The sequence below is a fragment of the Phoenix dactylifera genome, chromosome 1 (assembly GCF_009389715.1).
Source record: "Phoenix dactylifera cultivar Barhee BC4 chromosome 1, palm_55x_up_171113_PBpolish2nd_filt_p, whole genome shotgun sequence".
In the NCBI taxonomy this organism is placed as follows: Eukaryota; Viridiplantae; Streptophyta; class Magnoliopsida; order Arecales; family Arecaceae; genus Phoenix; species Phoenix dactylifera.
The window spans coordinates 14,447,435-14,505,492 of NC_052392.1; the positions used below are offsets into that span (position 1 = coordinate 14,447,435).

The following is a 58,058-nucleotide window of genomic DNA, read 5'->3' on the forward strand; positions in this document are numbered from 1 at the left end:
TGAGTAAAAGCTCTGCATCAGATTCCGTGGTGTCTCGTTGAATCAAACTATGCTAAAATTCTGGTGTAATATAATATTAATTAAATATAAATCTACGTTATCCAACAAAACTAGCAAACTCGACGACCGAAAACCACTTAATGGTCTTTTTCATTGAATCTCTTTTGTAAGAAAATATAGTTTCTTGCCGTATAGCACTCGCAACAAACCTTGAATGTCAGTGAAAGAAATCGAAAAGACTATGCAAATTGTAGAACAGTGCCAGACTTACTAAATGATGCAAGCAGGTGAATTAGAACAGAGAGAGAGAGAGAGACAAATTGATCAATGTATTGCTCAAATTACAGAATATGAAATAGTAGCTCCAAAAGGAAAGGCCCCACAGCGCAAGGCAGCTAGTGGGAACTGGTGGTGGCGGTGGTTGTGGATCATATATCCACAAAAACAAGCCTTGCCATAGAAATCGAAAAAAAAGAAGCATATCGAAGAGGTTCTGCACGGAAAGAGGATAAAAACTTTTTCCAGCTTTTCTCAGGTGGCAATGCCTGCCCTGGTAAAGGTTAATGTGGGTGGACCTTGTCTACCCAGTTCCAGACGGCATCCAGCATAATTAACGCCATCGCTTTTATTCAAAAGACTATGTCTGACTGTCTCTCGAACGTCGAAAGAAATTCAAAGCTCTATTCCAAGTTTCTTTGTGACGACCCGTGCTTTTGGTGCAGAGCTTAAATCAAAAAGTATGTGAAGATCCGTACGGATGTGTGTTTAGTCCCACATCAATTATTCGTTAGATAAATTTTGGATACTTATACAGGATCAAGAAACCTAACTAATACTAGCATGATTAGATTTATATGAATTTGAATCTTTAGCCTGAATTACAGAGGTTGGGTTTGGCTGTCACTTTGCCATGTAACAAATTCTATGCGGCTTACGCTCCATTATTGGTTTGAATCCTTAAATCATACTTTATTTGCTCATTTGCTTCAAAAAATTTTTGGATGATATAGGAGGCAAGGTGCCACCCAACAAATGCCACCAAATGACAAACCTCTTCTTCCTTCAGCAGCAAATATGGTTTAAACTGCCAAATTAGGATGCATCCATCCATAAATGTAGACTTATGATTGTTATCAACCATGTGCTCTTCGATGCATGATTCACTTAGAACAATTAATGCTGCTCAAGTCACCAGTTGTAGGTGAGCATCCATAGAACTGACACCATATGATAGTCAGATAGGTTGATTGATGCTTGTGATCGCTCTCATATTGTTTTCGAAGTTCTCCAGCGGAAAGAGAAATCAATGAAGACAAACACAACCAAGAGGAAGCACACAATGAGCATGTCCCCTAGGAGAGCTTGAAAGTTGTTCATACTTTGATGTAGCATTATTGATAAATAACAAAACCTCCACTGGAATGGGTCCTAAAGGTTGAGGTCTCTGATAGACACTTTATATCATTCGCTTCTCCAAGAATTTCTAATTTGACCTGCTAAAGATCATCATGGTCCTTCTCTTCCTTCTGCAGCCAATGTATCTGAGCAAAGAAAGGGGTGTGCCACGAAACTTAAAAGGTTACTTAGATTAATCTAATCTGTATCTTCTTAGCCCTGATTTATAAAAAAAAGGACAAAATCAAACAACTTTGGGATGCAATGAGAAGAGGAAAGCCCACCAACCTACTCCAAGTCGCATGTAGAATATTTTTAAGAGCCTTTTGCATGAGTTTTGCCTTTGTTGCATTTTTTAAATAGAAAAAATTCCCGATATTAATTCTTTTCTGCATTTTCAATAACTTGGGTGGTCTTTTAGCCTCCCTTAACATCAATAGAAAGAGGAGATATTCTCAATATTAGATCTTAGCTCTTAAATTATGAAGGGCATTATGATGTTAGAAATGTTTATTGGTTAAGGGCTTATTTGGAACGAAGAGGATGCACCATTAAGCTGCTGTTAAAAGATACAGTTCTCGAGAGTGAGAAACACTGGTTCTAGAGAGAGAAGCCAACGGCTACTTTCTCTGGCTGATCCGTAGCCCAACGGCTAGTTTCCGGCGGCCGCGCAGGAGCTCAACGGCTGCCGTGGTGGTGACAAGGGCGCCGGGCTGTTCCCGCACGATCGCCTCTGCATCGGGTGTGCTTCTGTTTGTCTTCCTTGCAGGTGGATTCCATGGAGCGGCAGGGGAAGCAGCCAGCGGAGGAGCGGAAGGGGAAGCAGCCTGCGGAGGGACCGGCGAGAGGGAAAGGGGCCCAGCCAGCGGCGGGACCGGCGAAAGGCAAAGGTACGTACTCCGGTGCCTGGTCTAAGCCGGGGCCGTGGGTGACTCAGTGGCCCACGGCTGCCGAGGTGGAGCGGCTGAGCCGCCGCTTCCCGGAGGTCCTGGTACTTCCGGAGGAACCGATCGCGGCGGCTCGGCTCGCTTGGGAGGGGCGGGCGGCGGTGGCACGCACCTTCGGCCGCCGCGTCCCGGCGGAATGGGTGGCCAAGGACGTGGCCGCCCGAGCGAAGCTTCAGGAGGTGGTGGCCGTCCCACTCGCGGACGACTACCTTGCCTTGAAGTTCCGGTCGACGGAGGACCGGGATCGGGCCCTCGGTAAGGGTCCGTGGGTGGTGGCGGGGCAGCTCCTCGCCATGTCCCCCTGGGTACCGGACTTCGAGCCCGAGGAAGACGCCGTGAAAACGGCTCTGATCTGGCTCCGCCTCCCCCGTCTTCCGCCGGAGTACTGGTCGACATCGACCATTCTCCACATCGCCGCTCGGGCGGGCCGGCCGATCGCGGTGGATGAGGTTACCGAGCAGCAGGCGGCGATGGGCTTTGCCCGCGTGAAGGTGGTGGTCGACACTTCCAAACCCCTGTTACCGGGGGTTTTGATCCAAGGGAAGACGAAGGTGCGATGGCAGCCCTTCGTCTTCGAAAACGCTCCGGCGATCTGCCCCCGGTGTGGTCGTATGGGACATGGGGTGGCGGCTTGCCGCCTCCCGGCGACAGACCATGAAAAGGGGGGGTCGAACTCGGGAGTGGCGGACCCGGGTGGTGGCTCGGATCAGCCGCCTTCCGCTGTTGGGGACGAGAACCAAGGGCCGGTCTACGGCCCTTGGATGGTGGCGACGCGGCGGAGACTCCAGCGGGAGAACCGCCCGCCGCAGTCGGGAGAGACGAGCGCGCCCGACCCTGGTTCGGGGCAGGCGCTGGCCCGCCAGCCGCCTCAATCGCCCAACCCGAACTCGCCGGCGGACACCGACGGCTGGCAAAAGCCAACGAAGGTGGCGCGCCGGCGGTCGCCGCTGGCCGGAGGGGGTGACGGGCCATGCCCGGTTCCTTCCTTCGAGCCCCTTCGCGTAGACCTGGCCTGTGAGCCAGGAGTCGACCTGGTCGGTGAGCCGGGAGTCGACCCGGCCGGGTTGGGGAACTCGGGGCCAGCCAAGCGGGTCGACCCAGTCATTCGACGGGCCGATCCGGGGCCCAGTGGGTCGACGGCGGCCCGGGTCCACAATCAGAAGAGGCCCCGGCCACAAGCGGGCCAGGGCCCGCTCGGGGGCCTTGGGCCGGCGGCCCAGCAGGCGGCGAGGCCTGCCCGGGTGCCGGCCCAGCGCGCCCGGGCCCAGCGAGCCGGGCGCCGGGCTCGTGGGCCGGCTACAGTGGACCAGGGCGTGCCCCGCACCGGGGGCGCGCCCCACGCCGAGGGAGAGTCCCGCGCAGGCGCGCGTCCGCATGGGGAGCAGTGGGCTGCCCCAGCCACTGACGCGCGGTCCGTGGACGGGACGACCCAGGCCGAGCTTGGGTCTGGCACGCGGGCAGTTACGGGCCCACAGGCCCTGGTTCTGGGGGGCACACAGTCACAGGGTGTGGGGGGCCCACTGCCTCAGCTAGCCTTGGGACAGGGGGCTCTGACGGAGCCGGGCCTCCTGGCCCAGGAAGAACAGACCCTGGCCGGACCCCATGGGGCACCTGCAGGGCCTTTCCAGTACTGCCCACCCCGCCTAGTGCCGAAGTCTGGGCCGGGGACCTCTATGGTTACTGGCCAGGCTAGGCCCTGGGGCGGGCCGAGCGAGCCGGGGTTATGGGATATTCCTGAGGGCCTTGGGAGTAGCCCAGATGGGGTCTTTCAGTTCGGCCCTCCACCACCGATCTTAGATATGCCGGGGACGACTGCCCCAGGAGGGTGCGAGGACGGGGATCACCCTGTCTCGCACCTGGTGAGGAGCACAGCCGAGCTTGGCTCTCGGCCTCCGGCTGGGGATGAGCTGGGGGTGGCGGCGCCTAGCGGGAGTGGGGCCGGGGACCACCCCGTGCCGCTTCCGGGGGGGCCTCAGGCGGTATCGCTGATGACAGGTGGGGGTACGGATCACTCGACTGCTGTGCAGCGCATCAGGGCAGCAGTCATGCAGGCCGTATCTACCGAGCAGCGGGAGGGCCCAGGTAGCGCGTTTGAAGTTGATTCCGTGCTCCAGGGTGAAGATGGGTCGGAGGCCGATTACGTGGACTGTGATCCATGAGGGTCCTAGCCTGGAATTGTAGGGGGGCGGCTAAGCCGTCCTTCATGTCTTCTTTCAAACGGTTAGTGCAAGTCCATGATCCGGAGATCTGCTTCATTAGTGAGACCCGGCTATCTGGCGAGGGGCTTGTACGTTTGAGACGGCGCTTGGGGAGGGACTGGGAGTCATACGCAGTCGATTCTCGGGGCTGTCGGGAGGCGAGGGGTGGCGACCTTTGATGTCTTCCACAACTGCCCCCAGCAGGTAGTTATGGTTGTCTCGGCACCGCATGTTGCTCCATGGGTTCTGTGTGGGGTGTATGCGAGCACGGACTATAGGACCAGGAGAGTCCTCTGGCAGGAGATTACCAGCCTTACCGCCCAGGATCTCCCGACTATTGTTGTTGGTGACTTTAACTGCATATTGAGTTCGGGTGACAAGAGGGGTGGGGCAGCCTTTATGGACAGAGCGGATAGGAGGGAGTTTCGCGACTTTGTGTCGCGCACTGGCCTGGTGGACTTAGGGTTCTCTGGACCGAAGTTTACTTGGTGCAATAATCAGCTCGGCAGTGCTAGGGTGTGGGAGCGTCTAGATAGGGCATTTGCGTCCCCGGACTGGATCCTCCGTTTTCCTACATGTAGAGTTAGTCACTTACCTCGGATCGCTTCAGACCACTGCCCCCTGTTGGTCTCCACATCCTCGGGACCTAGTCACCATAGCCCCTTCCGCTTTGAGAAGGTTTGGCTATCGTACCCACAGTCCTGGGACATTGTTCGTGAGGCATGGTGCATCCCGGTGCGTGGAGATGCAATGCACCGGGTGTCGCGCAAACTAGAATTGGCCAAGAGGCGTCTTCGGCGGTGGAACCGTGAGGTTGTGGGCGATATCTTCCGGAGAGTAGAGGGGGTAGAGTCTGCGATCTCTGAGTTGCAGCGGAAAGAAGACCTAGAAGGTGCGCTCTCGGCGGATGACATGGGCGACCTTCGGGGGCTCCTAGCGACCCATCACTCACTACTACGGCAGCACGAGATCTTCTGGCGACAGAAATCTCGAGTTCAGTGGGTATGTGAGGGGGACCGCAATACTAGTTTCTTCCACCGGACCACGATCATCCGGAGACAGCGGAGCACGATACACTCGCTACGCGATGGGTCTGGATTTCGGGTGGAAGGGGAGCCTGCCATTAGTCAGGCCCTGTTGGACTTTTTTCGTGACAGATGGACGGAGGATGAGGTCTCCGGCGACCGAGACCATCCCATGCGGATGGACGCGAGAGTCGAGGAGTCGGAGAATGCAGCCCTGGTCCGACCAGTGTCGGCACAGGAGGTTCAGGAGGCAGTCTGGGCTTTGGTTCCAGACAAGGCCCCGGGACCGGATGGATTCCCTCCGTTCTTCTTCCGACAGTACTGGGGTATCATTCGGGTTGCAGTGATAGAGGCTATTCAGTGCTTTTTCTCTCAGGCGCGGATGCCTGAAGATTGGAAAGCCACCTTTATCACGCTCATTCCGAAGCGTCAGGAGGCGGTGGAGCCAGGCCATTTCAGACCCATTAGTCTGTGCACTACCTTGTATAAGGTTGTGGCCAGAATAATGGTCCGAAGGATGAAGCCCCTATTGCCTGGCATCATCAGTCAGGAACAGGGGGCGTTTATAGCTGGCAGAAATATCTCCCATAATGTTTTGCTGGCTCAGGAGATGATGTGGGATCTGCAGCGAGCATCGAAGCGACGTTGCTTGATGGCTATCAAGCTGGATATGGAGAGAGCTTATGACAGGATCAGATGGAGTTTTCTTCAGCAGGCACTCGAGGCGTACGGTTTCCACAGGCAGTGGGTTGGCTGGGTCATGGGGTGTGTCAGGGGGCCAAAGTTCTCTATCTTGGTCAACGGCACACCTTCACCTTTCTTTGAGTCCACCATGGGGCTGCGCCAGGGATGTCCTCTTTCTCCTTATTTGTTTATCCTGTGTGCTGATATTTTGTCTCGTGATTTGCAGAGGGTGTGTGCCCGCGGGGAGTTGGAGGCCTACGTCCCTGCCCCAGGGGCTAGTCCTCTGTCCCACTTACTGTTTGCTGACGATTGTCTTCTTTTGGCCAGGGCGCGGGTTTCTGATGCGCGAGTCCTCCGGCGGGTGGTGGCGGACTACTGCATGGCGTCGGGTCAGAGAGTTAACTTCCAGAAGTCAGCGGTCCACTTCAGCCCGAGCATGGAGAGCAGGGTCAGACAGGAGATCAGAGGGATTCTGCAGATACCGGAGCAGGAGGAGCCACTGACCTACCTGGGTGTTCCGATTACAGGCCGCAGACTACGAGTAGCAGAGTGCTCCCACCTGGTGCAGCGGGTGGAGAGCAGGTTGGAGGGGTGGAGAGCGGCTTCCCTGTCCATGATGGGGAGACTGACCTTGATCAGATCGGTGTTGGGGTCCATGCCAGTATACCTCATGGCCAACACCGTGGTTCCGAAGACGACTCTGCTAAGGGTCGAGCGACTGCTGCGATGTTTCCTGTGGGGGTCTTACGGCGGAGGTCGCGGAGTGCACTTGGTGGCTTGGGAGCATGTCTGCCGGCCCACTAGCATGGGCGGCCTCGGAGTGCAGTCCCTACTGGAGCGGCGCGAGGTTCTCATTGCTCGGCATGCAGCTCGCTTCCTGCTAGAGCCACACGGGCTGTGGAGTCAGGTGATGGCGGCCAGATATGGCCGTGAGGTCTCAGAGGCGGCATGGAGAGGGCGGCGAGTCTCCTTCATGTGGCGTGAGATTGGGAGGTACTTGCCCTTGGTGTCGGCGAACACCAGATGGCTGATTGGTGATGGGCGGAGCATTGATGTGACTGCGGACCCATGGGTGGACACCGTCCCACTGAGGTGTTGGCCGACTATGATCGATGTTGAGGCAGTGGAGGGATTGCGGGTCTCCGATCTTCTTGCCCCAGGAGACTCAGCATGGGATGATGATAGGCTGCGACAGTTGTTCGGAGGACACCTAGCTGAGAGGATCCGGTCCCTTCCAGTGCCAGGTTGTGGGGGGGCTGATGTCAGGGTTTGGGGCACCTCTTGCCGGTCCAGTGTCAGACTGGGAGACCTTGCCAGAGTTATCCAGCAGGAGCATGAGTCGGGCCAGGATTACACTTGGATCTGGAGGTCCGGACTTCACCCGAGGGCGGCACTCTTCCTTTAGAAGGTGGCATGGGATCGCCTTCCGACGGGGGCAGTGCTGAGTAGGCGCGGTTGGGGGATCCCTGCGGAGTGCGGGACATGCAGTGTAGAGGAGTCGGTCGACCACGTGCTCTTTCAGTGTTCGTGGGCGAGGTCGGCATGGTTGTGGGCTGGGTTCCCGCAGGGGGTTTGGCGTGGGAGGCCTCAGTTTTTACGGATGATGCAGCAGTGGCTGGCCCGGCCGCAGATATGTCAGGAGGCTATTCGAGCGACCTGCACAGCACATCAGATCTGGCTGGCGAGGAACGCCCGCACCCTTGGTGAGCGCAGGGTGTCACCGAGGTTCGTTGCAGAGCTCGCGCGAGTACAGGCATTGGAGTTCAGGGCCTCTTCAGATAGACCTCTGACAGCTCGGGACACCTGGGGTTCCTTCTCTGCTTCGGCAGCTCCTCAGCTGGTGCTCTTCACCTGGGAGCCCCCACCCCCGAGTTTCCTCAAGGTCAACTTTGACGGATCGGTCCTGGATGGAGGTTCGCGTGGCGGTGCGGGTTTTGTGATACGGGACCCGCACTCCAGAGTGGTGGCAGCAGGTGGCTGTCAGTTGTTCGGCACATCAGTTCCCGGGGCAGAGCTACGAGCTGCTTGGGCAGGTATTCGATGTGCGAGGCAGGTACTGCAGGCTGGATCGATTGTACTGGAGGGCGACTCGGCTACAGTCATCAGCTGGATCCGGGAGGGGCTGAGGGGTGAGGGCTTAGACCACCCCTTGGTTCGGGATATTGGGATGATGTGTGGGGTTGGGGTGGCCATCCAGGCCAAGCATGTATTCAGAGAAGCCAATGGGGCAGCCGACTGGGTGGCTGCCTTCGCGGCTCATCATTCAGGGTACACCTTTTGGCTGGGGGAGAGAGACTTGCCACTGGCTCTCCGTGAGCTAGTGTTTTTTGATTTTATTGGGTGTATTCGTACACGTACTGTATGAGAACCCGTTTTCAGCAAAAAAAAAAAGGGCTTATTTGGATATTCATACAAGATTGGGTTGAAAATTCTATAAGAATTAGGCTTTTTGACCCACCTAGCTTGCATTTTCTAAAAATGTGTTTAAGTCCAACCTAGATCTTAGCTTTTGGGCTGCAGAAAACAAAAAAAGACCTATGGGATCTATTTTTCTTCCCATAGAATTTGGGTTGAGTAGAGTTTAGTTAATATAGGGCTATGCTTAAATGGATGATTCAATCTATAATTTTATAAGATTTTCAGCCCAATCTTCTAAGAATAGCCAAATAGGCTATGAGAATTTAGAAAGAGAAAAAAGATCCTTCTTATTCTCCTTCAAACGCATAAAATCTCTCTCTGTCAACCACACGTGGGAGAGAAAATAACAGATAAGAGAGAGGGGGAGACATGATTGGGGGAAAGCATGAGATCTAAAGATAAAAGTGTGAGGATCCATGCGGGGGTGTGTTTAGTCCCACATCGGTTATTTGCTGGGTAGATGTTTAGTACTTATATAGGATCAAGGAACCCAAATAATACCTTACAGGTAGTCATTTTGGATGAGATCCTGTATTGTTACAAATGGTATCAGAGCAGACTCGGCTTATAACCTATGTGGACTAGGAGACACTGCAGCACAAATCAATTGGGGCTGATGACGGGCCAATCTTGGTGTTTGTGAATAGATTTGAATGGAATTGATCCCTTAACTTGACGAGGACGTCAGGGCTTGAACGGGGGGAGTATGTAAGGACCCGTACGGGTATGTGTTTAGTTCCACATCGGTTATTCGCTTGGTAGATCTTAGGTACTTATACAGAATCAAGAAACCTAAATAATATCTTCCGGCTAACCATTTTGGGTGAGGTCTTAGGTTGTTACAAATGGTTTCAGAGCGGACTTGGCCCTTAACCTATGTGGATTAGGGGACACTGTAGCATGGATTTATTAGGGCTGACCACGGGCCGATCGTGGTGTTTGTGATTAAATTTGAATAGATTTGAACCCTTAGTCTGACGAGGACGTTAGGGCTTGAACAGGAGGAGTATGTGAGAATCCGTGCGGGCGTGTGTTTAGTCTCACATCGGTTATTTGCTAGGTAGACTTTGAATACTTATACAAGATCAAAGAACCCAAATAATATCTTTTGGCTAGTCATTTTGGGTGAGGTCCTAGATTGTTACAAAAAGAGAAAGAGAAAGGAGGACACGCATGAGAGAGGAGGACACACATGTATCCTTGTTTCTTTTCTTCGATAATTTAAGTTTACAATGCGGTCTTATTTCTTTTCTTCTGTAACTTAAACTTCCCAACTCCTGTCTACTTTGCTTGTAGGAATTAGCATATATTGGGCAAAATAACCACGGTACTGCAGATAATTATAGATATCTTGCCTGAGTGAACCAAATGGGGAGGTGTGTCCACCTAAAACCGGTTGGAAATGAAGATCCAAGCCGTATGTTTGAAAAAATGGATGGTTATGAGAAAAAAATGAAGAGAATATATTTTCTGCATATATATTTTGCAACAATTTATTACACATTTACCCTTTTAAAATCATGATATGCATATATATATATCAAAGAATTGTCATGTTTTTTCATGGATATATTTATTCTATTAGATTTTTATTACAATATTTATAAATAATATTTTAAGTATAAAATAAATTTATAACATTTTTTGTATTAATATCATGAAAAAATTGCATAAAAATTTATGAGAGGATCCATTCACTTTGCAAAAGAAGAATTTTCATATATGTATAAATATTTTGCAGCTATAGGTGAGTGTATGAGACCTTTTCTCTTGCCATCTTACTATTAAGACCATAGCAACATAAATTCTAATTCTGCTCTACAAAAAACTCTTCTTACTAGATTAAGATGGGTGTGATATTTGAATCTTTCTGTTGATAATGATGGAGTTGCAGTGCCGGCCCGAGCGTTAGGCGACCGAGGCGGTCGCCTAAGGCCTCAGGCCAATGGAGGGCCTCCGGGAGGCGTGACCAAAAGGAAGCAAAGGCCCCATGTGAAAACAGGAACAGGAGCTTCCCCCTTGATGGAAGGCTACGAGTCTTCCCCCTTGATGGAAGGGAGGTGGAGAGTTTCCTGACCTGCAGAGAGGCAATTTGGGAAGTTGGGGACAGTAGTTTTGTTTTGGGTGGAGAGAGAGAGAGGAGGAGGAGGGATTTGGTTGGCTTGATACACGCCTGAAGCCACTCTTATCTTTCATCCCTTCTCTTTTTTGGTTTTAGTCTTGGTTTTCCTTCCCTCACATTACTCCTGATCCAGCTGGGCCATCGGGAAGAAAGATAGAGGGATTGGAGATGGACTTCTTGAGTTCTTGGAGGGTGGAGATTCTTTTAATTTTCTCCTCTGGGTTTCTTCTCCCCTCTTGGGTGGTAGAGAGAGAAAAGGAGGGAGGGGGTTGAATGGCTGCTGTGCTCTGATGTTGCAGTTGCTGCTTGGGTACTCACTTGAAGGGGAGATGGTGGGACGGGACTTTTATTAATTAGATGGAGTGAATTTCCCATAATGCCCCTACTTTCTCTTATAGAGAGGCTTCTTTCTGGACAAATTCTTTTTTTTACCTTGACCATGAAGTGCCACGGGATGACCTTTTCTTATCCTGCTTTTGCTTGACATGGTAAACAGTATTGCCCAGCATTATCTCAATTATTTAATCAGTTTTATGGCCCGGCAATTATATTTCTGTGTTTTCATTCAAAAATTATATTAAACTGAAAAAACTTTTTGTCTACTTTTGTTAGATTCATGTATCTTTGTTGAAATAGTGTACTTGATAGCTATCTATTTTCATATTATTTTTTAAATATTTTATATTTATTAAAAAATTTATTATTAAAAAAAAAGGCCTCATTCATTGGATTCGCCTTAGGCCCCCAAATGTATCGGGCCGCCCCTGTGGAGTTGGTAGATAGAGTTTTCATGGCTGCCAAGAGGACGATCAAAGTGGAGGGTAGAGGAGAAGGAATATGTTTGAGCTTTCTTTGAAATCCAAAATATTGTTAGGATCGATATAAGCAATTTTAAGTTGCAAATTTATTGCATATTTTACTTGTCGCATTTATAAGATTTACAAATACTCGCAATATTACTTTGAAAACTTCCTAAAAAGATTACAGTTGGTGTTTGCATATAAAAGTTGTATAAAGACTGCCGATAGATTTTTAGGTTATCAGCAGAATTAGAATGAGAGCTGAAATTTAATTAATTAATTTGGAGTATTATATTTTTTTTGTCCGAATGAAAATTGATGAAAGATGGAACTCATACCAGGTTATTTCACGTAAAAACCCTATAATTTTTCTAATTACACAACTAGCATTAGAAATTTTACCATACTTATTTTACGTAAAAAACCTGAACCATTTTCAAGCTTTATAGTTATAACGTTGTTACAGTTTTTTTTTTAACAAATTACACTACATTATGACAGTTTAATAACGGCTGTTGCAACGTTGAAATAGCCGCTATTGTGATCCTTGAACCAACCGCCACAACTGCAACCCTAAATGCGGTCGGCTCCACTTGTTAGCTTGCCTGATCCCGTCATTTTCAAACCCCCACCAAATCGTGGCAGGGGGCAATGGAGCGGTATTCACCCGCTTCGGATATGACCTGCCAGCCGACCAGCAGTGATGGTTTAGAACTTTACTCCTTAATCGATGAGAGATTCTTGTGACCAGACTGGCGGTTAGCTTTCTTCTGAAGCCAAAAAGCCTTGAGGATTCTTTGATGAGGACCAAATACGAAAATTTGATCGACCTGATAATCTTTTGCACAGGCCGACACAACTCAGTCATTTGGAGAGAGATTTGCATCTGTGCCTCGTCGATTCTTCCAATAATCAAATTGGGAATGGACGGCCTATCGACATCTTGGAGGACAGATGGTTGTCTGAGGTGCCGCTATGTGGGTGGCCCACCTTGATCGAGGAGGTGGTCTTTGACCGAGAATTTCCTTGGCTTCCTTATGAAGGCTCGGCCTTGCGGAGTAAGAGATCAGCATTGCCTATCTGGCCTACCATAGTTAGCTAGATAGGAATGTCCGGATTTTCGAAAACAGCAGGGTACATCCAGGACTGGTGGCGGATAGAGCTCTACTTCATATAACGGAGATTATAGGTACTACTACGACAACTTTCTTTGAGACGGCTAGGACATTTGGGACTCTCATTCTGCTCCTGCAACGATCAGGACCGTTTTTTTGTTTCTTGAGAGCCTCCACCTCCTAGCTTTCTCAAAGTAAACTTTGACAGAAGGGTCGGTGAGGGAGAGGCAGTGGAGGCGTGAGATTTATTATTAGAAACCACAATGCTGGACTGGTGGTGGGCGGGGGCCAGCGGATCTTCGATACTTCTGTCATCAGTGTCAAGCTTAGAGCCGCATAAAAGGGTACCACTTATGTGAGGCTTGTTTTGGATGCATACCGCATCCTTTTCGAGGGGAACTGATGGAGGGCGGCTTTCGGTCCCAAGTCGCCACACCAAGCCTTGCACCTTTGCTCCCTGCGGATGCCTTAGAATTGTAGGAAGATGGACCGAGCAGGTAATGCCGTGGTAGATCGAGCTTGAGTCGCAGTGTGCTAAGCTCTTAAGTGACCGTGGGAACCAAGGCAAGGGGAAGGCCTACTAGCTGCAGCTTGACCCGACCCTTGACTTGAGAAGAAAACAATCACTCATAACAAGATATGTAGAGGAAAGCTTAAAGCATTGATTCTATTTCCCAAATGAAGCTACGAGCATAAATCTAGAGGAAACTAGGATTGGTCTCCCCTAGCCCAAATCCAAGAGCAAGCTCAAGGATCGAATATAATAGGGCAAAGCCCTCCCAAGCCTAAGGCCGAAAAACAAGAAACTACAATGTTCAAAGATCTAAGATGTCCAAATGGTGCCTCTCTAAGGCTTATTTATAGGCTTCTAAGTCCCCATGTGGCTGCCCAAAGAAGAGGCTAAGGCATGGCTTCCTAATGCCTAGGCATGGCCAAGGCTTAGGTGATATGTGGCACAAGGCTGCAACCTTGGTATGGTGGTTGCAGCCCTTTGACATGGCTGATGGCATGGCTGCAGCATGGCTGGGCTGTGGCTGATGTTCTGCAGTGGCTGGCAGGGTGTGGCATGGCTTGGCATGGTGGCTGGCTGTGGCAGGGTCATGGCAGGCTGCAGGACATGGGCTAAGGCACTGCTGGCAGCAGGCATGGCGATGGCAGGCCAATGGCAGGTGGTTGGCAGGGCATGGGCGTGGCTGCAGGGCCATGGACATGGTTGACATGCGGGGCAGCATGGCCGACAGGGCTGACATGGCCTGGCCTTGGCAGGGTTGGCAGGGGCTAGCTGACCATTGCCTGGCGCTGGGTAGGCCAGGGCATGGCCTTGGCAGACCTCTGCAGGCGTCCAGCATGGGCGTGACAGGGCTGGCCTGGCGCTGGGCGCGCACAGGCCATCCTGCCGCGCGACATGGGCATGCGGTACGGCGGCCACGTGCGCAGGCGGGCGGGCGCCGCCTCGGCTTGGGCGCGGCTTGGGCCGCACATAGGTGCGCCGTGCCTTGGCCGAGCCTTGAGGGTCTTGGCTTGGCCAAGGCTTGGCCAAGTGTGAAGGGGGTTGGACAAGGCTTGGCGAAGTATGAAGAGGCTTGGCCAAGGAAGAACGGGCTTCAGCCAATGCTCTCCAAACAAAATAGTTGATCCGTACCTTATTCTTGATCTTAGCATGACCTTCCATTATCCTCCTCTGGGCCGGAATTCTCCATTGGTTGAGGAATTCGGCGGTGCGGCGGGCTTGGATCCTCAATAGGGACTCTGCTACGATAATTAAGTAGATTCGGAGTGGGCATAGTGCTGCTGCCGGGATGATGCTGTTTTACGATATATATATAGATTTTTTTTGAGAGTATGACTCCATTCAAATCATTGTTGCTGACTAAATTACCTTCTATGAGGTTTATTACGTCGGAGGTTTCCTCCGAAAGAACTACGTGTCTGCACTCTCCTTTTTCGCCAACTATTTTTTTTTAAATTTTATCCGCTGCAGGTGCCGTTGTACAAAATTAAAAAATAAAAAAAAAACCGCCGAATCCCGCTCTCCTCCTCTCCGCCGGAAAACCCTCTGGGCTCGTTTGGTTCGCGGGAAGCATTTTCCTTCCTAGGAATATGATTCCTGGGAAACAAATTCCTAGGAAGAGGATGCCTAGGAAAGTAATTTTGGCATGTTTGGTTGACCATGGGAAAGTGACAAATTTCCAAGGTACTTATGTTTGGTTGGCCATCCACTTTTCTAGGAAAGTTATATATAATTCCTATTATGCCCTTAATAAAAATTAGGTTTTTAATGCCTCTTTAATGCTTCTTTAATGCTGAAAGGACTTTTTGGGAAAAAGTAAAAATGGAGTGATTCCCACCTCATGGGAAAGTAACTTTCCCATGTTTCTCATGGGAAAGACTTTCCCATGAAATGTGGGAATCACATTCCCATGGGAATATAACTTTTCCTTCTCTCTCCTTTGAAAACTCCAACCAAACAAGAGGCATCTCATTACTTTCCCGTTGACCACACTTTCCCCCCTTCTTTTCCCGCGAACCAAACGAGCCCTCTATTCCTCCCACCTCCTCGTCCTCAATGGTATCAAAGAAGCTTTCCCGTCGTCATCTCGTCGAAGGTCGAGACACGGGCGAACAATTCAAGAACGTCGTCAAGAAAGAAGGCTCAATCTGTTAATAGCGCATTTCCTCCTGTTCTCTTTCACTTTTCTTGATTTCTTTTTGGATTGATCCAGGATTCTTGTGGACTATTTAGATTAAACCCTAGCAATCCATTTTGATATAGCATTAATTTTCCGGCGGATCCTGATGTTGGTATGATAAATCTGTCTTTCTTGATAGTTATTGTGTATCTTTCTTCCTTGTTTGTAGTTTTATATTTTCTGACTAATTCTGAGATCTGCTCTGGTTCAACCCTAGAAAACCAATTTATTTCTTATCTTTTTGCCATGGTTTCAGATTTCTGAGATTTTGTTGGCTTTAACCCGAGAAAATCAAATTTATGTCTTTCTTTTGTGCTAAGAGGTATGCGACATCTGTACTGGGTCTAACATTGCGGGTTTCTCCTTCTTTTTCCTCCGGGATTGATCTGATATTGTTGCAAACTCTTTTAGGTCAAATTCTAGAAACCTATTTTGATAGTGGCATCAGTTTCCTGGATTATGGTATGTATGCGTTTGTCGCATTTATTCAATCAGATAACTTTTTGCAAGTGTTTGTTCCTTTCTGTCAAGGTCTGAAGTGTTTGAGATCCGTCCCAAATCAAACCTAGAAGGCTCAAGCCACATTATCCAGGTGAGAAGTGCCAATTTTGATTTTCTGTAATTCCCAGTCCAATTTTGTTATTTTTCAATTCAGCATTCTGTTTTCTTTTTTTCCTCTATCATCAGATTTTCCTCTCCATGCTGGAAAATTATTGAGTTCTTGGTTGTTCTTGGAACTAATTTTTAATGCCCTAGTAAGGTTACAAGTTCCTTGTGGGTCATTTTTATGAGTCATTCAGAGATTTTTAGATAAAGCAAAGGATTCATTTTATATTCTTAAAATATGGGTTAGCTTTTTTTTTAAACTCATGTCAGATCTCTGTTCCACTGTAGAATTAAGGTTATTATAGCCCTTTTTTCTTGAATTTTAATCAAATAATGTTTTGTTCTTGTTTGATAGCATGTGATTTGAGATGTTTAGTTATACAAACATGATTGAGGATGTGTTCATAACTTTCCCAGTGAGCTCTCATTCTACTTTACCTTTTTTTTCGCTATTTTCTGACAAAAACCCTTTCTTTTCTATAGTGAATGTAGCTTTTGCATGGGTACATCAAGGACACACTTGGCCAGGAAATGTCTCACTGCTGATTTTGATGTGTATTGTTCTATGATGGCAACATTCTCTAGGCATTTTGACATTCTTGAAACCTGGCTTCAGAGTCTTAAACTAAGCAGTCGGTGCCCTGCTTCAGTAGATCCCTTTGGTTTTCCCATTAGGCCCACCACTTGGCCCTCCACAATTTGTGGTTTATCTCCATGTGCCTCGCTCAATCTCCAAATCTCTTTAGCTACCATACATGGCTGTCCTGTGACATCCTTAACAAGTTTGACTTGCTTTGAACACTCGCTCTTGCTTTCTCTTGTGTTGTAAAAAAAAGAAAAGGAGTCTCACCTCTCCGTAACTTCCCAGTGGCGCATAAATCTGGAGCAGGATTAGAATGTATCTCCAATCTAATTTCAAAAATCAAGCTACTAACTAATGCTTAAGGCCCTAACTTCAGGCCTTTAAAATATCAAATATTAAATGACAAACTTTTCTACATATAAAAAAAAATTAAAAGAAAGAATGTGACTAAACTGCGCTGAGTATATGCCCGAAATACTTCCTCTCCCAAACTCTAAACTGACAATCAAATTTTGTTACACTTCCTCCTTCTCAAATTTCTTTATTTTCTACCCAATTTCTCCTAGCTTCCTTGGCTAATGCCAGATGGCTAAAGAATATCCGGAGCCTTAAATAGAGTCTGTTATTGCTGAAGTTTCCTTTTCAAATGGCATTTTGGTGAAGCCAACACGAATCACTATGAGTTTGTTCATGGTTACATATTTTTCTTTCTTTTTCTATTTTTATTTTATGTATTTTTAATATGTAAATTTGGGTATCTTTGGATATTGATATTAGTGCTCTCATATTATCATGCATGTATTGGCGAATGGTGAATAAGGCTTCATATGTTTATACTATCTATTGATTGAAAATTCATGTTCTTTTATGATAATGTCAATCAATATCTTAATTCATACTTTAGAATTTAGATTTTTTTTTTTCAAACTGCAGTGTTGTATCAATAATTACAATTTTACGCTTCCTTTCTATATGGTTGATTATATATTGAATGATTTGAATTTAGTGAGATGATTCAGCTTGATCTAATTACAATTTTTAATTCTCAAAAAAATGATGTTAATTATTATTTTTTTGTCCATGTTAACAGGTTCAATAATTTCAAAATGACAAAATAGAACAAAAAGCTAGGACCTTGGTGGAGAATACAATAATTAAAAGATACAAGCACTACATATATGTATTGAGAATGTTTCTAATCTTGAAATTCATGTTAAGTAATATTTTAAAAAATATTTTTGTTAATTTTGTTCATTTAATAGGAGATGAATGTGATATTAGTCATAACACTTTGCCCCCCTCCCCCTCCATACAAATTCTAGCTTGGTCTCTGAAACTAAGTTTCAAATAATCAGTTTTCTTTTATATATTTTTGTGTAAAGATAAAAAAATTATGCTTCTGCCTTTTACTTCTTAATGTTTCATGACTGGTGAAAAGCTGAAGCATCCCTTGACTTCTTTTTGTAAAAGGCTTCAGCATATCATTCTGCATTCTAAGGATTCTTTTGTCATATCTTACAAGTTAGATGTCTTCGGAAAAGGTTGAAGAATTGGTTGATATGCCGTATTGCAATTTTGAGAATATGTCCAATGACATGCTAAAGCATCTCAAATTTATGAAAATCCTTTGTGGTGGCCAGTGAATTAGTGATTCAAAAGTTTTATATGTTTTTATTAATTAATCGATAATCAAAACTTGCAATATCTTGGAAACAAGCACAAGGGCCAAAAATAGTAATACGAGACTCCTGAGGTAATACAAGATGATAGTAGTAGATAGCTTTCCTTGTTGTAGGAGTGCAGTTTCAGCAATTCTCATTTTGGTTGCTAAATCATTTTTCATTTTCTCGCATACTTAGGTTTAGTGAATGGCATTTACTGTATATTTCACATTTTATTTTGCCATTATCTTCAAAATTTAATTTTTCTCGATTTATGTTTCTAATTACTTTCAGTTGTTTCAATTCTTTGATTAGTTTAACTTTATTCAAGGGCATATCTCATATAACCATAATAGTCGGCATAACTTAAGACTTTTATCTGGCAACACAAAAAATATAAGATCCCAAGCAAAATTATTAAAACAAAATGATGGTTCCCAAACTATATTCGAGTAATGTCAATGTTTCGTCCTCTAGTTTATCTGGCAAAAGCCCTCCACCGCATGTAAAGGTTACAATCTCACTCAGGCGAACATCACACAAATAACTTTTCATGCAGTGTCTAGTTCAAGGAAAATGGTGATTATGAAAACTTGATAGTCACCATTCAAATTCACTATTTGAATGTTTGTGTTTCCATGTTTATGGGCTTATCATCTCAAGCCATATTAAATATGTTCAAGAGTTTCATTATAGGTGTTTTCTTATGTTTTATGTTATAGTCAAAATCCTTCTAGTTTGCTACTGAAAGAATTTAACACTATTTTGTCCCTTAACTACTTGGTCGCCTTGCATAGTAAATTCTTTTGCTCATTCAACCTACTCAAGACGTAAAAATGCCAAGCACTTATCTTTTTCCACATGGAATCAATGTAGCATAAAACGAGAAATTGTAAAAAGGATGCATAGCCTAGGCTAAGAAAAAAGGCTCATATCAAAAAGTCAAGCAATCAACGGCTTGAAAAGCATCCAGAATTTACAAAGAGATTAAAAGATAAATGAACAAATTTAACTATACCAAATGATTCCTTCATCAGATAAATGATTCCTTCAATTTTTGTTGGGCAAAATATATACAATTTTGGCTTTGGTTAATGTTCTAATCTGTATACTATTGTTTGGATACTAATCATTATGTACCTACATTTTACAAAACAGCATTGTACTAGGTTGTTTATCATTCGCATACTAACTCATGTAATGACTAGAACATGTGATTCAAAAGTATGATAAGCTGTCTATAGTCAATCATGATGGAAGAAAGAAAATCAATGATCACCAAGGACTATGAATAGAAGACGCCTTCTTTTATATTAAATAATATATTACTTTGAATAAATAAATAAATGCTATAGCTTGTTATCTTTGGACAAGGATATTGGCAGATCCTTCCAAATTTGATCCATTTACATGTCCACAGCCTTGGGAGTTGGGAGCCACTTTTTCTTATGTGTTTACTTGGTAGTTTCTGGTTCAAGAACTCACGTGATTAGTCCAGTCATACCAACCTAGACCTCGGCCATTTGCATTGACTAACCTCTTTCCTCTTGGCTGAAAAAAGAGGATGGTATGAGAGGAGCAAAGCAGGTTGGCCACTTCTCCTTTCTCCCTCCCTCTCCCCCCCCCTCTCTCTCTCCTCTCTCTCTCTCTTCACCTTATCCCTGCTTCGAGGACTCTCCTAGATTTTGTCCTCACCCACCTTTCACTGGAGAACAAAAATTTTAGTGATTGGCTCCTCCCTTGGATAGTTGGAGCTCTCTTCTTGCTCCCTCTGGCCTCTCCTTGCCAGCAGATCTTTCTTTTCTCTAATCACCATTGAGGAAAGCAAGTTTCCATCTTTTTGCTTTTTTGATTTTATTTATTTTGAAAGATCCAAAGTTTGTAGAAAGATGAGTAAAATCTATGTTATATTGATCCTGATCCTTATGGGTGGAGAATTAATCTGATTGAAACCAATTCTTTTGGTTAATTTCCAAATATTTTGCAATTGCCGAATCTTGCAGTTGCTAATCCTATTAGTTATAGCTTTGAATCACAGAACTGTGGTTCCAAGCTGGATGTGATAGGGGACCAGATTCGAACTGATTTGGGGCCCTTTACTCAGAAGGATTAATTGTTGCAGAAGCATGATTCATGCTAAACTATTTGACATCTGGTATGCATTACAACGAAAAGATACAAATGGGTGCTCTGCTCTGAAAATGTTAAAAAATATCTTTTCTAAAATACATTACAGCGTTTTTCATTGTATGACATGGTGTTTATTTGTGTATCATTCTTTCCAAACACAATCAAAATAATATCCACTAAAATTTTCTACTGGATGTCTTCTATAGAAAGGATAATTTCTTCATTTCACGAGGAGTCAAGCCTTCTTAATTTTCTTAAGACTTGGAAGAGTCCAATTTCTGTTCATCAAGTCAGCTGATGTAAAAATAACAACAATAGTCAATCTGTGCATATCACAAGGTACATAGAGGGTGGATTTTCAATGGTTTGGGAGAGAACTTATTTTTTTCAATCACAACATCCAATAGATAATTGAATAGGGAATAAGTGTATTTAATCTTCAATGTACTGCAAGGTATGTAATAGACAAATCATGAACTGTTGATGTTCATGAACATATTTGATTGAAGAAGATATAGCTGTAATCAATGTTTAATGCACCAAAAGGAATAAAATAGATGCATGACTCCTGCTAAGTTAAATAGTACACCAAAAATGGAAGTTCTTCCCTACTTTACAATCAATCTTCTTTCATTTGATAGCCTTTTCGATACCTGTCATCTGAAATTTCTATGATATGATGGATCCAACTTAATAAACCAGGAAGGGAACCATATTAGTGCCTTTTTATCTTGGAGACATACAGCCCTCCCACCCCCCCCCCCCCCTCTTCTCTTTTGATAGTGGATTTTTCAGTCCATTGAAGATCCAAAGAAAGTGTAATACGTGTTTACAAAATCTAAATGATAAGATTTTCCATAAATTAATCAGTTATAGTAACCTGGAGGCAACCTACATGAATTTTTGACCAAACTACAACATGAGGTGATGAGTCTTAAAATCAAGGCATGCCATAAGGTTCGCTGCAAAATCATCCTCATATAGAATGTCAAGAGTCATATCCTTCAATGTTTGTGCACATTCTAGAGGGAAAGGCATGATGGACAAATTAACATTCGATAAGCATTTTCCTGGTCGATCAGGGAAAGCTAAAATATTTGTTGGAGAATGTTTTAGCTTGTGAGAATCAGTATATTTGAGGGTCTCAAGAAACTCATAGTTAATATAATGGCTGTTAGTTAGTATGGAGCCTTTCATATGCCATAACCTTATGTTCTTTTCTTTGATACAACAAAGAAGTATCAAGATGCCAGCTGATTGCGAATTTTTATAACTTTATCGAGAAATATTTCAGCTAAAACTAGCAACCAAAGCCCAAGTGACTGATATGGTACTTTCAGGGCTGTGTGGCATTATGTTTATTATTATATATTACCTTTGTGTTCAAAATATCAGTTGAAGCTATGACCATGCATCACACTAGAAATTATTTGGTCAAACTGTAACTTTTGAAATGGATGAGAAAAACAGTACAAGAAATTGAGGAATCTCTATAACTCTAACAAAGAAACATATAACTTTCAAAATCCTCGAAAGATCTGCTTTCTGATAGGAATTACATAGACTGACTGGCCATGTTGAGGCCCTTTGGTGTGTCATCATCTTTTGACTAGGACTTTAGCTTATTATTTGTTTCCAGCACATCTATAGAACCATTCTCCTACAATTTTGAGATTTCCTAAATATCCTAGCTACACCTCACTTTTAGGTAAGTAAACATTGAAAAAGATATGATGAACATTTTGTTGACCACATTATAGTACTTGTTTTCATTGGCTTTCTCGGGTGCCTCATATTACATGTCATGCTCATGACTCATCACATAGTGCATTATAGAGAGCTTCAGCATTATCTCCAAATTAGTTGGCTGAAAGATTGACATAGCATTACAGAACGTTTTAGCCATTATGCTAAAAATTTGTGCTGCAAACCACAAAATCTTAGCTGCATGTCCTTAAGTGGGTTATGGAATTACCTATAAGCCTTTGAAGACCGTCAACTTTCTTTTTCCTATAAAATGTGTTACGTTCAGTCAAGATACAGGAAGCTAAATGCATATCTTTAGATCTGTTAGTAGGTCTAAGCCATTAGACTATCCAACAATATTTATAATACAAGAATTAAAGTCACATAAAATGGCTATCCTGCTATATCTTTAATACAAGAATTAAAGCCACATATTTGTGGTTTTATTGTTCTATTTTCTGCTCTTAAAGTCTGCTTTTTGATTATCCAGTTATTCCCAGACTGCAGGAATAAATGCAACGTCAATGTCAACGGTCCTTGATATCACAGTTTAATAGCTTTGTACTGAATTTTGGAGCCAAAAGACATCCAGCTGATACTTGTAATAAATCCTTCATCCATAAAATTTTACGAGACCTACACCATAAAATTTTAGGAGACTTATCCAGATACAAAGATTTATGTAGCATCACCATGCAAATTGTGACCTTATTTAAGTAACAACCTTATCTGAACTTGCTTACTCCCTGGATGTCCATGTTACTGCCAAAGTGCTTTGCAGATAATACCCTGCCTTTTTTTGTTTTTTTTTTTTTAATTCTTTGGATCCCATATCTGGTGAAACATGGACGATGTTAAGCCTCTACAGAGCAAGTTGAAGAATGATTTGAAACTATCATATTATGTATTTTTGCTCCATAAATTGGATTTTGTAATTAATTTTAAAAGATCTTATGCCAAGGTACAATTATAGTTTTACATCATCATATTCGTGGTCTAAAAACTTTCTATAGATTTATTATTTTTTAGAATTATTTTCTGAAACAAAAATGGACTCAAATTGTTGTAACTTTAGATGATAAAGTTTCTATGCTTATGTTTTTGAAGTTTTCTATGTCTGCTTACTGCGATCTTCTCTGCATCTTTAATTATTTTATTTTCCTTTAGATTTCTTAAATTCTCTGTCCTATTATTCACCACCTGTCTCACCTATCTCATGGATTTCCTGTAAATTTTTTGCTGATGTTCTTGAAACAGAATCTGGCCATGGCTATTGATAGTGAGTATGATAACTATTTACAAGAAGATGGGTCACCCAACAGGAGAGAGAGTGAGTGGAGACACTGCCATGGCGGTTTTAACGAGAACAGAGCTGGACCTAGCATATTCTTCGGAAAAATTACTGAACTTGGAGATACTTTTGATGCAAGTGTCAAGCAGAGCAAGGGATTTTGAAGCTCTGACCACAGAGTATGAGGACATCTCTAATGAGTCCATTGAGAAGGCCTTTGAATTTGATGCTTTGTCTGGAATTTTGAACATGGAGGTCAAAGAACTAGACAACTTTATGGCTTCGCTCCAAATGGAAATCATGGATGCCCACCCGAAGCTTTCTTGGGATGACCACTTGGGAGAATCATCAATAAAAATAGAAGAGAAGTTGCGTGATGCTGAGGAATCCATAAAGCAGTTACAAGATTTAGTTGCTGATATTAGAATGCAATCAGCCAAGTTTGAAGGAACCCTAGCTTTTGCTCATAATGAAACTCGTAAGTCAAAATCATTTTCTTTGGAGCTATGTTAATGTCAAGAATGAAGATGGATTCAATTTCTAGATTATTGCATGCTTTTGAACAGGGACTGGTGGAGATGAAGAGATGGAGAATGGCCATTTTTCTTCCATGAATAGTAAGTGGAAACTGCAGACAGTGGATCAGCAAAGACATCTTCTACAGATACTGGAGAAATCTTTGGCCAGGGAGATGGATCTTGAAAAGAAGCTGTCAGATTCAAGATCTAATGAAGAGGACCTCAAATTAAAGCTGCACTATGCAGAAAGGGAGTCATATTTAATGGAAGAAACACTGGAAATGATTTTGGAGAAAATGTTTGAGGCAGAAAATGCTGCCGAGCTCCTTCTGGGCATTGCAAAAGAATTAATAGGAAAGTTCCAGATTGTTCAGCTAAACCTAAATGGGTCATTACATAGAGAATGTGAAATGAGAACCAAGTTGCAGGAAAGTATGACGAAATTATCTGCTGAAGAAAGTGCTCTGGAGAAGCTGAAAACTAGTTGTGCAGAACTTGATAACATCCTTGTAGTACAAGAAAATGGCCTAAAAGCCAGCCTTAAAGAAGCTGATTGTAAATGCATGCTTGTTAGTTCTGATGTCTTGACTTTAATAGAAAAGGTGAGAGCACTTGAGGAGCAGTTAAGTGAATCTGATATCCAGTTGCAGATGGCAAAGGCCTCTGTGGAAGCTAGTCAGGAACAGCAGACTTTGTTACATTCTGAACTTAGTCAGCTGGAAAATGTAATTGAGGGTCTGAAGGAAAATGTCTGGAAAACAGAAAGCAGGGCTGAAAGTGCAGAAGCTAGGCGTATGCAATTAACTAAAACTAACATGGAACTTAATGAGAAGCTAGGTTTACTTAGAAATAGTGGATCAGAAAAGGCAATATTGTTAGAGACGAAGCTCAAGGAATCAAATAGACAGTTAGAACATGCAAAAGCATCTGTTGAAGCGATGGAGCAGCAGCAGAATATGTTATACACTGCACTTAGTGATATGGAACATATTAATAAGGAACTTAAGGGAAAGGTTGCAAAAGCTGAAAGTAGGGCTGAGAATGCTGAATCTAAGTGTACTCTGTTAACTGAAACCAATTTGGAACTAAATGAAGAGCTGGGTTATGTGAGAAGCAGATTGGAATGTTTAGAGACATCTTTGAATCAGACCGATGATGCGAAAGTAGCCACTGCCAAGGACATTGGTATCAGGAGTAAAATCATTACTGACCTTGTTATGAAACTATCATTGGAAAGAGAGTGTCTTCAATTACAGGTATGCTCTGATCACTTCCCTTTTCTTTTGCTTGTTTCCGTTTATGATTCTCACTAGTTTGATTAGATGATGAAGATTTTTTTTGATTGTTTACCTTCACTCTGTGGAAGAGGAATGAGTCTCCTTTCTAATCACGTTTTCATCTTTTCTTTATAGGGTATAATAGGCAATGTTTTATAAGACCATAGGCAGCAGAAGGGCAGCCAGGTAGCTGCCTAGCACCCAAGTGCTGCACAGGTGCCTAGGCATGCACCCAGAGGTCAAGGCAGCCCAAAATAGCAAATAAAAAAAAGGAAAAAAAAAGAAAAAGGCCAAAAAAAATTATAAACTAATGAATGAAAAGTATGATATCAAACAAGGTGTGATAGGCCACTGGGAACTACAACCAGGCAACATCTAATACTAGTTTATTAATCAGTCTCATCTTACATACTCAAAAACAATATACAATGTTAAGATGGGTGCCTAGGCACATCATCTAGGCGGCCAAATCAGCCATCTTCTAAAACCATGATCATAGGACTGGGTGCACTTCTTTGTCAACTTGCTTAAATCAAGCACAACCTTGAAGTCCTTCATTTTTATATTGCTCCCAGAATGACAATGCGTAAAGTTCAACTTGATGCGTAGTTAAGGAACCTCCATAACACTTATCTTCTAGCTTTAACTATTTTAATGTTTTACATCATGAATACCCATGTGAATGTTTATTCAGATGGCGCATCATTGATTTCGCTTCAATAGGCTACATAGGATGCCTACATCAATATAGAGTCATTGATGATATATGTGAGAAGCCTAGACAATTACAAACTTGCAAGCTCCTATATAGAAATGTTCCATATTTTGGGACATTCATAGTGGAAACAAGTACACAAATCATTCTATATCTCTTTTGGCCAATGCAGACATATTTTATGTTGTGTCAAAAAAAAATGCAGATATATTTTATCTCTTAGACCTTGGTAAGGAGATGTGCTCTTATTTGTAAAGGATTAGAAATAGAAATTGTTAAGTACACTTCGATCTAAATTCCATGGATTCCATGGAAGCATCTCGACAATTTCTTCAACTGGAAAAATTAACCCTTGATGCATAAAATATACAAGCAAGAAAGGGGATGGAGCTTGTTAGTTATGGTTATTTTTGTCTTCGACATTGGTTGCTGGAGATAGCAGATATTTGTTGCCTATACTCTTGTCTCACTAGCATGATGAACTGTTTTTGAATTGGATCAGTGCCTCAGATCATAAATGAATTTATGTTATCATAGATGTATTAAAACTACTCAAAAGTAAATGTGTATAAGTATCTTTATATTCTTGGATATGATTGAAAAGCTTTACTAACAAATTTAATTGTAAGTGATTTGCCAAAAATTTCAATCCAGCAGATATATACATTTACAGAAAGGCTTAGTTTTCAGATTGTCCTATGCACATTTCCTCATTTAATGTACATAAAGCTGCACTCTTTAAAAGCATGCATTTTTTTTCCTTTTTTTGCATGCAGATATCTGCATTAAGAAAAAAGAACAAAGTCCTGGCGGAGAGATGCAAAACAAAGGATAATGCCCCTATTACTCCGAGCCACAAGGGCAGCGATGATGGGAATGAATTTAGTATCCTAAAACAATCTGAAGAAGCATTAACAGAATCTTCAACTACAAATTTCCAGGTAGTCAATTTTTTAATATTCATATGTTTCTTTAATGAAGTAAGCTTCAGATAGGGAGATAATGATAGTTTTAAAATATTTTTGCACTGACATGTTAAATGTCAGTATTACAGAAGAATTTGGTTATCATGGTAGTCAAGTGGAAAATAATAATTTTTCCCAACTTACGCGCATATATTCGTGCAATGATATAGTTTATAGCAGTTGCAGGCTTCATGTTTGGTAGCAAGTACATGTGTATATGAAAAATTATTTTAGCATATGTTGGTATTTCAGTCATGTATGGAGACATAAGTGATGGGTTGCATCTGTCAGCATAATAAGCAAGTATGGATGCATGCATAAAGTTACTAGTTGTGCATTCTGAGAAGAAATATTGGAGGAGCGAACTCAGTTCTCTCAAAATAGGATAAAGATTCTGCAGAAGAGTCTTGAATTTTTGTACTTGTAATGGTACCAGAATGAAGTGGAATACATTTCTATGTCTCGGATTTAATTTTTCTATGATGTTTCTTACACAGCATATAACTATATCTGAGGAGGAAATTGAACTGGTTTGCAGTAATCTCTGACTAATACTCTTGGAAATTAGCTAAAATGAGTAATGGAGCCCCCTTGTGGAGCTCTATTTCACATCTTCAGATACACTTCTGGCATACATCCTATGTTATAGCCAATAGATTGAACTGCAGGAGTCTATAAGATTTTTCCTTTTCTTTGACCCTTCAAACTTATCTATTAGTTAGTCATTTCAGTTGGACAGCTGACTATGTTTACCATTGCTCCCTTCTTGAAAGAAATTAACCTTCTTGTTCAGATCTTCAAGTATTTCAGATGTCAATCTCTTTTGGCTCCAATTGGAGTAGAATAATCTTCTGTTTATGTCTTGTAGTGAATTTGGTTATCTACTTTAGCATACTTATCTCCAACATATCTTTAGAACCATGCTGTTGATGTAATATTCGTTTTCCACTTTGATTAGTATAGCAGGTCAACAACGATGAAGAGATAAGATCATTCCTTAAGTGACTTGATAAAGTTGATATAATCCATCTTATTGAACTTGTTGAGAATTTTATAGGCTCTTTTGTTTTTATTTAGCTTGGATATGTGATGAATTAGTGCCATTTATACATCATTATGTCTCACTCATTAAATAAATAAAATTTTTAGATAACACAATTGGTGACTGAATAAAAGAGAGATAAATGCAAAATTCTAACATCAAAAAATTTTAAAAGGTTGGTGGAAATTAGAGGAAATCAAAACAGTAGTTGTAACAACCCAGGACCTCACCCAAAATGGCTAGCCGATAGGTATTATTTTGGTTCCTTGATCCTGTATAAGTACCCAAGATTTACCTAGCAAATAACCGATGTGGGATTAAACACATGCCCGCACGGGTCCTCACATACTCCCTCCGTTCAAGCCCTGATGTCCTCATCAGGTTAAGAGTTCAAATCCATTCAAATCTAATCACAAACACCACGATCGGCTCGTGGTCAATCCCAATGGATCCGTGCTACAGTGTTTCCTAGTCCTCATAGGTTATGAACCAACCTGGCTCTGATACCACTAAATGTCAAGCCCTGAATTCGGATCATGACACAACCGTACTATTGCAACCTTATGCATACAATAACATGAAGCCACTTAAAATTTCATATCAAAAATGAACAATTTTAGTTACAAATGTTATAATAAGTTTCATCAGAATGGAACGGTGCAGAGCTTCTAAAATTTTAACATTTGATATTCAATTTTTCCAAATCCTGAAGTACATCAAGCTCCTTGCTCCTAGCAATCTTAATTATCTGAAAAAAATGGATAAAATGGTGTGAGCTATATGGCTCAGTAAGTAACCATGCACAATCTTAGCAGATCAAGCTTAATGTGCTTCATGCCAGTGCATTAATTTAAGAAATTAACAATTGTAACAAAGTAAGCATTTTATATAGCATATATTCAAATCAGACATAAAATAGTGGATGCCCAATCATGCAAGTTCATAAATATGAATGTGCATCATATAAAATTCTTGCCATTATTCATGCTTTGAAATCCGTACTCTCAGATGATAATGCAGCTATGGCCGCTCTTATTCCCATGGCAAGGCCTTTACCAACTATTATTCTCCATTGGCAGGGTCTATACCAATTTACTATTACCCACTAGCGGGGGTCGTATACCGAGTTACTGAATTCAAGGATATTCTATGATCAGTACTTTCCTAAGTCACTAAGGCTATTAAAGGAGAATGAGTTTGTCTTTGAGGCAGTCAAAGAATATGACAGTGCTGCAATATGCTAACAAATTCAATGAATCAGGTCGGTTCTGTCCTCTGCTTATGGAGGACGATCAGAGCAAGGCCAATAGATTTGAGCAGGGCTTGAGATACAAGATTCGATCTCGGTTGTCAGTTCTGATTTTTACCAGTTACAGGGAGTACTGGACAGGGTTCTGAAAGTTGAAGCTGAACTGGTGAGATCAGAAAAAGAAAGAGGTGACTAGAAGAGGCCTAGGATATCGGGGAGTCAGCATGTTAGGCCAAGGAACTTTGGGGGTAATGCAAACAAAAAGAAATTTGGGGCCTGTACCTTCTGTGGCAAGTCTCATAGTGGGCCGTCTTAAAAAGATAGGAGCATGTTTCTATTGTGGTCGCTTGAACACATAGCACGTGACCGTCAGAAGAAGAATGACCCAAGACCTACTGGATCAGGTGATCAGAGGCAGAAGGGGACTGCTCGGGTGTTCGCGCTGACTCGACAGGACATCAGTGCTAGCAACAGGGTGGTGACAGGTACTATCCCCATCAACTCTGTTGATGCATCTATATTATTTGATTCTGGCTCTACACATTCTTTTGTATCTGCTAAATTCTTTGGATCCTTGCACTGCATACCGGAGAAATTAGAAGCGCCACTATATATTGCTACACCCCTTCAGAAAATGGTAGTTGCTGACATTATATTAAAGAATTGCATAATTCAAATAGGAGAAAGGGAGTTAGTGACAGGCTTAATACAGTTAGATATGCAAGATTTTAATATCATTTTGGGGATGAACTGGTTGTCCAAGTATCATGCTCACATAGACTGTTTCTGAAAGAGAGTAGTTTTCCAGATACCAGGAGAGCTGGAGTTCTTCTATTAGGGCGATACGCCCATACAATGTAAGTGCTGCTTACATTTTATTTCTGCTATATGTGCAAGTAAGGCATTAAGAAAAGGGTGTCAGGCCTATTTAGCTTATGTGGTAGATACTCAAATAGAAACAAGGCTGGATGATATTTCGGTTGTGGGAGAATACTCAGATGTTTTCCCTGATGAGCTATTCGAGTTGCCTCCTGACCGAAAGATTGATTTCAAGATTGATCTCGCATCGGGAGTTGGACCAATCTCCAAGCCTCCTTACCGGACAACTCTTGTTGAACTGTGTGAATTAAAGGTCCAACTACAAGAGCTTCTAGAGAAGAAATTCATCCGGCCTAGTGTCTCTCCATGGGGAACCCCTGTCTTATTTGTGAAAAAGAAGAATGGGAGCATGAGACTGTGTATTGAAGAATAAGTATCTCTTGCCTCGAATTGATGATATGTTTGACCAACTACAAGGTGCACAAGTATTCTCAAAGATAGACTTGTGGTCTGGTTATCATCAATTAAAAATTAGAGTCGAGGATGTGCCCAAGACAGCGTTTCGGACTAGATATGGTCATTTTGAATTTTTGGTTGTCTTTTGGACTAACGAATGCTCCAGCTGCCTTTATGGACCTGATGAACAGGATCTTCAAGCAGTTTCTGGATCTGTTTGTCATTGTATTCATTGATGTTATACTGGTCTACTCCAAGAGCAAGGAAGAGCATAAAAATCATTGGAGGTTAGTACTGCAGACTCTACGGGAGAAGAAATTATATGCCAAGCTGAACAAATGTGAATTCTGGCTGGATAGCATTGCATTTCTTGGGCATATGATCTCTAAAAATGGAATTTCAGTGGACCCAAAGAAGATTGAAGCAGCGGTGAACTAGCCTCGTCCTGCCAATATGACTGAGATCAGAAGCTTCTTGGATTTGGTTGGATATTATAGGAGATTTGTAGATGGATTTTTTTGGATAGCCACTCCTTTAACTCGTTTGACTCAGAAACAAGCAAAGTATGAATGGAGTGAGGAATGTGAGCAGAGTTTCCAAGAGTTGAAGCAGAGATTAGTATCTGCTCCTATTCTCATCCTACCATTCGGTACGGAAAGTTTCATTATTATAATGATGCCTCGAAGAAAGGATTGGGTTGTGTGTTAATGTAAAATGATAAGGTGGTGGCATACGCCTCTAGATAGTTGAAACCCTATGACCAGAACTATCCTACACATGATTTGGAATTGGCAGAGGTAGTCTTTGCTCTAAAGATTTGGCGACACTATCTATATGGAGAGCCATGTGAAGTCTTCACTGATCATAAAAGCTTAAAGTACATATTTACACAGAAGGAGCTTGATATGAGGCAGGGGAGATGGCTTAAGCTGCTAACAGATTATGACCTGAATATAAAATATCATCCGGGAAAGGCTAATGTGGTGGCTGATGCTTTTAGCAGAAAGTCAACAGTAGGCACTACAGCTCTACTCACCACTCAAAAGCAAATTATCAAGGATCTCAATATGATGCAGATTGAGGTGACTGCTACGGGTGCTGGAGGTATGCTAGCTAGTCTGATGGTGCAACCGACATTGCTTGAGAAAATCAAGACTGCACAACAGGCTGATGCCCACTTATATCGGCTTAAAGAAGATGTGGAAGGAGGGTTGCGACCCGAGCTTAGAATTCACCAAGATGGTACTCTTCGATTCGGAAATAGATTATGTGTACCAAATGATGATGAATTGAAGAGAAAAATTATGGAGGAATCCCGCTTCTCTATTCATCCAGGTAGCACAAAAATGTATAGAGATTTAAGGGAGCATTTATGGTGGAATGGTATGAAAAGAGAGATAGCCAGTTTTGTAGCTCGATGCCTAGTATACCAGCAGGTGAAAGCTGAACATCAGAGCCATCTAGTGTACACAATATCTTCCATGTTTCTCTACTACAAAAATACATTGCAGATCTTAATCATGTGGTAGAGTATGAGCCATTACAGGTTGAAAAGGATCTGACATATAAAGAGTTTCCTCTACGCATACTTGATCGCAAAGAGCAGGTCTTGAGACGGCGCACCATTCCCTATGTGAGGAGGATTCAGTGGAGCAACCATTCGGACAGAGAGGCGACTTGGGAGCTAGAGGATGAAATGCGTGCGAGGCATCCACAAATTTTGAAGACTCAGGTTTGTAATTTCGAGGATGAAATTTTTTTGAGCGGAGAATGTGAGAATAGCCCAATTTTTTTAAGGAGGAGAGAATGTGAGAATAGCGCCCCCCCCACCCCAAAAAAAAGGGGCTGAAGCTGACAGTCCCAGCCGACTTCAGCCCAGGGCCCTTTGCTCATGCGTTAAGAGGGCGGAGACGACGCGGCGACTCCATCACAACGGTGAATGAGCCACGATCATTTCGAAATCATCTCATAAAAGAAAAGGAAGAAAGAAATTTTCGATTCCATCTCTTCCCTCACAGTGCATCTTCCTTCTTCCTCTAGGGATAGGGCTTCCTGCAGCTGGTGCTACCGGAGAGAGTAGTCGCAACTTCCTCCCGAAGCTAGGTAAACCCTAACTCCTATTTCTTTTTACCCCATGATAACAAAATAAAAGATAAGAAGACGAAAAAGAAGGGAAGTCATGGCCTCGGAAAGAGAGGGAGAGCCGTGACTCAATCACAGGGGGAGGGCTTTAACTCCCCTCCTCTGCCGCGATGTGGTCCAGGAGAGGAGCCGCCGGCTGCAACCGCAGACACTGTCGGCTCTCAGCCAAGCTGCAGCGTGCCGGAGGTCCCTCTTCTCGATGGGGAGTGGTTTCGACCGACTTCCCCCATCTCTCCCACCAAAGAAGTGGCAGAAGAAAAAAGAAAAAGAAAGGAAGAAAAAAAAGGAAAGACTCACCGGTCTGCAGCCACTGTCGGCGTTGCGTGCGGCCGTGAGCGTCGCCGGCACTACGTTAGCAGCGGGCGGCTACCGCAGGTAGGCCGGGGGCGTCGGCCGACGCCCTCGGTCGGGCCTGTGACCGACGTAGTGCCGGCGACGCTCGCGGCCGAATCCAACGGCTGCCGCACGCGATGCCGACGGTGGCTGCAGACTAGTGAGTCTTTCCTTTTGTCATGCCCCTAAATCCAGATCATGACACGGCCGTGCTATTGCAATCTTATGCACACAATAACACGAAGTCACTTAAAATTTCATAATAAAAATAAATAGTTTCATTTACTAATGTCATAACATTATTCATGAAGTTGGAACAGTACAGAGCTTCTAAAATTTGATTATTACATAATATTTTTAGTTACCCCAACCCTGAATAACACCAAGCTCCCTACTCCTAGTAGTCTTATTCATCTGTACGAAAAAAAAAAGGAAAAAGTTATGAGCTACACAGCTCAGTAAGTAACCAAGTACTATCTTATTGGATTAAGTATAATTATGCCAATGCAATATTTAAAAAGCTAACAGTTATAGCAAAATAAAGCATTTTATAGATGATATTCACAAATCAGGTCATAAAGCAATGCATGTTCCATCAATAAAAATTCATAAATATGAATATGCATCATATAAAATTCTTGCCATATTTCTTGCTTTGAAATCCGTAATCGCCATTATTCATGCTTCGAAAATCGTGCTCTCAGATGGTAGTGCAGCTATGGTCACTATTATTACCCATGACAGGGTCGTAATATTCACCTACTACTATTACCCGTTGGCAGGGCCATATGTCGAGCTATTATAACCCGCTGGCGAGGGCCATAATCTTTGCCAACTATTATTTTCCGTTGGCAGGGTCTACACCAAGCTATTATAACCTGCTGACGAGGGCCGTATGCTGAGCTATTATAACCCGCTGGCGAGGGCCGTACATAGCAATCTAAGAGTTCGTAAATCATTATTCTTTTTCATTCATAAATCATAATTATCATAAATAGGTTGGAAAATGATAAATGGCATCATATAATTTAAAATACATAAGCATGTCTCAAATATTATTTTTCATGCAGTCATAATTTCATAACTCATACACCATTAAATATTCATGAAGGATGCTCTTTAATCAAATCCATAAATCATATGCAATCATATACTTGATCCTAATTTTGAGAAAAATATATCATAACCAATACATTTTCATAATTATAAATAAATAGTAATTTAAAACTTTAAGATCAATGCCAAGGTTACTTACAGCAATTTGCTTTCCAATTTCTTACGTCAGGGTGACAAATCCTTGATCACCTAAATAATATCATAAGGATCACATTATTTTCTATTTATTCATAATTTCTAAATTTGTCATAACATGAAGTTACTTGCTTGGATCTCAAGTCCAATTTATCCAATTCGAAGCCTTTGGGCTCGATTTAGAACCAAATTGGGTTTCACGTATATCAATTGGGCTTTTAATTAAAGGATTAGGGCTTGAGTCAGGGTCAGCCCGAGGCCAATTTGGTCTCAAATTAGTTGAATTGGGCTTTAATTGGGCCCGATTCATATTCAATTGGGTCTTCTGGAGCTAACCCAGCTTAATTGGGTTCGGACTCAAATCAATTTGGGCTTAATTTGGTTCAGATTTGATCCAATTTACAGTTTGGGCTCGCCCAGACTTAGCCCAGTCTAATTGGGTTCAGTTTTAGTCAAATTTGGCGAACCCATTTTTCCTTTTCTTTTATTTGGGCCCAACAGGTTCAGACCCGAACTTGGATCCGACCCATTAAGGGTCTTTTTTTTTTCTTTTTTTTTTTCTTCTTTTTCTTTTCTTCCTTCTTCCCGAACCTTCTCCCTCCATTTCTTCTCATCCTCTTCTCTCACGACGGAAGAAAAGGAGGAGGGCTCGGGAGAGGCCGAGCAGCAACCCCCTAGGCCGGCCGGCGGCTCCCGGCCGGGCCTGCGGCACACACAGCCGCGCTTGCGGCCGTGCAGGTGGCGATGGCGGGTGGCCTACGGCCGCGCGGGCGGTTTGCGACCTGTGGCCGCGGCGGGTGGCTTGCGGTCGTGCCGGCCCCGCGATCGGCGATCCCAGGTAAGTTCTTAAGCCTTTTTTTTTCTTCTCCCGCGGACGGGAGATCTGGCTCGGGGAGGGCCCGAGCCGTAGCCGGCGGCGCTCCCCGGCCGGTCAGCGGCACCGGCTGCCCCTGGCGGCCGCCGCGGCTTGCGGCCTCCCTTGCTGCCGCGGCTTGCGGCCGATGCAGCTCGCGGCCACCGCAGCCGGCGCCCGCCACCCTCTTCCTTCTTTTTTTTTTGTTTGATTTAATTTCTAAACTAGATCTACAAAGAATAATCTATGAGTGAGGGTTAGTGTTACCTACTTTGGAGAAGAACGTTCCGCCTCCTACTCCGGCAATGCGGCCCTTTGCTCCGGCGATGCAGGCCTAATACCACATCTTGTCCACCGAGGAGAGTTTTGAGAAAAGGAGACAATGGAGGAGAAATAGAGGAAGGAGGGTGGTGAAAAGCCTCATCGATCGGGGCTTCTTATAGCCTCCGATCGCTGAGGGAGGTGGACGGTTGTAACCGTCCACCACCAGGCGTTACAAACGCTTGTACCATGGTGTAATGGCCCCCTTCCATTTCTCTTGGAACGGGGCGGTTATCACATTCTCCCCTCCTTAATAAAAATTTCGTCCTCGAAATTTGACATTTCTTAATTCTTAAACAAATGAAGATACTTAGTCTTTTATTTAACATTCTACCATATTTCCGCTGCGCACTCTGATCTAGTCAACTCTTTGGAGGCTCAAACCTCAATATCAATTTGTATTAGCCCTAGTTTCGTAGCATCTATAAGATTAACTTTCTTAAGATAGATGTTTACATTTAAAGACTGATTTGATTCTTCGTATATGCATTCTAAAGAGGTAGAAACTTAATGGTTACATAGGAGTAGAGGAATCAATTAAGCATAATCATGTATAGAGTTGTTTTAGAATGATTACCTGTTACTACATGATCACTTGCACTAGCATTATGCTGAATCAATGTAAAAGCCGAGCACCAGATTCAACAGGTTCCGAGTCATTCCTCTTTTTATTTGGGCAGTCCCGTGCCAAATGTTCATGCTGACCACAAGTGAAGCAAACTCCCATCTTCTTAAGACAAGGCCCCCCATGAGGCTTGCCGCAGTACGTACAGGCCTCAAATCTCTTCTTATTTGCATTAGCCTCAGTGTCCCCTGGCCTGACATTATGACTTTCAATCATTCTGGGTCTCTTTGGATCATCTTTTTCCTTCTCTGACCTCTTCAGATCTACTTCTACCTTCAGTGCTCTCTCCAGGGCCTCTCCGTAGCTGGTAAAAATCAGAACTGACAATCGGGATCGAATTTCGTCCCTCAAGCCCTGCTCAAATCTGTTAGCCTTGCTTCTCTCAACCTCTATCATCTGAGGACAGAACCGACCCAGCTCAGTAAATTTATTGGCATATTCTAGCACAGTCATATTATCTGTCTGCATCAGAGATAAAAATTCATTTTCTTTAGATATTCTAATTGACTTAGGGAAATACTGGTCATAAAACATCTTCTTGAATTCCTCCTATGTCAATAGCTCGTCCTCACCCTCGAGTGCAGCTTCAATGGCCGTCCACCAGAACTCTGCATTCCCCTTCAGCATAGGGATAGCCAATCTGACCTTTACTTCTTCGGGTTATTGCAAGGCTTTGAACATCTTCTCTACCTTTTGAATTCAGGTCTCAGCAACCAGAGGGTCAGCTCCACCATCAAACATAGGTGGGTTGAGCCTACGGAATCGCTCATAGTAGGACTCAATGGACTGTCAAGGTCGGACAGTGGCCTGCACCTGCTGCTGCACCTGTTGCATCTGCATCTGCATCTGCTGTTGCACCTGCTGCTGCATCTGCATCTGCTGCTGCACCTGCTGCTGCATCTGCTGCTGCACCTGCTGCTGCATCTGCATTTGCTGCTACATCTGCTGCTGCATCTGTTGCTGCATTTTTGCTGCATCTGAAGGAGCTGAGTCATCACCTGACTTGCTCTGGCAAAATCGGCCTGGGTGGCAGCTGGGTTAGAAGTTTGCTCGGCTGGCTGCCTGGCAACTCCTCTCCCTCTTGCTCCTCTCCTCTGATCTGCAATATTTGCCAAGACTTCATTCTCTCTGTTCCTCATTTTCACCTATCAAAAATATTAGCATAATTCAATTAACTAATTTTCTTTATTTTGAATATGCCGAATTTAATTGAACGAGACTTAACTACCCATTTCCCTTGCTAAAACTTTTTTTTTAACTCTTTATTAAACCTATTGCTCTGATACCACTAAATGTCACGCTCCAAATTCGGATCATGACACGGCCGTGCTATTGCAATCTTATGCACACAATAACACGAAGCCACTTAAAATTTCATAATAAAAATAAATAGTTTCATTTACTAATGTCATAACATTATTCATGAAGTTGGAACAGTACAAAGCTTCTAAAATTTGATTATTACATAATATTTTCAATTACCCCAATCCTGAATAACACCAAGCTCCCTGCTCCTAATAGTCTTATTCATCTATACGAAAAAAATAGGGAAAAGATATGAGCTACACAGCTCAGTAAGTAACCAAGTACTATCTTATTGGATTAAGTATAATTATGCCAATGCAATATTTAAAAAGCTAACAGTTATAGCAAAATAAAGCATTTTATAGATGATATTCACAAATCAGGTCATAAAGCAATGCATGTTCCATCAATGAAAGTTCATAAATATGAATATGCATCATATAAAATTCTTGCCATATTTCTTGCTTTGAAATCCATAATCGCCATTATTCATGCTTCGAAAATCGTGCTCTCAGATGGTACTGCAGCTATGGTCACTATTATTACCCGTGACAGGGCCGTAATATTTACCAACTACTATTATCCGTTGGCAGGGCCATATGCCGAGCTATTATAACCCGTTGGCGAGGGCCATAATCTTTGCCAACTATTATTCCCCATTGGCAGGGTCTACACCAAGCTATTATAATCCGTTGGCGAGGGCCGTATGCCGAGCTATTATAACCCGCTGGCGAGGCCATCTGCCGAGCTATTATAACCCGCTGACAAGGGCCGTACATAGCAATCTGAGAGTTCATAAATCATTATTCTTTTTTCTTCATAAATCATAATTATCATAAATAGGTTGGAAAATGATAAATGACATCATATAATTTAAAATACATAAACATGTTTCAAATATCATTTTTCATGCAGTCATAATTTCATAACTCATACACCATTAAATATTCATGAAGGATGCTCTTTAATCAAATCCATAAATCATATGCAATCATATACTTGATCCTAATTTTGAGAAAAATATATCATAACCAATATATTTTCATAATTATAAATAAATAGTAATTTAAAACTTTAAGATCAATGCCAAGGTTATTTACAGCAATTTGCTTTCCAATTTCTTACGTCAGGGTGACAAATCCTTGATCACCTAAATAATATCATAAGGATCACATTATTTTCTATTTATTCATAATTTCTAAATTTGTCATAACATGAATTTACTTGCTTAGATCTCAAGTCCAATTTATCCAATTCGAAGCCTTTGGGCTCGATTTAGAACCAAATTGGGTTCACGTATATCAATTGGGCTTTTAATTAAAGGATTGGGCTTGAGTCAGGGTCAGCCCGAGGCCAATTTGGTCTCAAATTAGTTGAATTGGGCTTTAATTGGGCCCGATTCATATTCAATTGGGTCTTCTGGAGCTAACCCAGCTTAATTGGGTTCGGACTCATATCAATTTGGGCTTAATTTGGTTCAGATTTGATCCAATTTACAGTTTGGGCTCGCCCAGACTTAGCCCAGTCTAATTGGGTTCAGTTTTAGTCAAATTTGGCTAACCCATTTTTTCTTTTCTTTTATTTGGGCCTAACAGGTTCGGACCCGAACTTGGATCCGACCCGTTAGGTCGGACCCGTTAAGGGTCTTTTTTTTTTTCTTTTCTTTTTCTTCTTTTCTTCTTTTTCTTTTCTTCCTTCTTCCCGAACCTTCTTCTCCCTCCATTTCTTCTTATCCTCTTCTCTCGCGACGGAAGAAAAGGAGGGCTCGGGAGAGGCCGAGCAGCAACCCCTTAGGCCGGCCGGCGGCTCCCGGCCGGGCCTGCGGCACACGCAGCCGCGCTTGCGGTCGTGCAGGTGGCGATGGCAGGTGGCCTACGGCCGCGCGGGCGGTTTGCGACCCGTGGCTGCGGCGGGTGGCTTGCGGCCGTGGCCGGCACCTGCGATCGGCGATCCCAGGTAAGTCCTTAAGCCTTTTTTTTTCTTCTCCCGCGGACGGGAGATCTGGCTCGGGGAGGGCCTGAGCCGTAGCCGGCGACGCTCCCCGGCCGGTCAGCGGCCCCGGCCGCCCCTTGCGGCCGCCGCGGCTTGCGGCCGACGCAGCTCGCGGCCACCGCAGCCGGCGCCCGCCATCCTCTTCTTTTTTTTTGTTTGATTTAATTTCTAAACTAGATCTACAAAGAATAATCTATGAGTAAGGGTGTTACCTACTTTGGAGAAGAACGTCCGCCTCCTACTTCGGCAATGCGGCCCTTTGCTCCGGCGATGCAGGCCTAATACCAGATCTTGTCCACCGAGGAGAGTTTTGAGAAAAGGAGACAATGGAGGAGAAATAGAGGAAGGAGGGTGGTGAAAAGCCTCATCGATCGGGGCTTCTTGTAGCCTCCGATCGCTGAGGGAGGTGGACGGTTGTAACCGTCCACCACCAGGCGTTACAAACGCCTGTACCATGGTGTAATGGCCCCCTTCCATTTCTCTTGGAACGGGGTGGTTATCACACCTTTTCTTTTTCTTTTTTCTTTTGCCTCTTCTTTGGTGGGAGAGATGGGGGAGGTCGGTCCGAACCACCCCCCACCGGGAGGAGGGACCTCCGGCCTACCGCAGCTTCGGCCGATGGCCGGCGGTTGGGGCCGGTGGCTCCTCTCCAAGACCACATCGCGACAGAGGAGGGGAGGAAAAACCCTCCACCTGCGATCGAGTCATGGCTCTCCCTCTCTTTCCGAGGCCGTGACTCCCCTCCTTTTTCTTCTTCTTTTCTTTTATTTTGTTATCATGGGGTAAAAAGAAACAGGAGTTAGGGTTTACCACGCTCCAGGACGAAGTTGCGGCTACTGTCTTCGACGGCACCAGCTGCAGGAAGCCCTATCCTTGGAGGAAGATGCACTGTGAGGGAGATGGAATCGGAAATTTCTTTCTTTCTTTTCTTTTATAAGATGATTTCGAAATGGTCGTGGCTCGTTCACCGTCGTGATGGAGTTGCCGCGGCGTCTCCGCCCTCGTAACGCACGAGAAAAGGGCCCTGGGTGGAAGTCGGCTGGGACTGCCGGCTTCGGCCCCTTTTTTTTGGGGAGGGGGCTATTCTCACATTCTCTCCTCAAAAAAAAATCATCCTCGAAATTACATACCTGGGTCTTCAAAAAGTTATGGATGCCCCGCACGCATTTTATCCTCTAGCTCTCAAGTCGCCTCTCTTTCCGAATGGTTGCTCCACTGAATCCTCCTCACATAGGGAATGGTGCACTGTCTCAAGACCTGCTCTTTGCGATCAAGGATGTGTAAAGAAAACTCTTCATATGTCAGATCCTTTTCAACCTGTATTGGCTCATACTCTACCACATGATTGAGATCTGCAATGTATTTTTGTAGCAGAGAAACATGGAAGACATTGTGTACACTAGATGGCTCTGATGTTCAGCTTTCACCTGCTGGCATACTAGGCATCGAGCTACAAAACTGGCTATCTCTCTTTTCATACCATTCCACCGGTAGTGCTCCCTTAAATCTCTATACATTTTTGTGCTACCTGGATAAATAGAGAAGCGGGGCTGGTGAGCTTCCTCCATAATTTTCCTCTTCAATTCAACATCATTGGTCCACATAATCTGCTTCCAAATTGAAGAATACCATCTGGTGAATTCTAAGCTCGGGTTGCAACCCTCCTTCCACATTTTCTTTAAGCCGACATAAATGGGCATCAATCTGTTGTGCAGTCTTGATTTTCTCAAACAGTGTCGGTTGCACCATCAGACTAGGTAGCATACCTCCAGCACCCGTAGCAATCACCTCAATCTGCATCATATTGAGATCCTTGATAATTTGCTTTTGAGTGGTGAGCAAAGCTATGGTACCTACTGTTGACTTTCTGCTAAGAACATCAGCCACCACATTAGCCTTTCTCGGATGATATTTTATATTCAGGTCATAATCTTTCAGCAGCTCAAGCCATCTCCTCTGCCTCATATTAAGCTCCTTCTGTGTAAATATGTACTTTAAGCTTTTATGATCAGTGAACACTTCACATGACTCTCCATATAGATAGTACTGCCAAATCTTTAGAGCAAAGACTACCGCTGCTAATTCCAAATCATGTGTAGGATAGTTCTGCTCATAGGGTTTCAACTGTCTAGACTACCGTATGCCACCACTTTATCATTTTGCATCAATACACAGCCCAATTCTTTCTTCAAGGCATTACTATAAATAGTGAAACTTCCCATACTGGATGGTAGGGTGAGAATAGGAGCAGATACTAATCTCCGCTTCAACTCTTGAAAACTCTGCTCACATTCCTCACTCCATACTTTGCTCGTTTCTGAGTCAAACAAGTTAAAGGAGTGGCTGTCTGGGAAAATCTTTCTACAAATCTCCTTTAATATCCACTAAAATTCCATTCCTGGATATCACATGCCCAAGAAATTTAATGCTATCCAGCTAGAATTCACATTTGTTCAGCTTGGCATATTATTTCTTCTCCTATAGAGTTTGCAGTACTAACCTTAAATGATTTCAATGCTTTTCCTTGCTCTTGGAGTAGACCAGTATGTCATCAATGAATACAATGACAAACTGATTCAAAAACTACTTGAAGACTCTGTTCATTAGGTCCATAAAGGCAGCTGGAGTATTGGTTAGTCCAAAAGACAACCAAAAATACATAATGACTATACCTCGTCTGAAATGCTGTCTTGGGCCCATCCTCAGCTCGGTTTTTAATTGATGATAACCAAACCGCAAGTCTATCTTTGAGAATACTTGTGCTCCTTGCAGCTGGTCAAACAGATCATCAATTCAAGGCAAGGGATACTTATTCTTCATAGTTACTTTGTTCAGCTCCCTATAATCAATACACAACCTCATGCTCCCAGCCTTCTTTTTCACAAATAAGACGGGCTCCCCATGGAGAGACACTAGATCGGATGAATTTTTTCTCTAGAAGATCTTGTAGTTGGACCTTTAATTCATGCAGTTCAGTAGGAGCCATCCGGTAAGGAGGCTTGGAGATTGGTCCAACTTCCTGTGCGAGATCAATCTTGAAATCAATCTCCCGATCAGGAGGCATCTCGGGTAGCTCATCAGGAAAAAAAATTGAATATTCTCTCACAACCGGAATATTATCGAGCCTTGCTTCTGTTTGAGCATCCACCACATAGACTAAATAGGCCTGACACCCTTTTCTTAATGCCTTACCTGCACATATTGCAGAAATAAAATGTAAAGAGGACTTACATTGTATGGGTGTATCGCCCTGATACAACTTCAGCTCTCCTGGTATCTGAAAAACTACTCTCTTTCTGAAACAGTCTATGTGAGCATAATACTGGGACAACCAGTTCATCCCCAAAATGGGGTCAAGATCTTGCATATCTATTTGTGTTAAGTCTGTCACTAAATCCCTTTCTCCTATTTGAATTATGCAATTTTTGAATATAATGTCAACAATTACCATTTTCTGAAAGGGTGTAGCAATATATAGTGGTGCTTCTAATTTCTCAAGTATGCAGTGTAAGGATCCAGAGAATTTGGCAAATACAAAGGAATGTGTAGTGCCAGAATCAAATAATATAGATGCATCAATAGAGTTGATGAGGATCAAGGTACGCTGAACCGGTATGGCGGTATCGATAGGCGTACCAGTCGCCTACGATACGAACCGGTCCGGTACGAACCAGTCTTTGTTTTTTTTTTGTTCACGGACGCGCGCGGAAATTTTTTTTTGTTTCGCATCCGTGCCCGCGCGGACGCGTGATAGCTGGCATTTATGACCCACGCGAGCGCACGGCCCCTCGCTCGCGCAGGGCGCTCTGCGGGCCATGCGCTCTCACACCACAGCGCACGCGCGCTGTGCTAAAAAAAAAATGGTACCGGTGCGAACTAGCCGGTTCGCACCGGTACGGGCTGGTACGAGATCGGTACGCAGCCTGTACGTATACGTACCAGTTGGTACCAGCGCAAAAATAGTTGGAACCGATATCTGGACAGCTGGAACCAGTATCCACACTATCCGGATACCGCTTCCAGGCCGGACCGGTCTGTACCGGGCCGAACCGGCCGGTTCAGACTGGTTCGGCATACCCTGATGGGGATAGTATCTGTCATCACCCTGTCGCTAGCACTGACATCCTGTCGAGTTAGTGCGAACACCCGAGCAGTCCCCTTCTGCCTCTGATCACCTAATCTAGTAGATCTAGGGTTATTCTTCTTTTGATAGTCACGTGCTGTGTCCAGGCTGACCACAATAGAAACATGCTTCCATCTTTTTAAGATAAGGCCCACCATGAGACTTGCCACAGAACGTACATGCCCCAAATTTCTTCTTTTTGTTTGCATGGCCCTCAAAGTTCTTTGGCCTAAAATTCTGACTCTCTGATATCCTGAGCCTCTTCTGGTCTAATCAGTTCAGCTTTAACCTTCAGAGCCCTGTCCAGTACATCTTTGTAACTAGTAAAAATCAGAACTGATAATCGGGATCGAATCCCGTATCTCAAGCCTTACTCAAATTTGTTGGCCTTGCTCTGATCGTCCTCCATAAGCCGAGGATAGAACCAGCCTAGTTCATTGAACTTGTTGGCATATTCTAACACTGTCATGTTCTCTGACTGCCTCAAAGACAGAAACTCATTCTCCTTTAATAGCCTCACTAACTTAGGAAAGTACTAATCATAGAATATGTCCTTGAATTCATCCAAGTCAGTTGTTCATCATCACCCTCGAATGCAACTTTCATGGCCATCCACCAAAACTTGGCATTTCCTCTAAGCATGGGAATCGCCAGTCTGACCTTGACATCTTCGGAAAATTGTAGTGCATCAAACATTTCTTCTATTTCTTGAATCCAGGTCTCGACAGCTAAGTGATCAGCTCCACCATCAAACATAGGAGGATTTAGCCTTAGAACCTTTCATAGTAAGACTCCATAGGCTGTGCAAGTCGGGGAGCGGCCTGCATCCGCTGCTACTGCTGAAGAAGCTGAGCCACTACCTGGTAAACACCAGCATTGTCTGCTTGAATGGTAGCTAGGTTAGGAGTTTGCTCAACCGGCTGGCTAACAACTCTCACTCTTGCTCCTCTCCTCTTAGCTGCAATATTTGCCAAGACTTCCTCCTCTTTGTTGCTTATTTTCACCTATCAAAATATTTATATTAATCATTTTTTTAATGATTAACCAATGGTACAACTAATAAAATCTTTTTTTTCTTTCCAATTATGCGGAATCTAATTGAACGAGACTTAACTACCGATTCCCCTTATTAAAACTTAAAGTTCTCACTCATGATTAAACCTATGGCTCTGATACTACTTGTAACAACCTAGGACGTCATCCAAAATGGCTAGCCGGAAGGTATTATTTGAGTTCCTTGATCCTGTATAAGTACCTAAGATCTACCTAGCAAATAACAGATGTGTGACTAAACACACGCCCGCACGGGTCCTCACAGTAGTAAGCAAAAACAAAAATAACAGAAACATATATAATATAGTTCTATATATTGACATCACAAAGACATGCTTAAATAGAAAAGCTTGGGAGGCACAACAACAAAAAAACATCAACATTGCAAAGAAAATTATTGTAATATGATACATGGGTTCCTGAATGAAATGCATTTTTATCTTTCCTTCTTTTCTTTCTTTTTTTTTTTTTGATGAATAGTTAAAGAAAAATAACCTAAATATTGCTTTGATTGTGTAGAAAAATTAGACATTTTGTCATAGACAACTTTGAGCTAATTCTCAATGTTTTGAGCCAGTAATACCATGACAAGTTAATAAAAACTTCCACCAATTGTCTGATCTCTCTTCTTCGGGTTGAATTCATCATTTGTGATGCAAATGTCATCATTTAAGGTGTTCATCTGTGTGGGCTTTTCCATTCCATTTATGTTTTTGTTGTTTGTTAGGGACATCAAATTTTAGTATGCTTTAACTGTTCTAAATAGACAATCTAAGCATTACTGTTTGTTATAATACAGTCTCCAAAATTGTTACATGCAAGTTCAGTTTGGAATAAGACCATTTCTTCCATTTATTGACTTCTCAGGAGCTTATCTTCAATAGAAATTACTCACATTCTTCTTGAGATCATTTGGGCTGCTGCCCTGAATCTAGTTTAAGATATCTTGTTCAGAATTCTCCAAAGAACCAAGCTGGCAGGAGAGCGGGGAGGGGGTGGGGGTGTACAAGGTTTCAGGCCCTAAAGCCCAATTGGTCTTAAATTCTGGGGAAACTTTTGAGCCAGGCTTCGGTTTGTGTTTTGGCAAAAAATGAATAGAGTCCAATTAAGCCTAGCCAGGCTCAGGCCTGATAACCTCGGGGAGGGCTATGTTGGGGTCTAAGCTATACACCCTGGGCTGGAAACAGGCCTAGATGTCATGTGGTCTCTTGATACGTATGATTGAAAAGGTTTTTGCTTAGTTGACCTTTGGAACCTTCTTCAGGAGTCATGTTCCATGATTTAGTCCCTGTTGAATCAATGTTTTATATTTGTTTTATTTCTTTTGGCTGAACCATGTCTTTTTCCATGTATAAGAAAAAGGTATGCATGTAAACATACTTGCCAGTATTTTAGTCCATTACTTGTACTATATCTCTTTTTGCTAATCAAAGATGATTATCTATATTGCAATGATTAAATTTGGCTGGATAATGTAAATGTGATTGCCAGAATCGAGTATGAGCTCTTGATAGAGTTCCCAGTGAACTGAATAGTGGTGCAGTTGATACCCATCACCTTATGTAGTTGATACCCATTAGAGCTTCACAGTTAACTAGTCAGCATTTAGGAACTACATTTAGAAATTTCATGTAACTATAGTTTTTTCTGAATTCAACATGATATGTTCACAAGACTCAGACATACCGGGTTTGCTGGCATGCAATCATCGGTTGTCATGTATTGCAATAAATTTCTTCTCAGTATTTTAAGTTCAAAGAACATTTCTTAGAAAAATTGATAAATTTCTAACTCTATGTTATCAGGTAGGTAAGCCAGCTGTGGCTATACCTGTCCATGATACAGGCACAGACACGACAGTTTCAGAAGAGGATTCTTCAGGTGCAGAATGTAAAATTGAGAGTGTGAGGACTATAGAAGCCACACAGCTTACTCCTGTGTTTTTGTTGATGGTTTTCCTTGTCTTGCTGATCTCTGTTCTTACATTTTATGTATATCAACGAAAAAATAGTGATGCTTAAAAGTGCTTGATGTATTTTCCCACAGCATCAGTACTCCAATATTGTGCACCTTTTTCCTTCTCATGCGATCTTCTAGACATTCCTCTTTTGAGTTGCAGTATTTCAACCTTTTTTGCTGTCACTTTTGTTTCAGTAGGCTTTAGGCTTGGTGATGATTAATAGTGGGCAATCTCTTGGTTGTTGGGGTATAAATTCGAAAAGCTTTAGAGTGGAGCTCTGCGAGTTGATTTGCTGTTTTAATGATGTATCTAGCGAGCTTTGTCACACTTCAGTATGTGCTTTGTACCATCTTATCAGCCAATATTCTCGAGAATGTTGAATTTTGATGGCTATAATACCTTGGGGCCATGCTGTTCCTCTATCTCTCTTCAGCCAATTTGGACAATTTAGATCAGTTTGTTTCCATCATACAGGATCTCCTGTGCATACAATATTATTTGCAACATGATGCCTCTTTTTCTTTTTTTTCTTTTTTGATTTTTTTCCTCGCCATTACTTGTGCAATGCGAACCATAAGTAAAATGGAAGTACTATCGATTACTTATGCAGCAGTATATATGCCAAGATATTTGGATATCAATCATTTAATAATTAATAGAGACAGGGAACAATTTTCCTTTCTCAGCTCAGAGAAGCTGAGATCACAGTATATTTGGTATTGATCGCCCTACAAATTGATCCCCCAAAGCCCAATTCTTGCAATTTGAATATCCAACCGTACTCGAATGTCCGCTTCTCAATTCCATATCCCGGCTTCTTTTTCCTCTCCTCCATTTGACATCAACTGCTGCTGAATATCCAACCGTACCCTTGACCACCCTTCCTCCATGGATGGACCATCATGGCTAGCCCAAGTCCCATTCAATTCTTCCAACCACCCTTCTCCATCGCCTTATGTTTGCCAATAAAGAATTCCATATAACTATTCTCATGTCTTCCTCACGAGATATATTAAAAAGGAACTAATAAATTCATAGAAGAAAATAAATAATACTTAAAGCGCAGAAAGTGGCTGGATTTCTAGTCTTCTTTAAAGCATGCCCATGAAACTGGTTGCCTGCTCTAACTGATGCAGCATCATCTTTTGTGTTTAAATCCAGACCCGTCTTTTCTACCATTCCATGAATCTGGATCCCCATCTCAAGTTCCTCTGATGCAGCACGAGATTTAAGAATAATAGCAAATAACCCGAGAGCAGCGAATTCCATGAGATAACATCTCCCCGCAGGCATCGCATCCAAGAGGGATTCTGCAATGCCGGTCGCCCCGCGTTGGCTGCATCCTGAAATCATCGCGTCCCAAGAGATGGTATCCTTCTGGGGCATATGATCGAATACTTTACGAGCATAGTCCAAATTCGAGCACCGGACGTACACGGTGCGACAGGCAGTTGGGGACGTGGGCTTCTCGCCCTGGGTTTCTCCAAGTTGTATGTCCTTCGACTAGGTGTAACCTAAGCTTGCAATTCGAACTCAGCTCAAAGCTAGATGAAATTTTTGCAAGCAAAGCTCGAATCCGTCTCGGCACAATCACAGATCAGACACAAATTTTTGCGAGGTCGTCCACGGTTAAATCATGGATATTGTCTAAAAGTATCATATATAATTATAAAAACATATTACGTATTCTTTTATCAATTAAAAGATCAATGATCATTGCAAACTACTAAAAATAATATCATTATACGGGCTAGAACTCATACCCAGCAACCTTTTATTAGTTTGGTCGTTCCATGCGAGTCCACATTTTGTTAAACTAATGGTTGAATTAAGGACCTGTCCATTCTTCCATTAGCGAATTCCAAAGCTTGCTCGGTCACAGGCTATATCATAATACATGTGTAGTGAATGATTTAAAATTGAAGCTTTTCACTTCCTCGTAATATCATATAAAAAAATCACTTTATTTGGGGGGAAATATAACAAAATCACTTTGAGAGAAGTTTTGCATTCCAACTCATTATTCACCGCGATGACCTTTATTTATGCAAATTGCATAGCACAAAATGCCTATATATGAAATTATAAATCAAGCCATCTATGTATTCTCACAAGTCAAATTCAAGCAATTGCCAAACCCAATAGTCTAATTTGGTACCCAAGGTTTATGCATGGAGGTATCTGACTCCACGCCACATCCCATGCACGCACGTGACATGTTTCTATTTCATCGTAGAGCGAAGTCATGGCACGTGAGTTGTGGACTTCTACGTAATTTATGGTTCGGTTCAAAGTTCAAAGAGGGATTTAAGTGGGGACTTCCACGTAATAATGAGTTATACTGGGACTTATACGTAAATTATGCTTGTATACGACCCACAGGGAATCTCTCTTACCAATTTTCGGACTTCCCGCGAAAACCAGAAAGCAAAATCTTCACGTCGCTCCCGCCAAAATGGACCCCGGCCTCAGCCCGCCAAAACCCTAACCCTAATAAAAGGAAGCCCAAGGGAGGAATAGGCAAAGGAGATCAGAGGAGGGAGGAAACCGAAACCGCCATGAAAGCTCGATCCGTGAGGCTCAGGGAGGCGCACAAGAGCAGCGGCTCGGCTTCCTACTGCTCGATCCTGTGGGACCTCGACGGTCGCCACCTCGTCACCGCTTCCGCCTCCGATACCTCCGTCTCGATCCACGACGTCTCCCAGCCTTCGAAGCCCGCCAAAGCCCTCCACGACCACAGGGCTGGGGTCACGGCACTCGCCTTCAGCGCTAATTCCAGCTCCCTGGCCACTGGCTCCATCGATCACTCCGTCAAGCTCTACAGCTTTCCAGGTATACCATTGCTTCCTTCCGATCTCATCGCATCGTTCTTAATCGTTTAGATTTGAGAATTAATGTGATTAGAACCATCTAGTTTAGCCACTTTTTCAAAAAAAAAGAGGTTTTCTATGATCGTCAACTTAACTAAGGCTATCGGCTATTTCTTAAAAGAAAGTGGGGGCCTTCCTGGCTATCCAAGGTCCAAGATTTGTAGCATTTCCAATTTTGCAATGTTTTTTAGGATCATTTTTAGTATCACTGCTTGGTTGCACTGCAATAATTCATCGAGTCTTATAAATGGGTAGCTGACCTTGATTCGTTAGAATGAATGCGAGATTCAAAGTTATATGTTTCCTCTTTAATTTGGGGGAAAAATCAGGGTTTAATTATCCCTCTAGAAGTTTTTGTTGGAATTATCATTTCTTCCTGAAATCTTCTCTCTTTTAGCTGAGATCAACCCTCTGAAAAGTAGATGCTTTTTAGATCAAGTCTCTAGAAAGTAGAAAAGGTAAGTTTCTGTCAAAGAAATGATCTCTATTTGAGATGATTTTTTCTATCACCCGTAGCTTTCTTCCTTGTTAAATAAAATCCGGGTGGTATTACCTCCCTTCTCCTCAAAAAAAAAAAAAAAATTCTATCGCCCAGTGCTAGAGCACCAATCCATTTGAACGGGTTGCTGTGATCTTGGTGATAAATGAGTTTTCGAGGGTGGTAGAATTTTTGTGCTTTATGTCGAACTATGCGACTAATTAGATGCTGCACTATTTCGTAAGAACTGAAGTGCTTATCTAAAAAGTTTATCTTTTGGTCTAGGAGGTTGGGCTGATGACAATTATAGATGGGTCTACCTCACCATTAGCTTCACTGCTGTTTCACATTCCTGTTGATGCCTTCTTATATTAGTCACACTCTGGTTTATTCTATTAAATTAGTGTTTTTTCCCCTTTGTTCAGATGGAGAGTTCCAGAGCAATGTCACTAGGTTTACCTTGCCCATCCGGTCCCTGGCCTTTAACAAATCAGGAAGCTTGTTGGCTGCTGCTGGTGATGATGATGGCATCAAGTTGATTGCTACCCTGGACAGCTCGATCTCAAAGGTGCTCAAGGGCCACAAAGGGTCGGTCACTGGCTTAGCCTTCGATCCAACAAATGAGTTCCTGGCATCTGTTGATGCATTTGGCACTGTCATATATTGGGAGCTCTCATCAGGAATAGCAGTACATACTCTCAAAGCTATAGCACCTAATTGCGATGCAGAAAACTCACTACTAAATGTACTGAGCTGGAGTCCTGATGGAGAAACCTTAGCTGTTCCAGGTCTGAGAAATGATGTTGTGATGTATGACAGAGATACAGCTGAGAAATTGTTTACACTGAAAGGAGATCATGAACGGCCTGTCTGCTTTCTTTCTTGGTCTCCGAATGGGAAGTACATTGCCACTTCTGGGTTAGACAAGCAGGTTTTGATCTGGGATGTGGATCTGAGGCAGGATATTGAAAGGCAGAAGTTTGATGATAGGATATGTTGTTTGTCTTGGAAGCCAAATGGGAATGCTTTAGCTGTAATTGATGTCATGGGTAAGTTTGGCATCTGGGAGCCTGCTGTTCCTTCATGCATGAAGTCCCCTACAGATGGTGCCCTTAGTTTGCAAGCAAAAAATGCAAATGGGCTTCTTTTATTTGATGAAGATGATGAAAAACCAAGCACTTCCGGAAGTCTAGATGATGCAATTGAAGAGAGCCATGGTGAGTCAATGCCACTCAGCCGCAAAAGGTTAAGGAAACAGTCAGTATATGATGACAACTCGAATGAAGATAGTGATGGAGAGGATGGGTTGATGCGCCAAATTGAATCACGTAAGAGAAGTTCTATGAAACACCAGGAGGGTGTCAGAGGTTCCAAAGAGGACTATGTGAGCTCATCAAAGTGGGCAAAGTCAAAAATGCAGGAGGCTTTTCAGCCAGGCTCCACTCCTGCTCAGACTGGGAAGCGTCGATTTCTTGCCTACAACATGCTTGGAAGTATAACTACAATTGAAAATGAAGGATATTCTCACATTGAGGTAATGAGAAATACTTCATTATATGATGATCCTGAGTGAACTGGGTATGAGCATTTTATTAGCAGAATAAACTCTGCTATTTGTCGAACTGTTTAGTAAAACAGTGATGCATGTTCGACTTATATTATAAATCTATTGATTATCACTAAATTTATGCTTCATATTTGTATTTAGAGGAAGGGAATGATCTCGAGGGCTTATCTGTTTTGATATATATCCTTATGGTTCTATACTCATATACATCTTTTCTTACAGGTTGATTTTCATGACACTGGAAGAGGTCCTAGGGTTCCTTCCATGACTGACTACTTTGGTTTTACAATGGCTTCGTTGAATGAAAATGGGAGTGTCTTTGCAAATCCATGCAAGGGTGAAAAAAACATGAGTACTCTCATGTATCGCCCTTTTAGTAGCTGGGCTAATAACAGTGAGGTAGACTCTTTTTGAACCTTGTAAATACTGGTAGCTGCGTTAGCATGTATCAACAAATCATTTGGGCTTTTCATTGATTCTCATTTTCTCATGTCAACTTAGTGGTCAATGCGGCTTGAAGGAGAGGAAGTGAAGGCTGTGGCCCTTGGTACCGGTTGGGTGGCTGCAGTCACAAGTTTTAATTTTCTTCGCATCTTCACAGAGGGTGGCTTGCAGGTTTGTGACCCAAACACATATACTGTATCATCATTGCTTTGTTTGTAGAACTTAGACTCCCAGAAGGCAGGGAATAAGGATTTGAAAGTTCAATAATACAAGGGTAATAAATTGTACTATCATTACTAGATCATTGCACTAAAGTTAGGATATGATTAAAAAACATACTGTAATGATGTAGATGATAATGATGTGGTGTTCTTGGTGATAATTATAGCATTTGTATTCCATAATCCAAAGATGACATAAGATTTAATGATGTCAAAATGAGAGTGTTGTGTTCCAGATCTTCCGCTCTTCTGCAGGGTTTTTCACTTTATTATTAAGCTGAAGTAATGCTTCTCTTGTTGAATTGTCTTATGCTTGTCTTGGTTTAGTTTCATAACCGAGTTTAGATTCACTAATACAAAAACAGAAGTCCTGATCGATTTGTCTTTGCCTTCCAATAATGCACATCAGATTCTTTTTAATTTGTAAGTAAATCGATTAATTGTCTAAAGCTGTTTTAAAATTTAATTCTGGTGGATTTTATGCCACCTTATTTATTAGGAATTTACCATAAAACATGTTACAAAATGGTTTCTTAATCCTTTACCAACGTTCCCTACTTCTTAGTATTGGTTGGATCAGATATTAAAGCAAGCCTTTTTGCATTGGGCCTAACTTCTCCAGGCTTGTTCCGTTTGAAATAACCAATTGGATTTTTTTTTCCTATTATCTGTATTTTGCTTTCATCAGTCCATTTTGCAATCACTGTTTATATGTTTATGTAATGCTTATTGATTATGGACCACAAAGCAAAATGATGAGCTATTGTGGTCTTAACTTGATGTGCATAACACCTTAATGTCTCCAAAGTGATCTGATTGGCTTTGTATTTTTCTGTAATGCACAATTATAAACAGGCACAGTGGTGCATAATGCTTTTTCTTTTTTTGGATCTTCCAATAATTACTTATCATCAGTCCTTCCCCATGGCTGTTAAACTGTGTAACAAGAATTTCATCCAATCTGTTGAATGTGTGATTAAGCTGTGTATTTGTTCCCCTCTTTCTCAAGCCTGGATCTTTGTTCTTGCTGGATAAAATGACTGTCTGTGTGCTCAATGAAAATGACTGGGGTGGCTCATTCTTTGGGGGGAAACATCTTCTGGATCATTCCAGTGATAAGGTGCTTTAGTATACCAGAACTATTGATTCCTTTCCTAGCCTCTTGTTCATGTCAAAGACAAACTCTTGAGACAATATGACTGTAAAAAATGTTTGAATCTTCCAGGTATTTAGGTGTTTTAGATCATGATTTGATTTTTACTGGATAACATGATTTTGTTTCATGTGATATGCTGCATTATTGCATGTTGATGATATAACACCTAGGAGGGATTTATCATTATCTCAACAGCCACAACATCGTCTGAGCATCAAAAAACACCGATGTACAAACATGCATACATGCATACTTATACGCCCACATATCCTGCACACCCATTTTAAATTTAATGATGTTAATGTGAATTTCATCAATGGCTGATGGATATCATGCCATTTAAATTTGTTTTCATGTCTTTTGATCCTAATATGTTTGCAACCAATGTTTTATACTGCTAATATAGTAGTTTATTCCTCCTTCATTGTCAGTCATGTATGAATTTTAAATACATCATAAGCATGTGCTATTTTCTCTCTAATTTTACTGATTGAGTATTACTGCAGAGACATATCCTCTGTCTTAATGGTCCAGTGGTGACTGCAGCAGGTTTTAACAATTTACTGGCAGTTGTCACTCATGCTTCAGGCTGTCTTCCCTCAGGAGGTCAGGTACGTTTGCCATTTGTGATGACTGAAGTAGCTGAAAGCTATCTGGCCATTGAAAACATGAATAAAAGAGTAAAATAAAGTCAAAGTATGAAATCATATGCCTTGCATATGCATTGTTCTCAGCAGTGAGGTTGACATAGGGAAAAAGGTATTAGATTAGAAAGAACAGAATGGCTTGCACCTGTGTTTTTCTTTTTATTTTTCTGATTTTTTTTGTCTGGATATTCTTTTCATCTTATACATAGTTCCATCTCTGCTCTATATAACTTCAGAATATTTTTGTTTAATTGGCAGATGCTAGAAGTTAAAGTATTCGATATATCTGAGGGAACACAACCAGTTGGATGCCATCTTCCCTTGACTCCATGTTCTTATTTGACATGGTTTGGCTTTAGTGAAGAAGGCCAACTAAGTGCATATGATTCCAAGGTGAGCCAAACTCAAGTCCAGCCAAAACTTAAATTCTACTTTCTGTTTCTTTTTTGATTCTAAAGTCTATAACCATGCCCACTGAACTGTGCAGGGAGTGCTGAGAGTGTTCTCTAACCAACATGGGGGCAGTTGGCTTCCAGTCTTCAGGTACTTTATGATTCGATACTTAGTGATTTTTTAACATCATGTGGTACAAGCTATATGACGCATGTAAACATCATCACAAATGCAGTGCTAGCAAAGCAAGAAAGTCTGAAGATGAAAACTACTGGATGGTGGGCTTAAATGCAAGCAAGTTATTCTGTATTATATGCAAGGCCCCTGAATCTTTCCCATCGGTACGATTCCTTTGTCTCTTTCTCCTTGTTAATCTCTGTCCATTATTAGTGCCTCATTGTTTCTCGTTGCCAGGTGATGCCCAAGCCTGTGCTTACACTACTCAGCCTTTCATTTCCTCTTGCCTCTTCTGACCTTGGTGCTGATGATCTTGAAAATGAGTTCATGATGAGCAACCTGCATCTCTCACAGGTTCATCCCATGCCCATCCCCCCCTCTTAAAACACCCCTCAAAAGATGGTGCTCAGATTTTGCCGTTTGTTTCTTGCTGAACCTTTCTATATGTTTCCTTGCTTAATCCTTCTACATGTTTAAACTTCAGATACAGAAGAAAATTGAAGAATTTTCAGCAGCAGGTCTAGATACTAGTGAGCTTGATGATGATGCCTTTAACACAGAAGCTGCTATTGATCGCTGCATCTTGAGGCTTATTGCCAGTTGTTGCAACAGTAAGGAGCTTGATTTTGATATCTTGTTGCTTTCAGGCATTAGACTTTATTTACTACCAATTGACCCTATGGTTAATTACTTTGATGACTATTCAAGGTGATAAACTTGTCAGAGCCACTGAGCTTGTTAAATTGTTGTCATTGGAGAAGTCAGTCAAGGGTGCAATAAAGCTTGTCGCTGCCCTGAAGCTTCCCATGTTGGCAGAGCGGTTCAACAGTATACTGGAGGTGAACTCATAATTATTTTTCTATTGAGTTTGTTGGATAATTATTTTGGATGTATTTTCTTAGCTACTTCTCTAGATAAGCTATTATTTTCACTACTTGATCAATTCGTGAAACTATTCTGCTTGCAGGAAAGATTATTAAAGGAATCCAAAGGGACGAGTTTAACCACCAATGGTACCATCACAAACCACACATCACTACTAAGGGCTTCACCAGCACCTGAAATCACTAAAGTTGTAGAAACTACGAGCACATCATCGTCAGCAACAATGCCTCAATCTCACTTTTCAAGGCACGAGAAAATTGAGAAGGCTAATAATATGGTGGGAGGGATGGAACCTTGCAAAAACCCAGAGGGAGAAAATGCAAAGATTGTATTTAATCAGATGAAATCCTATCAGCCAATCAACCCATTTGCAAAGAAACCAAATAACCAGGAGAAAGTTGAAGAGAAAAGGCGAAGAGACATGGAAACCTGCAAGGATGCAAGCATACGGAATCCAAAGGAAGGCGTCAATCAGGCGCCTTCCATAGTTGCAAGCAGAGGGATTTCAAATGATGGGTCCAATCAAAAACAATCACATGGGCCTGTTAATCCATTTGCAAAAGCATCAAGCAACCATGAGAAATCATCACTTCTAGATTCCATCAAGAAGATGAAGGCTGATCATGCGGATGAAAAAGTTAATAACAAAAAGCAAAAAAAAAAGCAAGAGTTCAAATAAAGTGAAAATCATGAGGAATACTTACCTTTAGCTAGTTTTCAGAGATGGGACTAAACAGGTTAAAACCTTGACAGAATTGCCGCATGACCTTCTTTAACACTTGACATGCCTAGCATTGGTGGTTCTAATGAGTTCAGCATTGAAGCATCCGTTAGTAATATATGAATGATAACATTTGGGCACATTTTTTTGTTGTTTTGTACCATAAAATGTAAATCTACATTCCTAGCATGATTTTCCAAAGGTCATGTAGAAGTTTTTGAGATGTTAGTAAATTCTAGATTCTCTGTTTCTCCACCACATTAAAGTGTTTGGTGAAGGGTTAATTTTTTGAGTGCTCATCCAAAATATATTTAAGTTGCTGATAGTTACTGGTCCATTGCAGCAGAAAGATCCCTTGAGAACTGGCCTACAGATGGGAGGATGTTTTGTTATCTGAGCTGAAGTCAACTACAGAAAACGAGCTATATAATTGATCATATTTCAATTGAAGTGTCTCATGTCTCAAACTATTTTAGATTTTTTAAATAATTGTTACATGTAGAAATAAAATATTTTCTATCAATCAGATGATTCTCTTGGTGGTTGGACTCCTTGGACTCAATTACCTTCGGGAATGTTGTAACAACTGGCCATCATTGGCATTAGACTGTTGTTGCTGCATTGTTCTCGTGCCAAGAATATCGAAGTGATCCTTGATGATTCTTTCCTTCCACTTGAGATGTTCTTCTGGGTTCTCCTTCAAAGTTTTTTTTTTTTAAAAAAAAAACTCCAAATAGCTGGAGAATGCATCAAAACAAGGGTCTGAATTCTAAGGCTGGCATGTTGTATCTTTTATTCAATGTTATCTAATTACTTAGCATGAGTGATGTCTATGGAAAGTGACAGAAAATGTTACATGATAATCTCATGATTAAATGTTTCTCATAGTTAGTGGCATAAAAATCCTTACAAGATGGTTGGTTGGTACTCTTGAAGGAAATACTGGGGTTCGAATCTTGTAAAGTGCTCTAACCTCCTATAAACTGTGTTGGGGTGTCGACTAACTCCATTACTACCAATGCTTGGGGTTGTGGGGTTGTTGATCAGTACATGGCATCTGATTTAGTTGAAAGTCAAGATAAATTGTGACTCCTACAACTTGAGAGGGGCTCTGGTCTCGACTCCTGCAGCTTGTGCCTCTAAAGCTAATAAACTAAATTCTCTCTGAAATATTAATTGATGGAATCACTATCATTGATCATATTCTTTCTTTTGTTAAATAAATTAAGTGCATTGAATATGGAAAAACCAATGTTTTTTTTTTAATAGTGAATGGAATTTCTATACATCCAATGTTTAGCTTCTAGTGGTACTTAGCTTATGTAATTCCTCAAGGAGAATTCTGCATTGTAAACAAATTATAAATTTCTTAAACTTTAAATTAATTATATTAAAAGATAGAATTTTGAATTTTGGAATACTCTTCAATCGATTTTGCTTGTTAAATCTTCATACAAAAATATCATTAGGCTCTCTTTTTTTTTTAATCACCAATCTTTCTCCAGGTGAATCTTAGCTAGACAGAAACCTACTTATCAATGCCTTTCTTTGTTGCAAAATTACACATAGTAACATATTAGCTCCACTTCCTTGAGTTTTCTCATCTATTTTAACTGCTTGACTCATTCATCTCATTCCCATTATAAATAAACAAAATTCAATTTCTAGTTTTCAGTTATGAATTTCTTAATTTAAAATAAACTAACAAATTTTCAATCTCGTACTGTAATATTTCCCTTTCAAGTATTGCTATACCATCCCATACATACTATGTGATATTAAATTTTCATTTATGTAATTTGAAATTAGAAACAAAATTCTTAGACACCCTCAACTTTTAGCAAAAAAAACACCATCAATACTTTAAAATTTCAATTAGTCATCAAAATTCATTTTATCATGCTAGATAATATATCATGCAATCATTATATGATAACTAGCAAAAATAATTATTCCTAAAATACCTCTCCCCCTTAAAATACCTCTCCCCCTTAAAATACCTCGTTCCATCATGTCAAGAATTGGATCCTAATGAGCATATATAAAATTAAAGTCTTTATATGAAAAGAAAAAAGAATAAATATCTTTG

General features: G+C 42.2%; 3 protein-coding genes across 7 annotated transcripts in view; all 3 read left to right on the plus strand.

Moving 5' to 3' along the window:
* Window positions 1-107, plus strand: part of LOC120104223 (basic leucine zipper 43-like) — an 882-nt gene extending 775 nt beyond the window's left edge. The window contains exon 1 of the mRNA XM_039115018.1: window positions 1-107. This exon is cut by the window's left edge and continues 775 nt beyond it. The gene's annotated coding sequence lies outside the window, so the exon portion shown is untranslated.
* A 15,151-nt stretch (window positions 108-15,258) lies between these two features.
* On the plus strand, window positions 15,259-46,592 carry LOC103712742 (WPP domain-interacting tail-anchored protein 1-like). Of its 5 annotated transcripts, none has more exons than XR_005512204.1 (8): window positions 15,259-15,506; window positions 15,651-15,716; window positions 15,806-15,986; window positions 23,378-23,889; window positions 23,978-25,185; window positions 26,698-26,862; window positions 29,008-29,662; window positions 46,256-46,453. XR_005512204.1 is itself a non-coding variant. In XM_039127457.1 (8 exons), the coding sequence occupies exons 5-8, from the start codon at window positions 23,406-23,408 to the stop codon at window positions 46,469-46,471; spliced, it is 2,073 nt and encodes a 690-aa protein (XP_038983385.1). In that variant the 5' UTR covers window positions 15,267-15,364; window positions 15,448-15,506; window positions 15,651-15,716; window positions 15,806-15,986; window positions 23,378-23,405; the 3' UTR covers window positions 46,472-46,592. The 5 variants fall into 5 exon arrangements, 4 of the variants coding, with proteins under 4 accessions (XP_008797573.2, XP_038983388.1, XP_038983381.1 ...); XM_039127457.1 differs by lacking the exon at window positions 29,008-29,662 and having other exon boundaries at window positions 15,267-15,364; window positions 15,448-15,506; window positions 46,256-46,592; XM_008799351.4 differs by lacking the exon at window positions 29,008-29,662 and having other exon boundaries at window positions 46,256-46,592.
* Window positions 46,593-48,926: 2,334 nt separating this feature from the next.
* Window positions 48,927-56,507, plus strand: LOC103712743 (WD repeat and HMG-box DNA-binding protein 1). The gene is made up of 12 exons (XM_008799354.4): window positions 48,927-49,242; window positions 50,184-51,292; window positions 51,548-51,724; window positions 51,827-51,940; window positions 53,653-53,757; window positions 54,052-54,186; window positions 54,281-54,336; window positions 54,422-54,527; window positions 54,601-54,717; window positions 54,848-54,974; window positions 55,072-55,202; window positions 55,331-56,507. The coding sequence occupies exons 1-12, from the start codon at window positions 48,969-48,971 to the stop codon at window positions 55,925-55,927; spliced, it is 3,048 nt and encodes a 1,015-aa protein (XP_008797576.2). The 5' UTR covers window positions 48,927-48,968; the 3' UTR covers window positions 55,928-56,507.
* Window positions 56,508-58,058: the final 1,551 nt, after the last annotated feature.

Coding starts and splice junctions, on each gene's coding strand:
- LOC103712743 (XM_008799354.4), top strand. CDS start 48,969: ATGAAAGCTCGATCCGTGAGGCTCAGGGAGGCGCACAAGAGCAGCGGC. Junction 51,293..51,547: donor AAGGATATTCTCACATTGAG/GTAATGAGAAAT, acceptor CTTTTCTTACAG/GTTGATTTTCATGACACTGG. Junction 54,337..54,421: donor AGTTGGCTTCCAGTCTTCAG/GTACTTTATGAT, acceptor TCACAAATGCAG/TGCTAGCAAAGCAAGAAAGT.
- LOC103712742 (XM_039127453.1), top strand. CDS start 23,406: ATGATAACTATTTACAAGAAGATGGGTCACCCAACAGGAGAGAGAGTG. Junction 23,890..23,977: donor TTTTGCTCATAATGAAACTC/GTAAGTCAAAAT, acceptor GCTTTTGAACAG/GGACTGGTGGAGATGAAGAG. Junction 25,186..26,697: donor GAGAGTGTCTTCAATTACAG/GTATGCTCTGAT, acceptor TTTTGCATGCAG/ATATCTGCATTAAGAAAAAA.